Genomic DNA, 70,552 nt, shown 5'->3' on the forward strand with positions numbered 1-70,552 from the left:
CAAGCTTAGGCTTTTACGGCATCCTTGAATCAACTTGGGGTGCCTTGGGCATCCCCAAGCTTGAGCTCTTTCCACTCTTTATCTCTTTGTCCATAAGAACTTCACCCAAAACTTGAAAACTTCACAACACGAAACTTAAACAGAAACTCGTGATAACATTAGTATAAGAAAGCAAACCTCCACTTCCGTAGGTACTGTAGAAAACTTAAATTCTACTTATGTTGATGTTGGATTACTGTTTTTTCAATCTTCCCTGGCTAATACCCCCCGATACTATCCATAGTTTCATCAAAATAAGCAACCAATTCAACAAAAACAGAATTTGTTAACAGCAGACGAGTCTGTAGCAATCTGTATGTTTCGTATACCTCTAGTACTTCAAATTTTTTTGACAAATTACGACATTCTGAAGAATTTGCGTAGAAATCAGAAGCAAAACGAATCAACTCAAAAGCTCTTACAGAAAAAAAAAATGAAAATTCTTTTCATGAGCAGAAAGTTTCTGTCTTTTCCAACATGACCAAACGATCATCCCCAAGACTAATCATAACGGTTTTACTTGGCACAAACGCAAAAAGAAACACAAAAAACACAATCATAACAGAATTATGAAAGTGTGGAAAACACAAAACAGAAAGAGAAAGGATAGATTCGTTGGGTTGCCTCCCAACAAGCGTTATTGTTTAACGCCCTTAGCTAGGCAAAAGGTGATGAAATCACGTATAGTCATCTTTGGTGCTCAAACCATAAGTAGCGTGATCATTTATCATCTTAAGGTCTTCTTCTTTATTGGATGACTCATCACTAGGTTTAGGAACAAAAACAGACTTGACGGTCTTTTTGAGAATGAGATTTGGAGTATTTTGCACAGCGGCAAAAGCGGAACCCAAGTTGGTTATGACATCTTCTAGTTTGCCAATTCTAGAGGAATCATTAACTATAGGTTCCTTCTCCCTTAAATTTTTCAAAACCATTCCCACTTTGGATCCGTACTGAGTAATTTGATTGTGGATCTTTCTAAACAAACTCTCAATAAGTTCAATTGTGGCAATTTTGTTTTCAATAGCGTCAAGCCTTTGCATAACGTGTTCCAAGGTCAAGGTAGTTCCATTAGCCATGAGCGGGGGTGAGCCTACCAAATTCATGATAGATCCATAGGAGTCAATAGCATGGCTCCCCAAAAAAATCCCGCCTACGATGGTATCAAGAATATACCTATTCCAAGGAGAGATTCCAACATAAAAACTGCGAAGAAGAACGGTAGTGGATTGCCTACGAGTGGATCTACTTTGAGCATTGCAAATCATGTACCAAGCATCCTTTAAATTTTCTTCCTCATTCTGCCTGAAGTTGAGAACTTCATTCTCAGGGGTATCGTTTGGAGTGGTGGGTCTAGCCATTTATGGACTATCCCACACACAAACGAGCAGGAAGAAAGTGAGTGAAACGGGCAAAAGAGAACGGCAAAAGGCAAAAGAAAACGGCAAAGGAGAAAGGCAAATGAAAACGGCAAAGGAGAAAAGGCAAACGAAAGCGGAAAATGTGAAGTGGGGGAGAGGAAAACGAGAGGCAACTGGCAAAAAAGGTAAATGCAAGAGATGAGTTTGTGACACCTACTTGGATAGATCTTGACTTGATCTCCCTTCCCCGCGCCAGAAATATGCGTGTTGATGGAAGATTATTCTTGTCTTGATATTCCTTGTCAAGCGATCCTCCTCCCCGGCAACGGCGCCAGAAATCCTTCTACTACTGCGACAACAGACCTTCCCTGACAACGGCGCCAGGAATCCTGCTGCTACGGGCTACGCCTATAGGGACTTCCTTGGCAAATATGCAAAGGATTTCCCCGCGGCCTTGGAGACTTGCGTTGGTGTTCCCTTGAAGAGGAAAGGGTGATGTAGCACAGCGGCGGTAAGTATTTCCCTCAGTTTTGAGAACCAAGGTATCCATCCAGTGGGAGGCTCGCGTTGAGTCACAAGTACCTGCACAAACACAAATAGCTTGCACCCAACGCTATGAAGGGGTTGCCAATCCCTTATAGATTGTTTGCAAAGTGAGAACTGAAAGCAAAAAAGTAAACAAAGCAAAGTAAAAGTGAAAGTGGAGACAATAGTTGTGAATAGACCCGGGGGGCATAGTGTTCACTAGTGGCTTCTCTCATGAAAGCAAGTAGACGGTGGGTGAACGAATTACTGTCGAGCAATTGATAGAACCGCGCAAAGTCGTGACGATATCTAAGGCAATGATTATATCTATAGGCATCACGTACAAAACAAGTAGACCGATACTTTCTGCATCTACTACTATTACTCCACACGTTGACTCCTATCCAGCATGCATCTAGTGTATTAAGTTCATAAGAACAGAGTAACGCCTTAAGCAAGATGACATGATGTAGATGGACAATCTCATATCTATGATAAAAGCCCATCTTGTTACCCTTGATGGCAACAACATGATGCGTGCCTTGCTGCCCCTTCTGTCACTGGGAAAGGTCACCACACGGTATGACCCCAAAACCAAGCACTTCTCCCATTGCAGGAAGCATAGATCTAGTTGGCCAAACAAAACCCAAAACTCGGAGAGACTTACAAGGATATCAAATCATGCATAAAAGAAATCAGCAAAGACTCAAATATAAATCATAGATAATCTGATCACAAATCCACAATTCATCGGATCTCGACAAACACACCGCCAAAGAGGATTACATCGGATAGATCCCCATGAAGATCATGGAGAACTTTGTATTGAAGATCCAAGAGAGAGAAGAAGCCATCTAGCTACTAACTACGGACCCGTAGGTCTGAAGTGGACTACTCACGAGTCATTGGAGAGGCGATGATGTTGATGTAGAAGCCCTCCAACTCCAAATTCCCCTCCGGCAGGGCACTGTGAAGGGTCTCCAGATGAGATCTCGCAGAAACGGAAGCTTGCGGCGGCGGAAAAGTGTTTTCGTGGATGCCCTGATTTTTTCTGGAATTTTAGGGAATATATAGGCAAAAGAGCTAGGGCAGGGGAGCTCCAGGGGGGCTACAAGCCTGGTAGCCCCCCCCCCCCGGTGGCGGCTACAGGGCTTGTGGGCCCCCTGTGGTGCTCCTGCCTTGGCCCTCAAGTCCCCCGATCTTCTTCTGTTCTGGAAAAAATTATTTCGGGGATTTTATTCCGTTTGGACTCCATTCCAAAATCAGATCTGAAAAGAGTCAAAACACACAGAAAAAACAGGAACTGGCACATGGCACTGAATTAATAAGTTAGTCCCAAAAAAGGTACATAAACATCCAAAGTTGACAAGATAACAGCATGAAACCATCAAAAATTATAGATACGTTTGAGACGTATCAAGGAGCAGTAAGTATTTCCCTCAGTTTGAGAACCAAGGTCTCGATCCAGTAGGAGGGTCTCGTCAAGTCCAGAGTACCTGCGCAAACACAAACGAGCTTGCACCCAACGCTTCAAAGGGGTTGTCAATCCCTTCAAGATTGTTTGCAAAGTGAGATCTGAAGGCGGAAAGTGCAACAAAGTAAAAAGTGTAAGGCTGAAAATATGGTGTGGAGTAGACCCGGGGGCCATAGTGTTCACTAGAGGCTTCTCTCAAAATAGAACCGCGCAAAGTCATGACGATATCTAAGGCAATGATCATACATATAGGCATCACGTCTGAGACAAGTAGACCGATACTTTCTGCATCTACTACTATTACTCCACACATCGACTGCTATCTAGCATGCATCTAGTGTATTGAGTTCATGATGAACAGAGTAACGCCTTAAGCAAGATGACATGATGTAGAGGGATAATCTCAAACCAATGATGAAAACCCCATCTTTTTACCCTTGATGGCAACAACACGATGCGTGCCTCGCTACCCCTTCTGTCATTGGGTGAGGTCACCGCATGGTATGAACCCAAAACCAAGCACTTCTCCCATTGCAAGAATCATAGATCTAGTTGGCGAAACAAAACCCACAACTCGAAGAGAATTACAATGATATGAAATCATGCATAAGAGAGATCAGAAGAAACTCAAATAAGATTCATAGATAATCTGATCATAAATCCACAATTCATCGGATCTCGACAAACAAACCGCAAAAGAAGATTACATTGGATAGATCTCCATAAAGATCATGGAGAACTTTGTATTGAAGATCCAAGAGAGAGAAGAAGCCATCTATTTACTAGCTATGGACCCGTAGGTCTAAGGTGAAATACTCACGCATCATCGGAGAGGTCATGGTGTTGATGAAGAAGCCCTCCGTATCCAAATCCCCCCTCCGGCAGGGCACCAGAATGTGCCCCAGATGGGATCTTGTGAAGACAGAAGCTTGCAGCGGCGGAAAAGTACTTTCGATGATCTCCTGATTTTTTGTGGAATTTTTGGGGATATATAGGCGCAAAACCTAGGGCAAAGGAGGTCCAGGGGGCCCACAAGCCTGTGGGCCATGGCCTCCCCCCTGGCTGCGGGGTGGGGGCTTGTGGGGCCCCCTGCCTTGGCTCTCAAGTCTCCTGATCTTCTTCCATTACGGAAAAAATCTTTTCGGGGATTTTATTCCGTTTGGAGTCCGTTTCAAATTCTCCTCTGAAAGGGGTAAAAAACATGGAAAAAACGGGAACTGGCACTTGGCTCTGAGTTAATAAGTTAGTCCCAAAAAATATATAAAAGTCATGCAAAACATCCAAAGTTTGACAAGATAATAGCATGAAACCATCAAAAATTATAGATACATTGGAGATATATCACTCTCTCTCTCTCTCTTTATCGTAGACTTGAACTGGATAAGTTGACACCCACGGAAATCTCTCTGCAAATGGCCGACAAATCAACTACTTTCCCTATCGGCATTTGCGAGGATGTGCCTGTTGTGGTTGCTAACATCACTATCTTAACAGACTTTGTTATCTTTGATATTCCCGAGGACGATGCCATGGCAGTCATCCTCGGAAGACCCTTTTTAAACACTGCAGGGGCTGTTATAGATTGCAACAAAGGCAATGTCACTTTCCATGTCAACGGTAATGAGCATACGGTGCACTTTCCGAAGAAACAATATCGAGTACATTGCATCAATGCTATCGAAAAAACTTCATCGATTCTTATTGGGAGCTTTGAATGCCCTATACCTCCTGTCAAGATGAAGTATGATTTGCTTGTTGGGGAGATACACATCCCCATTGAGGCGACCTAGTGACTATTCAAAAATTCTCTGTTCGCTTTTGCGATTCAAAAAGGTTTGTCAAGGAGACTTGATCAACCTCATTGACGGATTTCTTTCGATGACCATGAGATGGATGAATCGAGGAGTCACAAACCTCTGTTCCAAGCTTACACCTTCGGTTGCTTAGAAGAAAAATGATAGATTTAGTTTAGTTTTCCCTGTTTTCTGTTTTAGCATCCGGTAGAAAAGTACCCCAAAAATAAAAGTTCTCCGAACGTCCTGAAAATCAAGTATGATTTTTTCTGGATTTTTTGAAAAATACCAAGACGAAGAGCTAGTCTGGGGGCTGCACCAGTGGGCCACAAGCCCTGGAGGCGCGGGCCCCCCCCCCCCCGGCCGTGCCTACCTGGCTTGTGGGGCCCACATTCACCCCCTCCACTCATTCTAGCTCCCATCTGGTCCTCCTACCTCCAGAAAAAATCGTTTCGCATCTCAAACCCGTGTTCTTGCTCCTCTTGCTGGGATTTTCGATCTCCTTGCTCAAAGCACCATTCTCCCAACTGTTTTGGAGAAATTACTCCTTGGTAACTGACTCCCCCATTGGTCCAATTAGTTTTTGCTCTAGTGCCTTATACTTCGCGTATTTTTGCTGCCTTGGTGACCATGTTCTTGAGCTTTGCATGCTAATTTTAGCTGGTCCCAAGTGGTTTTGATGCGTAATATGGCCTCTAGGCACTTGTTGGAGTAGTTTCTACGAGTTTCGTTCGGCCTTGTTCACTTTTCCTTAGAATCGCTAAAAATTTCAGAAATTTTCAGAGATAGAAAAGGGAAAAGATGAGGAGGTTCTTAAGAGGATCTTCAAGCCATGACCCCAAGGATGATGGAAGTGAGAAGAAGCCCAAGTATCTGGTTCCTCGAGTCGCAGAAGTTCGAGCGTGCGAGTGGCCAAGCGACGTGTTCTTCCGCGCCGCTGGACTTTATGAGGACTTCTATTACTTGGTGGAAAACGCAGGCCTTACCGCCTTCGTTGAAGATAAGTGTCTGCAATACCTCCTCCTCACTAATATCTTCGTACAAAGCTTTAACTTCTATCCGAGGAAGAATCCTCCTATGGTTGAGTTCAAACTTTATGATATCCCCCAGCACATGTCACTCCAGGATTTTTGCAATGTTTGCAAATTACCCTACGTTGGGGATATTCATGAACCTCGTCCAAGGGACTTGGAAGCTTTCATCGATACAATTGCTATAGGAGAGGAGAGAGGAGTGTCTTGCGCTAGAGCTGCTACCATTCATTTTCCCGTGCTTCGGTACTTCTCATTATTCATTGGAAAATGTTTGATTGGTCGTGGGAAAGTTGGGTCACTTAGTTCCCCAGATCTTGCGGTCTTGTGCGAAGCCCTTTATAATGATAAAACTTATAGCTTGGGCGCTATAGTAGCTCAACGGTTGAACACAAACCATTCTAAAGGCATTGTCTATGGAGGTATCTATGCTACTCGTCTTGCTAGACACTTTGAGATACCTATTAGACTGGAAGAGGAAGAAGAGATTCTTCTTCCCGAGAGATATCTAGATTACGATAGCATGGTTCGCCATGACTTTCTTGATATAGATATAAGTAGAAGGATGATTTATAACCTAGTATTTAGTCAAGGTACTCGTGAGACTATTACTTTGCCTGCTCCTTCTTTGTTCAATCTTCATACAGGCAGGTACATTATTATGCCCTCGGACATCTACGCATATTGGGGCTTAGCCCAACTACAGGTGCCCGTGCCCGAGCCACCAGTCGAGTACCAGACGCCAGTTTATCAGTGGGAGCCGGAGGAGCTCACACAGCAGTGGCATCCTCAGTCCACTCCGGAGTACCCCGGAGCTGGTTATTTCCCTCCATGGGAGTAGACCAACTTAGGCCAAAAGCCTAAGCTTAGGGGAGTACGTGTTTCTCACCGACTTTACATTCTTGCTTATGCTTTCACTTTGTTCGTCGGTGTTCACACTTTGCCACTGTATCATCCATGCTAGTTTATTTATTTTTCTCATTTTCTTTTTGTGTGTGTGTCTAGTTTGAGAAAACCCAAAAAGATTTTATTTTTCTTCTTTTGCTTGTTGGGAGATTTCCCGTGTAAATAGTTTTCTTTTTCTTTGGGTCAAGGTAGAAGACAATGGTTACAATGTTTAGTGGCTCTCGCATGCATAACTGTCTAGCTGTTAAAGAGCCATATTACTTTGTCTTCTCCTTTGTGTTTGCCTGCAGATTCCAGCATAGTCCAATGCACTAGCACGCTTATTATTGTTCACATCATTCGGTCATGCAAGTGAAAGGCAATAATGACGATATATGATGAAGTGACTGAGCCTGGAAAAGCTGGTATGAACTCGATCTATTTTGTTTTTGTAAATATGACTAGCTCATTGTGCCTGATTCAGCTTTGTTGTGAGGGAAACATGTTTGCAATGACAACTTAGAGATCATAGTTGCCGATGCCATGCTTACTTAGCTAGGAGCTTATAATGGTTTGTCTTGGATGCCCACATGAATTTTGAGATGAATGTGTTGTAGTATGATAGGACGATATCCTCCTTTGAATGATTCAAGTGGCTTGACTTGGCGCATGTTCACGCATGTAGTTGAAAAAAAATCAACATAGCCTCTATGATATTCATGTTCATGGTGATTTATGTCCTACTCATGCTTGCACTCAATGTTAGTTAATCTCAATGCATTTTGATGACCGTTGTCGCTCTCTAGGTTGTTGCTTCCCAGTCTTTTGCTAGCCTTCACTTGTACTAAGCACGAATACTGCTTGTGCATCCACTTCCATAAATCCAAAGTCGTTCCATATGAGTCCACCATACCTACCTATATGCGGTATCTACCTGTCGTTCCAAGTAAATTTGCATGTGCCACTCTCTAAATCTTCAAGAAGTAATCTGTTTTGCATGCCCGAACCGCTCATGTGGTGACAGGGGGCTATCAGTATCTTCCATGCAGGCGTGTTATCCTCGATATGTGTTTATTAACTATCATTCACGAGAAAGGGGCGGTAATTGGAATGCCCGGTTCCATGCTCAAATCGAAAATATAATTGCAAACAAAACTCCCCCTGGATTGATATTGGTATGGACGGCACCCGAGTATTCGGCTAGTCGTGGAGTGTGACTGATCGGTGGTGGGGGAGTCAAAACTTTACTTTTCTGTTTGGGAACCGCCTATAGCATGTGTAGCATGGAAGATGGTGAGAACTCTTAGTCATTGTGTTGACAATGAAAGCATGCCACCCAAAATTATTATCTCTGTTTTAAAAGCTTGAGCTCTGGCACCTCTGCAAATCAATGCTTTCCTCTGCGAAGGGCCTGTCTATTTATGTTCCTGTTGAGTCATCCTCCTCTTATAAAAGAACCAATTAGAGAACACCTTTGTCATTTTTATGTTTTGCTTTTAACTGTGTTGAGTACGACTGTGACTGGATCTTCTTTGCCATGAATTACAATGTTTAGTCATCCTTTGGTCTTTGAAGTTGCTCTGCATTTATGTTTTGCGGTCTCAGAAAGAGCTAGCGAGATACCATCTTTTTGTACTGCTTCATGATTGTTTTGATTGAAGTGTTGACGTTTGAGACTTATTATTATTTGCTCGCTAGTTGATTATGCCATTTATATGATTTTACCATGAGACCTAGATGTCATTTGATTATGTGGTTAGCTTGTGATCTTGCTGAAATTCTGGTTATGAGTTAGACATAGTTGCAACAACAAGATCAAACAGAGTTCATCAAAGTTTTTCTTTTGTCTCTTTCAGTTTGTCAACTGAATTGCTTGAGGACAAGCAAGGCTTTAAGCTTGGGGGAGTTGATACGTCTCCGTCGTATCTAGTTTTCCGAATTCTTTTGTCCTTGTTTTGGACTCTAATTTGCATGATTTGAATGGAACTAACCCGGACTAACGCTGTTTTCAGCAGAATTGCCATGGTGTTGTTTTTGCACAGAAATAAAAGTTCTCGGAATGACCTGAAAATTTACGGCGAATTTTTCTGGAATTTATGAAAAATACCAGCGCAAGAATCAGCGGAGGGAGTGGAGCCATGAGCCCACAAGCCCACCAGGAGCGGGGGGCCCCTGGCCGCGCCTGGCACGCTTGTGGAGCCCAAGACGCTCCACCGCCTCTCGATCCAGCTCTATATAGTCTGTTTCGTCCGGAAAAAATCAGGGAGAAGAGTTCACCGCATTTTACGATATGGAGGCGCCGCCACCTCCTGTTCTTCATCTGGAGGGCAGATCTGGAGTCCGTTCTGGGCTCCGGAGAGGGGAAATCGTCGCCATCATCATCATCAACCTTCCTTCATCGCCAATTCCATGATGCTCTTCACTGTTCGTGAGTAATCTCATCGTAGGCTTGCTGGACGGTGATGATTTGGATGAGATCTATCATGTAATCGAGTTAGTTTTGACGGGATTGATCCCTAGTATCCACTATGTTCTGAGATTGATGTTGCTACTACTTTGCCATGCTTAATGCTTGTCACTAGGGCCCGAGTGCCATGATTTCAGATCTGAACCTATTATGTTGTCGCCAATATATGTGTGTTTTAGATCCTATCTTGCAAGTTGTAGTCACCTACTATGTGTTATGACCCGGCAACCCCGGAGTGACAATAGCCGGAACCACTCCCGGAGATGACCATAGTATGAGGAGTTCATGTATTCACCAAGTGTTAATGCGTTGGTCCGGTTCTTTATTAAAAGGAGAACCTTAATATCCTATAATTTCCATTAGGACCCCGCTGCCACGGGAGGGATGGACAATAGATGCCATGCAAGTTCTTTTCCGTAAGCACGTATGACTACATACGGAATACATGCCTACATTAGATTGACGAACGGGAGCTAGTTACGTATCTCTCCGTGTTATAACTGTTATATGATGAATCACATCCGGCATAATCATCCATCACCGATCCAATGCCTACGAGTCTTTTCCTACTGGTCCTTGCTACGTTACTTTGTTGCTACTGTTGTCATTGCTGCTACTGTTACTCTGTTGCTACTGTTGTTACTCTGCTTCTACTGGTTACCGTTGCTACTGCTGCTATCACCCTACTTTGCTACTAATACTTTGTTGCACACACTAAACCTTTTAGGTGTGGTTGAATTGACAACTCAACTGCTAATACTTGAGAATATTCTTTCTCTTCCCCTTGAGTCGAATCAATAAATTTGGGTTGAATACTCTACCCTCGAAAACTGTTGCGATCCCCTATACTTGTGGGTTATCACGTCTCCTTGAGATCCTCCAAGAGTGTTTCCTTCTTCTAAGATTCCACTGCGATGTCATCAACATAGGAGTGGACATTGCGCCCAATCTGGTGTGCAAACAATTCTGGATGCAGCGTTCATAAGTCGCCCCCGTACTCTTAAGTCCAAAGGGCATAGAGACATAGCAGAAAGCGCCAAAAGGGGTTATGGAAGCCGTCTTTTCCTGATCCTCCTTGGCCATCTAAATCTGGTGGTAACCTGAGTATGCATCCAGGAAACACGCGCGCTCACAACCCACCGTAGAGTCAATGATTTGATCGATATGGGGGGAGCAAAAGGATCCTTTAGACAAGCTTTGTTGAGATCGATGTAATCGATAAACATGAGAAAGGTGTCGTTCTTATTTAGAACCAGGACCGAGTTAGCCAGCCACTCAGCATGAAAAACTTTGATAATGAACCCGGTAGCTAAGAGTCGGGCGACTTCTTCCCCAATGGCCTTGCGTCTCTCCTCGTTAAAACGGTGGAGGTATTGTTGCACTGGTTTCATCTTTGGATCCACATTAAGGTGGTGCTCAGTGAATTCTCTCAGCACTCCAAGCATGTCAGAAGGTTTCCATGTGAAGATGTCCCGATTCTTACAGATGAATTCGATGAGTGTGCTTTCCTATTTGGGATCCAGGCTCGTCCCAATAGTGAACTGCTTAGAATAGTCCCCTGGGGTGAAATTGACTTGCTTGGTATCATCCTTGACTGGAACTTGAGTAGCGGCTCAGACTCGGTGGAGGGCTTTTTAAGGGGGGTCATATCTGTCGGGTCAACATTAGCTCCATAGAATTTCAACTCCTCAGCTGCGCACGCCGCCTCTGCATAAGCTGCATCTCCTTCCTCGCAATCCTGAGCTATCTTCTGGCTTCCACTCACGGTAATGATACCCTTGCGACCCGACATCTTGAGTTTAAGTACACATAGCAAGGCCGGGCCATAAAGCGAGCATAAGTTGGCCGTCCGAAGAGGACATGATAAGGGCTCGTGATTTTGACCACCTCAAACATCAAAGCTTCACTTCGGTTGTTGAATTTATCACCAAAGGCCACATTTAACTTGACCAGCCTGACTGGGTGCGCCGATATACCTGGAACGATGCCATAACAAAACATTCTTCCCAGGAATGAGTGGCCGGAACATCCGGGGTACTATGATGGGGACAAGGTGCTTTAAGCATCTCCTCATAATTGTGCGGCTTCCTCCCGTTGTAAGGTCGAGTGCCTTGACGCTGGTTCCTAAACCCGGTATTGGTGTTGGCTACGAGGTATGACTTGCCATCCTGATGTTTCTGCTTTCCTTGTCCTCCTGGGTTACCATTGCGTCCAAGATTCTGACGGTGACCCTTGGTATTTGCGCTTTTCTTGCCCTTACTCGACTCGTCCTCAACTGAACCGGCATCCTTCGTGTCATCTGACTCAGCATATCTAGTAAGAGTATCCATTAACTCACCCATATCCTGTACCTTTTGCTTCAATCGACCAAGCTTCAAGACCAGTGGTTGAAAGTGGCAATTCTTCTCCAGGATCAGGACGGCCTGGGTGGTAGTGATACCATCTGATGATTGAATAATCTCTGCAACCCGGCCTGTCGTGGTGAGCCGACTTGTTGCTGTGCTGAATGCAGTGCTGCAGATTCACAATCGTCATTGGGCATTTGCAGGTTCCTCAGAAATTTTTATAAACCGGTCCTTCAACTCTGCCCACGTGTTGATGGAATTGGGTGGCAAGTTTTTCAATGATGTTTGAGCCGGCCCTTCCAACATTATCGTAAGGTATTTGGCACACACACCGCATCATTGGCATCAAGCATGTCCATAGCGAGCTCGTAACTCTCAATCCATGCGGCCAGCTCAAGATTTGTTGTATAGTTAGGCACCTTGCGAGGGCCTTTGAAGTCTTTTGTCATGCCCTCATTGCGAAGAGCCAAAGATAAACAGGGGACCCCGAGGGTCCTACCACTTGACTCGCCATGTGCGGGCGTTGGCTGAGTGTAAGTAGGAACCACCTGAGCCACCAGCGTTGCCGCCGCGTCTTCTTCTGCCTGACGGGCGGCTCGGGCTGTGTTCACGAGCGCCTAGGCATTCGATACCGGAGGCCCGGACGGGTTAAATTGAGATTGTTGTCGTCGACCGCTGCTAGAAACTGCTAGAGACTCCTCATGGCGACTCTTGGTGCGACTGGCGTGCGGCGTGGAGTGTAACCGATCACGGTTGTGATAAAAGTGCGCTTGTTGAACCACCGTCCACCGCAATCTTGAGCATCTCAATGGAGTTCCTGGCCTCCACCTTAACCGGGTTGTTTTCATTGTTGGGGAGCAACTCCAGGTTACGTGTGGCAGCCAACATATTATCAACAGGGTTGGAGAAGTGACCATACAGCATCTGGAACCGCTGAGTCGGCGACCGCGTCGGTGGAGGCTGAGTCGGCTCGACTTGTCGGTCTGTCTATCGAGGGGGGTCCCGCTCCACCCCCAGTGTGCGTGGGCTGTTGAACAAGCAAGTCGGGTCAAGATCAACCGAAAACCGAGTATGATGTCTCCTTTGGTGTACCGCGTAGGAAGCATTTCGACGATGTTCCAACTGCCAAGCCTCGACTTTCAAACGCTCCGACTCATTATTGATTCGAGCCTGCGGCTCTGCCATCTGGGTGTTCTCGACGTCGATCTCCCGCTGCACTTTAGCCATCTCCTCATGAAGCTTTGTTAACTCCGCGTTGATCTCCTCCTGATTCTGAGCAGTAACTAGGGTTGCCACGAGTTTCGTCATCTCCCCCATCAAATCCATCATGGCTTGAGCCGGCGTCTTGCCAGACCCACTAGCTCCATTGGTGGCGGTTGCTCCTGGCAGATCCTGATCCGGCTTGGCCCCTGCGATGTAGATGGTGACCTGGCGGGGCGGCTGTTGCAATTCTTTGGAGATTTCCACCTCAGGGCGGCCCCCAAGCCTCCCATCATAGAGGGAGCAGATCGACTTTGTCTCTCCCATGGATGACTCACCATCAGAGTGAACAAGGGTATCTCCACCGTCCGCCAGCTCATCTGGGAGGCTGATCCCTTGCGTGAAGCCGACGAAGACGTGACGTCGCCCGACTTGACGCTGGGCGGGTTGAGTGAGCCGAGCCGGTTCGACGACGTGAGTGGAGATGTCCGACTCGGGGATATACGTGTCGATTTTACCGATGAAGATGTGCACCTTGCCAAAGGGGAACCGGTAACCAGACTCGATTGAATCTGCCTCGGGACCCCATCTCGAATTGTCGATGTAGCGCTTTCCACGACGGCTCTTGGTAATCAGACTAACCGCATAGCTCCCGAACCCTGGAAGGGCTCCCTTTGAGAACTCAACTCCACCATGCGATAGCCCCACGGTGGGAGCCAACTGTCATGGTTTTGTCACGACATATGTCCTCGTGAAAGGACTTAGTGATGAGGCCATTGCAACTATATGGCGACTCCAAGGGTTTGATCAGGAACAAGAGACAAGTTTACCCAGGTTCGGCCCTTCCTATGGAGGTAAAAGCCTACGTCCTGATTTGTGTGTATTGATGATGAAATCGATTACAAGGGTGTGGATTCTCTTGACCTAGCTTTTGATCGATTGTAACCTAAGTCTATCGGTCCTCGAGACTCGCCTTTATATACAGGTCGAGGTCCTGGGTTTACAAGACCAGGTCACGTTATGATTCGTGACCCGTTATGTCTCTAACTCGCCTTGCTCCTTCAGCAAGGAAACTATTGGTGACCTTCTACCTCGTGGACCATAAGTTGCCAACTTCATGTCTTGGGCCGCCAATAGGCTGTGACTCGCCTTGCGCCTCCAATCTTGCATGTCAGGACTCATCTTACCACGAACGTTGAGTTGCCATAATAATGAACCGACCCAATAGGGTGGGTTATGTAGCGGGGTTATATCCCCAACAATACCTAAAAGGCTTAGTGCACAGGATTAGTCCGCAATTGCATTGTCATCAATCACCAAAAACACAAGGGTAGACATATGCCATAGCAGAGACCACGAGAGAAGGGGAAGTTGCCACATGCTCATGGTGAGCATGAAGGCGAGGCGGGGTGTTTCAGAGCATCGCCATGGCCAACGACAATTGCTACTAGAACGGTCGGTCGCGGAATAGGGTGCTTGGAAACAAAGGACACAATGATGACAACGATCGTAGCTTTAGGATGATTCCTCAAAGATAAGTAAACAAACGAGGAAGATCATAGCTCGCATGAGAGATTGATCATGCAGCGATGGTGCAACATCGGAGATGAAGAAGACAAAAGGGGTATCGATGATTAGGGGATTATGCGCTATATTTGTGTTGTTGTAAGGCTAAAGAGAATGTGGATGGGCTATTAGACATGGAGGTTGGGCTCAGCGAGGCCTCTAGTTGTGGGTATGACGATGGAGGTTGCACTCACCGAGGCCTCTAGGCATCGTTCTCATTCTCTATGCATAAGGAACAAGAGGTGATGTGGCTTAAGGAGAGTGGAGGGCAAATGGCTGGAGGGGATGAGGGCGACTAGGTGCACAGTATGATCGATTCATGATCGTTGGCGATGTGATGTGCCAATGTAATAAGTTGAGAGAGAGTAAGGTAGGGAGAAAGATAGAGAGTTAGTGACTCACTCGGTGAGAGAGAGAGAGAGCAGTTGTGGCCCGACAAGTCTGTTACGCCGCTGCCCTGCCTCCTCGCACGCCAGCCATCAGCGGTCGTGTGGCCCCACGTTTCTCCATCTTGGGAGGTAGGAGATGAAGAGGAGAGATAGATTGAGTATTTAGCTCCCTTTAGTTTTTTATGGAAGGTCCCACATGAAGAGAGTGTCTATTTTTTACCAGGCGCAAAGTGTCCAAATCGGTGCTTTATCGCGGTCAAATGACTCTCGCAGTAGTGAACCGTGATGGAAAGGTATTCATACAACCTCGGATAGAAATCTAAGAAAAAACTGAACAGACTCGAAAAGTAAGAAAAAACCCCGTGGGTAGGAAACAATTGAGGGCAAAAATGCAATTGTTCCTTTTTTTGGAATCAACGCCTTCTGCTCCAAAAAAATCCATGGTCCGGTCCACCTAACAGTTGTGGCCCATCCACTATCTTGTTCGTGAATCATTTGGGGAAATGGTAGACGCCATGCTTGTGAGAACAGCCACAATGCTCGTCGATAATGCCGCTCTCACCACCATCTAAGTTGTTTGATGAAAACAGAAAACGGGTTATGGCATACAAGGATGAAATATTTATTAGCACAACGGGATGCTTGAAAGCATTGCGGAAGTAAAGCCAACTAAAAAGGAAATATTATGTGATGGATGAGAATTCATAGAAGATGATTTGAAGCCTCAAGTTTGTCGTGCACAATCATGTTCTATAGGGTGTTGAGCAATGCACGGGTGCTAGGATGACACGTCCTGGATGGAGCATGATTACATCCAAAGAAGTTCGGTCATCTCAAACACAAGGCGGTCATCCTGGATGGATTCGCGGATCTACTAGGAGATTGGTAGAAATACAATGTGGTGGTGATATCGGCAACAACGGCATAAGAGTGTGATGTTGATGGTGACCAACTTGTGAGTGTGGTGACACGTGTCACATGCCTAATGGTTTGTACACTCGACAAGGCTATGGTGCGAGATGTTGGAATTATTCCCTAGAGGCAATAATAAATATAGTTATTATTATAGTTCTTGTATCAAGATAATCATTTATTATCCATGCTATAATTGTATTGAATGAAGACTCATTTACATGTGTGGATACATAGACAAAACACTGTCCCTAGCAAGCCTCTAGTTGGCTAGCCAGTTGATCAAAGATAGTCAGTGTCTTCTGATTATGAACAAGGTGTTGTTGCTTGATAACTGGATCACGTCATTAGGAGAATCACGTGATGGACTAGACCCAAACTAATAGACATAGCATGTTCATCGTGTCATTTTGTTGCTACTGTTTTCAGCGTGTCAAGTATTTATTCCTATGACCATGAGATCATATAACTCACTGATACCGGAGGAATACTTTGTGTGTATCAAACGTCGCAACGTAACTGGGTGACTATAAGGATGCTCTATAGGTATCTCCGAAGGTGTTAGTTGAGTTAGTATGGATCAAGACTGGGATTTGTCACTCCGTGTGACGGAGAGGTATCTCGGGGCCCACTCGGTAATACAACATCACACACAAGCCTTGCAAGCAAAGTAACTTAGTGTAAGTTGCCGGATCTTGTATTACGGAACGAGTAAAGAGACTTGCCGGTAAACGAGATTGAAATAGGTATGCGGATACTGACGATCGAATCTCGGGCAAGTAACATACCGAAGGACAAAGGGAATGACATACGGGATTATATGAATCCTTGGCACTGAGGTTCAAATGATAAGATCTTCATAGAATATGTATGATCCAATATGGGCATCCAGGTCCCGCTATTGGATATTGACCGAGGAGTCTCCCAGGTCATGTCTACATAGTTCTCGAACCCGCAGGGTCTGCACACTTAAGGTTAGACGTTGTTTTATGCGTATTTGAGTTATATGGTTGGTTACCGAATGTTGTTCGGAGTCCCGGATGAGATCACGGAAGTCACGAGGGTTTCCGGAATGGTCCGGAAACGAAGATTGATATATAGGATGACCTCATTTGATTACCGGAAGGTTTTCGGAGTTACCGAAAATGTACGAGGAATGACGAATGGGTTCCGGGAGTTCACCGGGGGGACAACCCACCCCGGGGAAGCCCATAGGCCTTGAGGGTGGCACACCAGCCCTTAGTGGGCTGGTGGGACAGCCCAAGAGGGGCCTATGCGCAATAGAAATAAAATCAAAGAAAAAAAGAAAAAAAAAAGGAAGGAGGTGGGAAGGGAAGGAAGGACTCCCACCAAACCAAGTCCAACTCGGTTTGGGGGGGAGTCCTTCCCCCCCTTGGCTCGGCCGACCCCCTTGGGGCTCCTTGAGCCCCAAGGCAAGGCCCCCTCCCTCCCACCTATATATACGGAGGTTTTAGGGCTGATTTGAGACGACTTTTCCACGACAGCCCGACCACATATCTCCACGGTTTTTCCTCTAGATCGCGTTTCTGCGGAGCTCGGGCGGAGCCCTGCTGAGACAAGGTCATCACCAACCTCCGGAGCGCCGTCACGCTGTCGGAGAACTCTTCTACCTCTTCGTCTCTCTTGCTGGATCAAGAAGGCCGAGATCATCGTCGAGTTGTACGTGTGCTGAACGCGGAGGTGCCGTCCGTTCGGTACTAGATCGTGGGACTGATCGCGGGATTGTTCGCGGGGCGGATCGAGGGATGTGAGGACGTTCCACTACATCAACCGCGTTCACTAACGCTTCTGCTGTACGATCTACAAGGGTACGTAGATCACTCATCCCCTCTCGTAGATGAACATCACCATGATAGGTCTTCGTGCGCGTAGGAAAATTTTTGTTTCCCATGCGACGTTCCCCAACACAAGATTTATTTAAGACTATGCACATGAGAGTTTGAAGTCAATGGGTGTGACGATGGACTGATCATCTATCATGGAGTCATGTTGAAGTTGGTGCTCTAGTCTAATAGAAGACTTCACTAGGATGATTTGAGGGACTACGATATTGAGTCGACCAGAGTGAAAGCCTATTTCAACTGAAAAGGAGGCGAGAAGCATGTGGTCTGTACTGAAGTTTAATGGTCCGACAGAATCATGAAAACTAGGAATCGGTCAGCGATGACCGGAGGTTATCTGTGGTATGAGTTTTGGAGGTGTGGGTCCACGATCCAGGTACTCGATCCATACATCAAAGACTCGACGTGCTGACAGCGGTGAGTCATGCAGTGCAGTTGACATGGGACAAACGAGGGCTCTGATGATCAGACAATGGTGAGTTCACTGTGAATTTGATTAAGGAGGACTAATTAGCATTGAAATTCCTTCGAGTTTCAGACATGCAGTCAAGAAAGAATAGGGATGTTGATTTCATGTAACTCTTATATGTAGAGTCTAATATGTGAAATGTTCATATTTCACACGGGTCAAGGAAGAGGTTGTTAAGGTGACGATACAATAGTGTTGTTGAATATGGTGACTCAATAATCAATGTGTGATGGCATTAAACAGATACTCCAAAGTAGAGAGTGCAAACTAGAGAAAAGGAACTTAAGTTTTCCAGAGCGTTGACTGTGATGAAGAAAGAAGGGACTACAATTATAGATGGAGTCACATAAAGTTTGGGAGTAGCAGTGCTACTCATGGTAAAATCTCAAGTTCAATGTACCACGAAAGTTTGACACATGAACAAACTCAAAGCGGTGAAGAATATTTACCAAGGTGGAGTTTGTTGAAATTATGTTAAATATTTTTTATAAGATAGGTGATGGATAGACTTGGATTCACAAGCTCTATAAACAGGGTATGAAGTCGTGTTCCAATGGTACAGTGTATCATATGTCTCCTATATAATATGTGGTAGAGACACCATGTGATATGTGTTGGCAGTCGGGTGGTCGGCGTGTTGTATTATAACTATATCAACGGAAAGGAGCGCCCATTATCATGCCCTAAAGAATCTTGGAGTTCTATCCCGTGTGATTGCTTGATCCTAGATTAACATACACTAATCTTTTATATCTACATAGTTAACCCAACTAACATATTCCTCTTAACATAATGCATGCCACCTCACCATCATGCAACATGCATGTGAAAAGGCCCAACTCAAAAAAATCCACCTCAACATGCAATGAAACATGCATGAGTACTGCCATTTTATCATATTATATTTTAATAAATAATTATATTTGCAACTATATAATGATCAAAAACAATAAATCATACTTCATATGTTCCATATTAGTTTTTTTAGACAATTGTTCCATATTAGTTATCGGTGAAATAGATGTATCTAGACATATTTCATTTGTTTAAGAAAAAATTAATATGAAATGGGGTGAGTATGTGTATTTTAAGTTTTAGTTATCATATTATTAATTCCAATATGTATATTCCTTAGAAGACAATGTCAAACGGAGACCTAGCTCGATGGAGGCCTTTATTTGAAAACTTCAAGATTCAAACTTTTCAGTTTCAAAAACTCCTGAAAATAAATATACATATACCTAGATACATAGTGTACATGTGTGTAAATTTTACGTCTAAATACATTAAAATGCGAGCTCCACAAAAAAGACAAATCTAGGGTTTTTTAGCATATGTATTGTTCCTCTTCAAAGTCCATTACTTTTTTGCAGCTCGCAATTCAATGTATTTTGTCCCGAAATTTTTCACACATACACTTTACATCCTTGCATACATATGTATTTTTTCAGATTTTTTGAAACTGAAACTTACGAATTTAAAAAAAATCAAAATAAAGATCTTCATGGAGTTCGGTCTCTAAAATGCCCTATTCTTACTTAGATCCTTATATAACTGAAATATATTTTGGAACACTTCCACGGCATAGGGTTATCATCTAAGGACAACTCCCACGCGGATCACTGTATCACCCCTATCCGGACGGATTGAACTATGTTATTAAAATCTTCTTGTTTGGATTGTAATACTTATATTTAAAGTATGGTTGCACTAAAATATTTTGAATGTTATTTATGAATGAATTGTATTATTTATCTATAGTTATTGGATGCTTCAGACAAAGAAAAAGGAATATCTGATCCGCAAGGTTGAATGACGGGCTACTTTATCAGTGTCCGCAAACACGACTATAAAGATTTGATCTGCCGTTTTGATGATCCGCATTTGAGTTGTCCGAGCAGATCCTGCATAGCCGTCTCGTAAAAAAACATCTTCTGCAAATATTTTTTTACGGATCCGTTTTACGGGATCTGACTCTTCCCTCATTTACGCCAACCCGTAAAATTATTTTTTCACAAACTATAAACACGTTTTATGAATACGGAGTCTGCTAAAAATACTCTAACCAAAGAGAACCCTCTGGCATCCGCAACTGCACGGAGGGCACGCCAGTCAAAGAATAGATCCATCCGTACGGGGAGCCCGTGACAGACATGGGATTGGATCGTGATCGATTATGATTCCACTAATCTGCCACCAGTTGATTGTACACATATGCATGGATGATCACATTTTGTCCAGCACATGTATGTACACAAGCTAGGAAACATCCTCCCGTGACTCAACGCGAGCATGTCAGCTCATCCTCCCTTCTCTTCTTCCGTCGCCTTCTTGGCGTGCCACACCAGTCAGCCCTTTTCCTCTTCAAACTGTGGGCTCATGCTACGCACGTACGTACCGCACTCGTACGTACGTTCGTTCGTCGCCCAAGGCGGTGCGTGCCCCACCTTGAACAAGTGTGAATGCATGTGGCCAGTAGTGTTTCAAATGGAACACGGACACAAAGGCACCTTAGGCTCCTCTTAAGTGAAGAGTATTATACTATATTACCATGCATATGAAACTACTAGCATATGATATTATTTTCATAATGCAGAGCACTGGCGGATCCAGCGTATAGGCACGGTGGGCCGTGGCCCATCCAGAATCTGGAATATTTTTTTATTATCTATTAAAAAATAGACTTTGACCAAGCCGTCGCTCGCCCTCTCGTGGTCTCGTCTCGCCCGACGCTCGCCCCTCCCCCTCCCCTCCTCCCGCGGCCGCCGCGCTCGGCCCTTCCCTCCTGTCGCCGGCCGCCGCGCTCGCCCCTCCCCTCCTCTCGCCGGCCGCCGCGCTCGCCCCTCCCCTCCTCTCGCCGGCCGCCGCGCTCTTCCCTCCCCAGCTCCCCTCCCGTCGGCCGCCTGCTCGCCCCTCCCCTCACTGTTGCCTGCCCTCCTCCCGTGGCTGCCGCGCCCGCAGCTCCCCTCCTCCCGCCGGTCGCCGCGCTCGCCCCTCCCTTCCTCTCAGTCTCAGGCCTCAGCCGGTCGGTACAGATCCCCTCCTCTGTCTGGTAAGCACACTGGGAACAGATTTTTAGGTCTTCCATTTTTTCTCTGGCTGTAGCCTGTAGGATTTCTCATTGCAGCCTCTGTGAAGATATAATCACGCACTCACATTGGATATAATTGCAGACTTGCAGTTGCAACTTGCAAAGCAGAACATGAAGAGGAAAAGTGCCATTCTGGATCTTTTTAAAAAACATGAAGAGAAAGTGAGGAAGATTGCTAGTGAACATCACACTGAAGATATTGAAAATGCGGGGTGTCCTAATTCCCCATCTCCTATCCATTCGGATACTGAAATCGAAGAGGCAACGCCAAGTCTTCCATCACCTCAACAACCAAGTGCACATGTCTTTTCAGGTGATCCAGCGAAAAGAACTCCTATTTCAGAGTATGATTTTAATGATCAAGATAGTGTTCGGAGAAGATATATTGCAAAGACAACATGTCGTCCATATGGACATGCTTTTGAAGTCAGGAAAATCTATGGTAAAAACCGACACTTTAGTTTTGTTTGGTTTGAAAAGTATAGTTGGCTAGAATATAGTGTCTCAAAGGAAGCGGCGTATTGCTTTGTGTCTGTTATGCTTGTTTGTACAAACAAACATGTTCTCTATGATTTGGTCTACATGCTTATCAAATTGGTATTGATCTTACCGGTCGCCATAGCGAGTGTTGAAAGAGTATTCTCGGCAATGAATCTAGTGAAAAATAAGTTGAGAAATAGTATGAGTGATGATCTCCTGAATGATTGCTTAGTGGCATTCATTGAACGAGATGTGTTCTTGAAAGTAAGCGAGGACGACATAGTTGAAGCTTTCATGGCAAAGGAACGTCGTAGAGTTACTTAGTGTAGTAGTTTGCTACATATTTGTATCCATGTAAGACTTTGTATTTGCAACGTTGCAAATGTGCTACATGTGGGAACTATAATGTTGTCTGACTTTTGAGCTATATGTATTATATTGTTGCCAACTTTTGTGTGACACTTGGATTAGGTAGGAAAAAATTTTAGGTATGCACACCCTCCATTTCATTCCTGACTCCGCCACTGATGCAGAGTATCATAGATTAACACTTTACACTCCTCTTAAAGAAAGAGTATTATACAGTGTTATCATGCATATGAAACTACTAGCATATGATATTAATTTCATAATACAGAATATCATAGATTTAACATTTTACACTCCTCTTAAGTGAAAAGAATCATACAGTATTACGTTTATTACCATGCATATGAAACTACTATCATATACTAGTATTATTTTTATAGTGCAGAATATCATAGATTAACATTTTACACCATTTTACTATATCATTCGCTCATCGCTTGCATTGTCTATTCCTCCTCCATCGCCACCATCCCTGCATGAATCAAAGCATTGCGCGCTGACGTCCGCACGAACTGAGGTATGAAAAGGGCAGTTGGTTCTGTTGCATGATTAATTTACATCATTGGTGAGGAAGGGTATGAAGGGGATGTTGGCGGTCAGGTCGTGTGGCACATTTTTCGCGGGAGAAAGATCTTCATTGAACGAGATTTTTTATTACTATTATTATTATTTTGAGAAACTGCCACACGAGATGAACGGCCGACTACTTACTGACACGGTCGCGCGCCACAACTTGTTACATGTAGCACGGGAATGCGCAGGGCCCAACTGTACATGGGCCCGAAAGATTAAAATAAATATTCTAGTCCGAACTGGACCGGATACCGCCGAAAGAAGCCAGGCCAGCCCAACTTCCCTTCCTCTCCGGCACCGCTCGTCCACTCCCTCACTCACTCACTCACCGGAACCGCCACGGCAATGCCGCCGCCGATGGGAATGCGGGCGCTGCTGCTGCTGCTGCTCCTGCCGCTCGCCTTCGCCGCCGCCGGCAATGCCAGCGCCGGCCCTAGAGAAGCAAGCCCGATCAAGAACGTGGTGGTGCTGGCGCTGGAGAACCGGTCGTTCGACCACATGCTGGGCTGGATGCGCCGCCTGCTCGGCCTCCCCATCGACGGCCTCACCGGCGCCGAGTGCAACGTCGGCCCCACCAACTCCACCCTCCCGCCCGTCTGCGTCTCCGCCGACGCCACCCTCGTCGTCCCCGACGACCCCGGCCACTCCTTCGAGGACGTGCTGGACCAGGTCTTCGGGTTCCGCCCCAACTCCACCGCCGCCGACCAGCCGGCTCCCCCGACCATGTCGGGCTTCGTGCGCTCCGCGCTCTCCGTCAACTCCCTGCTCTCCTCCGCCGTCATGCGGGGCTTCACCCCGTCCCTCCTCCCGGCCTTCTCCGCGCTCGCCGCCGACTTCGCCGTCTTCGACCGCTGGTTCTCCTCCCTGCCGGGCCCCACGCAGCCCAACCGCCTCTTCCTCTACTCCGCCACCTCCCACGGCGCCGTCGCCCACGACAAGTGGAACCTCCTCCGCGGCTACCCGCAGCGCACCATCTTCGACTCCCTCGCCGCCGACGGCCGCCGCTTCAACGTCTACTTCAAGACCATCCCCACCACCCTCTTCTACCGCAACCTCCGCACCGTGCGCGCCGCCGCACAGAGCTTCCACTTCTACGACTCCGCATTCAGGGACCACGCCCGGAGGGGGCGGCTGCCGGCGCTGTCCGTCATCGAGCCCAGGTACTTCGACCTCACCGGCACCCCCGCCGACGACGACCACCCGGCCCACGACGTCGCCAACGGCCAGAGGCTCGTCAAGGACGTCTACGAGACGCTGCGGGCCAGCCCGCAGTGGAACGACACCCTGCTCATCGTCACCTACGACGAGCACGGCGGCTTCTACGACCACGTCGCCACGCCCGTCGCCGGCGTGCCCAGCCCCGACGGCCTCAGGGGGCCAGTGCCATTCTTCTTCAAGTTCGACCGGCTCGGGGTCAGGGTGCCGACAATGATGGTGTCGCCGTGGATCAAGAAGGGGATGGTGGTGGGGCGGCCGCCGAACGGACCGACGGCCACATCCGAGTACGAGCACTCCTCCATCCCGGCGACCATCAAGAAGATCTTCAACCTCAGATCTGATTTCCTCACCAAAAGAGACGAATGGGCGGGCACATTTGAGCACATCTTCACCCAACTCGACCAACCAAGGACAGATTGCCCAGGTACTACAACACTAGTACTGAGAATCTATCACATGAACACAATGGGGAATTTTGCAGGATTATGGTCAGAGTTCACTTAATTTAGCAGAATTATAGTCACATTTCACTTAATTTAGCATAATTATAGTCGCATTGCACTTAATTTGGATCCTGTCTACTTAATTTAAAGGTTACACAGTATGAAATGAACAAACTCTGTTCTTGTTATCCTTACAGAGACTTTGCCAGAAGTGCCATTTGAGAGAACAACACCAGCGAAAGAACATGGAATTCTCTCAGATTTCCAGCGTGAGCTCGTTGAATTAGCAAGCTTCTTGAACGGCGACTACATGTTGACGAGTTTTGCTCAGGAGACGCAGAAAAAGATGACCGTGAAGCAGGCCGACACGTATGTGAGACGAGCCATCAAAGGTTTTCTGCACGCAAGCAGGCAGGCCAGACGGTTAGGTGCAAATGAGTCTGCAATTGTAACCATGAGATCATCTCTGACAAGTAAGAGTACCACCTCAAGACCTTAACTAGATAATACTCCCTCCGTCCCAAAAATTTTGTCTTAGGTTTGTCTAGAAATGGATGTATCTAAATACTAAGATGTGACTAGATACATTCATATATAAATAATTCTTAGACAAGAATTTTGGGACGGAGGGAGTACTTAGCAAGGCTAGCATCTACGATATTGTGAAATATTAGTGTATATGAAATGCCATGTAACATGATCATAACTGAATAGGGGGCTCCAAGAGCATCCGTAATATAGCCCTGTTTGCCAATGTAACACTCATTTTTACCTCGAAATATAGAGTGTGGATCTGTGGATCATTTCCTTGAATTTTGTTACAGAGGAACATATTATTATATATAACGAAGAGTTGTGGAGGATAACTTGTAGTTCTGGTTAGTAGCTCCGGCTATGAATCTCTGGTTCCGTCGTTGATGAAATCGGAGGGGGGAGCCCTCTTTTGATACTAAATAATTGTCTTTGACAAATAGTTACCTGGGGTGCTTTGTTTGTTTTAGTTTATTGTTCACTGAGAGTGGTTGTAGGGATGTATAAAATTTATCTTCTTATTTATTTATTCTAGAGTGGACATTATTTGGTTTATATGGGGCATAACCCATTGAGCTTCTGATATCTCAACCTCTCTATGGCAAAGCCTAGCTAGTCAACATCCCAATAATTATTTGTACTTTTGTGAGCATGATCATCGGAATCACTACCATAGCAGCCACAGAAGGGAAGAAATCAGGTAGTACTAGTAACTAGGCTGACCCGGTGCTGGATTCCCCAAGAGCTTTGTAACATAGTTATAACTGAGCAGGGAGCTCCAAGAAACTTCATAATATAGCACTGTTTGCCAATGCAACTTATTTTTACATTGAAATGTGGAGTGCACATCTGGGGATCATTTCCTTGAACTTCGTTACAGAGGAACATATTATAGGTAACAAAAAAATTCGGAGGACAACTTTCTTCGACAAATGATAACCTGGGGTGCTTTGTTTGTCATAGTTTACTGGTTACTGAGACTGATTGGTGGAATATATAAAGCTTAGCTTCTTATTTATTCATTTTAGATTGACCATGGTTTGGTTCATATGGATCATAACCCATTGGGCTTCTTATCTCTCAATGTTTCTTCTGCAAAGCCCAGCTAGTGCAGTGGCAGCTATTGAGGAGGGATCCATTCTGACAAGCATATCTGCTTGTGAATAGTCAGGATTTCTTCCTCGAACATTTCAGTCATTTGTTGTTTTTCTGTGGACATATCATCTGCAACACCTTTGCTGATGCTGGATTCACCTTTGCATCTGTCTTTATGACTCTGTTTTTTTTGTTTTATCAAGTGATTGCGCTTGTTACCAAACTTTCAGTCAGATTTGTATTCTTTTTCGTATTCTTGCAAGTCATACTAGATCACTATCATTGTTTAAAGCAGGGGACCTTAAGTAGGTAATGAAATTACTGATTAACCTGGAGTTGAAACAAGGTCCCTTTCGTGCATTGATTCGCAAAGCAAGCAACCAAAGGCTTCATCGTGCATGCATGGTCCATTTCAGCACACCACTAGTACATTCTTGTTTTGCTTTGGCAGCCGACGCAGACATTCCACTTACTCCCTAACCGATATATATTCTCAGTCTCACCCACGGACACACACAGTCATCTAATCTTGTCAATTTGACAGACCTATGAACAGCATGCTTTAACCTGTCAAGTCACGATGAAGACTTGGTATGAGATTTGCGGTGATCCGGACTCTACTAGTAGTACTTTACCATCGTCCTTCATGTTCTCGAACGCACATCTAAAATGCGTGTCGTTTTAATTATGATCATCTTTCATGCTCTTGCTTTTTTGAAAGTGATGATTCTTGTGAGGAAGACAACCCTCAAGTCGCCAGTAACTATTGCCTATCGGTGTAACTTGGTAACAATGAACTTGCTTTTGCTTGCTGTTTATCTGGAACTTGGTAAGGCTTGGTGTGCGGCTATTTAGGTGTCCTCTGCCTATCCAGTTCATCAGTCTGACTTTGAAGTGCAAGCTGTTTGGCCTCCACCAAGCAATGGTTAACCTAGCTGACCTTCCTTTCTGAAGCCATGTACTCCTACATATACAACGTTCTTTTAGACAAATTCCCCTTACCAACAATAAGTACCTCTTAGCTCCTATGCAAGCAGTAACCTGCTGACTTTCTTTTCTCATCAGTCTTACGAAAACATCTGAATTATATTATGTTCTACCCCGTTTATTGTGAGACAGAAACATGAATGGCATGACATACTAGTTAGTGGTTACTTCTGTTGACTACTCCAACACCAATCATTGATCCCTTTAATTTACTGGACACCAGATTGCTTAGGAACAGAAAATTCCAGCCTTTACAACTGCCTCTTAACTGCTCAAGTGAAAAGTAGTCCATTTTTAGTGCTTATGAAAGACTTGACTGTCCTTGCCCTTCCCTGGTGTGGTTAAAGTAAAGAGGCCACGTTTCTTCCTGGAATGAATGGAATGTGTAAGCATGAAAGCTCTTCTGCAACCTCCTTTCCTCCATCTACCGGCATTGTATGGCCACCATATAGCACTGCTGCACAAAGAGACATAGCATCCTCTATTCTATCCTAGGAGGAGGAGGCGGAGGCGGAAGGTAGAGAGGGGAGAAGAAGATGCAGGACTGGTCCTGTTGACAGTATCTTTAACTAAAGTGACATTTTGATTATCAAGGGAAATTATCGGTAACTTGGTAACCTAAATGACATTTTAATTATCAGTGGCTGTTCACAATTAACAAGGAATTTACAAAGCTTTAACCTGTCAAGTCATGATGAAGACTTAGTATGAGGTTTGTCTGGACTCTACTAGTGCATATGCTTTAACCATCTTCTTTCATTCTCTCGAACGCGCATCTAATTGCGTGTCATGTTTTTAGTTACCGTCATCTTCCATGCCTTTGCTTTTCGCCGAGACAGATTTCAAATCATCAGTAGCTATTGTCTGATTGTGTGAGTTGGTAACAAGGAACTTGTTTTTGCCAACTGTTTTATCGGGAATCCTTTTTTGTGTGGTCAGGAAAATCTTTGTTGTGAGGATCTCTATTGAGGTGTCCTCTTCCTATCCAGTTCATTGGTCTGACTTTGAAATGCCAGCTTAATTAATTAGGTGCCCTCACCAACCAATGGTTAACCCGGCTGACCTCCCTTTCTGAAGCCATGTATATACCCCTACACAGGCAGCTTATTCACCTTGCCAACAATTAATTAAACATCTGAATTACTGTAGTATAATGCATGGTATATTGTGAGAAAGAAACATGAATGGCATGGCCATACTAGCTAAGCTACTACATCTGTTAACAACTACTACAACACCAACTATTGGTCCTTGATTCATTCTACACCAGGTTGCTTAGGAACAGAAGAGGCATGAATAGCATGTTTTGTGAGACAGAGAAGCATGAATAGCATGAACGGTATATTGTGAGACAGAAACATGAAGTCATGAACAGCATGCCATACCTGTTGCTACATCTGACCAATTACTGATCCGTTTAATTTATTCTGCACCGTATTGTTTAGGAACTGAAATTTCCGGCCTTTCTAACTGCCTCCAACTGCCCAAGTGAAAAATGGTCCATTTTTTTATCAGACAAAAAAGTAGTCCATTTTTGGTACTCCCTTTTCCCGGTGTGGTTAAAGTAGAGAGGGCCGTGTTTCTTCTTCCTGGAATGGATGGCATGTGCATGAACGAAAGCTCTGCTCCAACCTCCTCCTCCTCCTCCATCTACTGGTATCCATTGTATGCATGGCCAGTATATAACACTGCACAAAGAGATAGGCTGCCTGCCTTAGCTTAGCTGCTATATACACAGAGAAGCAGCGAGAGAGAGCATACTTCTGTTCTACCTTAGGAGGAGGAGGAGATAGAAGGTAGAGAGAGTGGGGAGAGAAGATGCAGGACTGGGCTGGGGTGTTCATCCCGCTGGTGCTCTTCATCCTGCTGTCGCCGGGGCTGCTGTTCCAGATCCCCGGCAAGTGCCGGATCATCGAGTTCGGCAACTTCCACACCAGCGCCGTGTCCATCATCGTCCACTCCATCATCTTCTTCAGCTTCGCCGCCATCTTCCTCGTCGCCATCGGGGTGCACATCGACCTCGGCCCCTAGGCCGAACCCGGTGTTCCGTGTTTTCAGCACCCATCAGCTGAACATGTAGCTCATCGGGTTGGGTTCTCTGAAAGTTTAGGGCCTTGTTCCTGTCTGTTCATGCATAATAGTGTCTCTCGCTCGCTCACCGTGTCCATCGGCAGTGTCGCCGTGGTGATTTTATGGATGGAACGGAACTGGTTCTCTGCTCCTAGCTAGATTCACTTGCCTCGAGATAAATAAAGCTCTTCCGTTTCTGTGACACTTTTTGTCATTCAGATTGCTTGCATTTCCCTTGTGCCTGAAGCTGCTTCAAGAGAGGACGAAGCAGGTTAGCAGTAGTAGTTACAGTGTCTGTCAGACACAGTGTTGGGTCGGGTAGAAGGATTGTTTGGTGCGGAGTCGCGGTAGGATGTGAGTGGTGCAGTGCAGGAAAGGAACAAGAGGGAGAGCGTCCATCAAAGTACCCAGCTGAGGGACAGTGAGCGGTTCCTCGTCCTAAATAAAAGAAACACATAGAACATTCAGTGGAGAACTGAGCCTGATTTTGAGAGTGATTGAGATAGAAAATTGTTCCTAGCTTCTAGCTAAGATTCGGGCACCTCTGAAAATAGTTTTTCACATTCTGTAACCTACATCCCTGTTCAGATTGTTAGCATTTCTCTTCTCCCTGAAACTGTTTCGGCGCCGTTGCACCGAGGAAACAGGTTGGTAGTTACCGCGTGTCTGTAAAATGAGCGTAGGTAAGACCATCTCCAACAGACGCGTGCAGGCGCGACGCACAAAAAAGAATTACAACACGTGCAACGGTCATTTTTGCGTTTGAGAAGGCAGTTGCTTCACCAGGCGCTGCAATTTTTTAGCGCGCCAGCGTGCCGAATAGAGCGCGCACCCAACCGGCATAAAAACAACACATATAAGATGATCTCAAACATCCAAAACATGCAAGGTAGGGACAAACAAGATGACCACAAGCAAGTTCATGACAAACAAGTTCACACAAACGAGTTAAACATGAACAATCATTCCTTATCTTTTTCCTCCTTCGATTTGTCCTTTTCTTCTTCCGGTTCTTCATCTTCTTGATTGTACTCTCCTTCGTTGGAAAGTCGGACCAATTGGTAGAGCCAACACCCATAGTCGACATATATGCGTCATCATTAAAACTACAAAGTAATATGATAAAGAAAAACTAAATGAGACTACATATGTGCGAATTTGTCAACAACAACAAAACAAAAACAAAAATTATACCTTGTGAGCATTTCATGGAGTATTATGTATGCATTGGCCGTCAGCGCAACAAATTGCAAGCTTTCCGGCGCTTCGGGCGGCGGAGACGCGGCCGGCCTCACTCATGCCTTCTTATTCACCGCTTTCCTCTTCTTTTGGGTCGCGGCCGCGGCCGCGGTGGCCGTCGTTGTTCGTTTGGAGTTGGAGCTCCGTGGCGCGTTCGCTCGCGGCGCGACGCCACCCTGCACGCTCGTCCAGGACGGCATGAAGAGCCCATGCACGGGGCCGTTGTTCGGAGCCATAGCGGTGCTGGCGCCGGCGACGGAGGTCAAGACCGCGCTAGGGTTTGCAGCCGCGGCGGCGGAGGAGGAGAGGTCACGCGTGGGTTGGGGGAATGTCGGAGTGTCCGTCGATGGCTGGAGGTCGCCGGGACCGGCGACGGAGAGGTCACGCGTGTATGGGGTTAGGGGGATGTCGGAGCGCCCGTCCATGGCTGGAGGTCGCCGGCGCCGGGGCGGAGGTCAAGCCCGTGCTAGGGTTTGCAGCGGCGGCGGCGACGGCAGAGAGGTCGCACGTGTATGGGGGTTAGGGAATGTCGGAGCGCCCGTCCATGGCTGGAGGTCGTCGGCGCCGGCAACGGAGGTCAAGCCCGCGCTAGGGTTTGCAGCGACGGCGGCGGCGGAAAGGTTGCGCGTATATGGGGGTAGGGGAATGTCGGAGCGCCCGTCCATTGTTGGAGGTCGGCGACGGAGGTCAAGCCCGCACTAGGGTTTGCAGCGGCGGCGGAGAGGTCGCGCGTGTATGGGGGTTAGGGGAATGTCGGAGCGCTCGTCCATGGCTGGAGGTCGCCGGTGGCGGCGCGGGGTGGGACGAAAGCGGACGTGGACAGAGAGTTCAGCGGCGGTTGCTCGCTTCGCGCGCGATTTCTTTATGCCACGCGAGCGGTAGAGGACGTGAGAAAAAAAAAAACGCACGATGTCGTTTGCGCGCGAAGTGGTTTTTTGCGCTCTAGTGGTGCTATCGATTCGATTATGTGTGCGTTAAAATTCTAATTTTTTTTTCAGACGCCCGGTGTTGCCGTGTTGGTTTTTATGTAAAAGGGGGGCGAAAGCCTGCTTTCTGGGTACTGAGTGGTGCATGGAAAGGAACAAAATCCAGCTTGGGTGAGCGCGACCTCGTGCCGAAAAGGAAGAGGAATAAAAACGTCGCTGCTCCAGCTTTGGAACTTGCGCGTGTAAATTGATATACGAAAGTGGTTCAGAGCCGCTGCTGCAGCTTCAGTGTATCCTTGCATTCAGTGAAGAGCAGAGCCTAGTTTTGGTGGACGGCGTCTGTCTTGGCTAGTGTAGCTGGCTGCTGCGCCTGTTGTGCAGCCGGTATTGACAAGTGAGCATGCAGCCTGCGCCATAAAACCTCTGACAACGACACATTATCTGCACACACACACACACACACACCAGTCAAGTGTACAGTAGTTAGTTAGTAGTATCAGGAAATATACATATCACATGTTCAGATGGCGTAGTACACGAGGCAAGGCAGGATGATGAGAGGAAACCCAAGTGATCTTCTTCCAGAGTCCAGACTGCAAATAAGTTGTCTGGGTCTCACAGGATGCAGTGGCCTTGGGGTCTCAGAGGCCCTGATGTGATTGACGCGTTTTGTTTCGTTGCCTAGGTCCACTCGACACTTGGGCTCGCCTGCTAGTGACAATTTCTCGCCGGCCGGCCGGCCGCCCGCCCGCCACTCCCTGGACGGCACGGCAGCTCACACACCACACTATGATCACCGTCGTCGTCATCCTCCCTCCAACATTCTATTTATAGATGCAAGCTCTAACCAGGAGAGCAGCACTAGCCATAGATACACATAGCTGCTGAGAGAGGGGAGCGGAGCTCGCGCTCGTCGTCGACCGGACGAACATGTCGGGCGACTGGGGCCCGGTGCTGATCGCGACGGCCTTCTTCGTGGTGATGCTGCCGGGGCTCATCTGCGAGATCCCCGGCGGCGGGGGGCGGGGGCGGCCCGAGTTCCACAGCATGAAGACCAACGGCATCGCCATGTTCGTCCACACCGTCATCTTCTTCGCCTTCTGCGCCATCTTCATGGTCGCCGTCGGCGTCCACGTCTACGCCGGCTAAACCTCCGGCGCCATGCCTATACATACTGCTGTACTAGTGCTAGTGCATGTAAGCAAGAGATCCAGCGTGCCCTGTGCGTTCAATGTTCGATTTTTATTTTTCCTCTATTATGATCTATATGTGCTCAGGATTGTCTGTCGGTTCATCAACCTATGACTTATTGAATGGTTGATTTGAGCCATATCCCAAAATATATATAAGTGCAATTCAGTAGTAGTAGTAGTCAAAGAGGGCTATTCATCGACCCAAGAAATAAATATCTAACAAGAAAAAGATGACATGCCAGATTGGCATGCTCCAGTTTCACAGCTTTGATTTAGAAAGAACAAAAACTTTGATTTACATGCAACAGACACATCACAACAAACTCTTCTCCGTTCTTCCTTCAGTTGGACCAACAAAGCTTCGCCCCCTCTCTACATAATTTAATCATCAACCATTGTGTTCAACTGCGCTGAATTCGCACAAAATTCAGCGCCGCCGCCAACATCCATCGGGCACGGAACCAGTCGCCGCCGGTCGGTCACCAGAGTCTTCACAACTGGGTCTGCTTCCTGCTGCTGCTACTGGAAGGAGAAGAGGCCATCTTTTCGTCGACGTACTGAGAGAATTTCACCCTTGGCCCCTGTGTTCAGACACAAGCGACGTTAGCTAACTGGCTCCGGCGAAACTCTCATGGCAAACCGTGGCACGAGGTAGAGCAACCACTCACGGGGATTTTGCAGTGAGAGTTGAGCTCGGCCAGCATCTGCTGCCGACGCTCCTTGGCCACCTCCTCTACCCGCAACGCCCTCTGGCAAGCTTCCATCCGCTCCTGCTGCAATTTAACAGAAATGTTTCTTCAGTGCTAAGATTTTTTGAACACGAGGAGCGCGTATGATGCAAGTGAACACTAATGCTTCAGGCGGCTAAAGCCTTCAAACAACGCTAGTTAATTTATGACAAGCAAAAGAAACTAGCAGCACAGGCTAAAGGAAGAGTGCAGCTAAGTTTCAAAATGTATGTGGGTGAGAGCCTGGATTCACTAAAGTCATGTTGCATCAGTCTACAGCACAGTAGAATACAAGTTTCGACTGAGGAAGCCAGACCAAAAAAATAATTCATTAGGTGCATAGTTAATCTATGACAAGTACCAAAGCAACAATATAGTGTTTCATTGTCTATATTGAAAGTGTATTCAAGAAATGCAAGTATAGAACTTCATTAGAAGGACAAAGTGAGGTGTCGGTGAATACACTTACTTGGCCAGAAGATTTCTCAGTCAGGCTCCTAAGACTTGCCACCTCCTCCAGCAAGTTTACTACAATATCGTCTGCCTCTTTCATCTGCTTCCTGGAGAACTCAAAAGCTCTATCAGCACGAAGACGAAATACGCTGCAGTCCAAGCACATGCAGATGCCCTTGCACCCCATTGTATGCCTCTTAAGTATTCCCTTCTTTGGAGAAAGTTTCTTTGGAGAAAAGCCCCGTTTCTTCAAAAAGGAGACGCTGCTGAAAGCACCATTGGTAGGGGAGGCTCTCTTCGGAGAAGGGCCCTGTTGTTCCAAACAAGGAGAACCCCATGGATGCAGTGTGCCCACTTTACTCAACCCTGACTCAGCATGCGTAACACAACCAGTCATTCCCTCTGCTGATAAGAGTGTGTCAATAGAAGGTTCAGAAGGCTTGCAGATCATTCCCACATCAAGCAGTAGGTCACCAGGAGAAGCCACAAAATCCTGCGTCTCTGGCGCACCATGTGGATCAGCTCCACCATTCACAGTTACTGCCTTGGTAGGGCTACCAAGACCAGCATTCAAACATCCTGACCCTGAGCTCTGGAATTGATCTACTTCAGCAAGATCAGCATTGGCCTGTAACAACTTCTTTGAGTCACATAGCTGAGGCTGGTCTTTCATCAGAAATTCACCCTTGCCAGGTGTCAATCCACTTGATTCATCTCCATCTGAAGTCAATGCTGGTTTCTCTGTTACCTCTTTCATTTCATCTGTGTCACCATGCTGAGGAGATGCTTCAGAAACAGCAGACTGAATGTCCCTGCCAGTAAGAACAGAATTGTCATCTGATTTTATTGCCTTTTCTTCAACAATCACCACAGCTTCAGCTAAATTGCTTCCCTTTGCAGAGCAAACTGAGACAGCAAGCTGACACTGTCCACCAGCCAGGACAACATTCCTCTCTGATGTTAGCTCACCCTTCTCTGGGCATAATTGGTCTCCATCTGAAGCTAACACTTCTTGTGTGACTTTCTGCACTTCTGCTGTACTGCCATCCAGAAAGGCTTCTGCAACTGCAACAGCAGACTGAAGCGGTGCACCCTTCAGAAGATAGCTATCATCTGATGTTGATGTTATTTCTTCTACAATTCTGTCAAGTTCAGCTTGGTAGCATGCTTCAGGAGAGCCTTCTGAGACAGAAAGGTGATTTCCACTAGACAAGACATCATTCTCATGTGATGTTAATTGCTTCTCTTCAGAGACTGTTTGAAACTTTGCGATGTCTTCTTTCTGAGAAGAGGTTTCTGATACAGAAAGACAACAGCACACACTATAAGAACAAATACAACTCTAAAATAAGTGTCACGGATCATAACAGCAAAACACAGCAATGGACTCACCATTCTCCATGAGAAATGGCAGCATCCTCTTGTAGCTAAATGAGCTTCGATGGGGAACAAACTTTGACCTTATGCAGCGGGGAAGGGACTGAAACAGGCAGAAGAACAAATGATGTCAATTGGCATAACTATGCAGCAAATGCAATTAAACGTTGCTTAGTTTACACGTGCAAACAAGAGATGTAGTCTCAAGAGCTCACCGGCTTGCTGCTTGCAAGATCACCAGGTACAATCTTGGTTTCCTCTTTGACACTATCGCAGCAATCCTTCACCTCCTGGGCTCCTTCAGACTTTGCAACAAGCAGCTCTACAGACTCCATAGGAACAGGCTTCTCATCCGATTTTGATGCCTTCTCTTCCACTGTGCTTTCAGCTTCACCTACATTTCCTTCATCAGGGGTGTCTTCTGAAACAGGAGGTTGGCGCTGTCCACCTGCTGGGACAGCAACCACTGCTGCTGCGAATTCACCCTTCTCTGAAGACAATGGGTCTCCAACTGAAGCTAACTCTTCCTCTTGTGTAGCTTCCTGCACTTCAGCTGCACCGCCGTTCAGAGAAACTTCTACATTGGCAGGCTGGATCTCTCCACCGGCCTGGACACCATTCTCATCTGATGGCATTTGTTTCTCTTCAGACAATCTTCTGAACTTGGACCTGTCTCCTTCCTGAGAGGAGATATCTGGTACAGAAAGACAATAGCACACTATCAGAAAGACGAACCCTAAGAGAAAAACAGAGGACCACAATCAGCTGCAGACAGCAGTCGACTCACCATTCTCCGTGAGAAATGGCAGCATCCTCTTGTAGCTGAAGGAGCTCGGATGATGAACAAACTTTGACCTCGTGCAGCGGGCAAGAGCCTGAAACGAGCAGAACCACAGATTATCTCACTGCTACAAAGGAAATGCGACTAATCCTGCTTAATTTAAAGACACGGATTCGTAGTAGTATCGAGAACACTCACGGGCTTGGTGCTTGCGAGATCAACAGGGGCAACCTTGATTTCTTCTTTGACACTGTCACGGATCTCGCTGTCTGCTCCGGCCTTCACAACAGGCGGCGGCTCCACGGAATCCACGGGAGCAGGTCCGCCTTGACTCCCGTTCACGGGAGGCCTCTCACCAGCCAGCCCGGAGTCAGATCTGCCGAGCTCCTTGTTTGGGATGGCAACCTTGTTTTCTGAGGGCATGTCCTTGACGCTTGGGATGTCTGAACCTGGAAGGCACATTGGGGAAATGAGGAATGAACTGCGAGTACAAGAATCGTGAACACAGGGGGGAGGGGAACCAGGGAAGAGGGTGGGTGGTGTTACCTTTGTTGGCCATCTGGTTGAGGAACGGGAGCAGCCGCCGGTAGCCGAAGGAGGCCGGATCACGCACGAGCTTGGACCGCGGCAGCACCTGATACATACACCGACGAAGCGGGGTGAGACGGGGAACCGCGGAGAGGACGGGGGGTGCGCGAGGTACGAAACGGATCAAGAAACGGCGGGGGGGGGGGGGGGGGGGGGGGACTCACCGGCTTCCTCTCGCGGTCTTGGGCCGCCGCCGCAGGCTCCGGCGGGGTGCTCTGGATCTGGACGGATCCGGGCTTGGCGACGGCGGCGCATTCGGGGGAGACGTCGAGGGTCGCGGACGCGGGAGGGACGACGCGGCGGAGGCGGAGGTCCTTGACGGACGCGCCGCCGCCGGCGGCGGCAACCCCGCCCCCTTCGACGAGGTGGAGCAGGAGCTTGGCGTGGCGGCGGGAGGTGATGCCGCCGACCGGCACGGCCGGGATCTGCTGGCTCGGCATGGTGGTGGTGGGGGTGGGGGTGGGGGCGGCGGCTGCTGCGTTCGCGCGCGCCTCGGGCTCGGGAGCTGTCTGGGCGGGATTGGACGATGGGAGAGGGAGGGTTTGGGGGGGGAGAAGAGGACGGGATTAGGCGGCAAAGCTGGGCTCTTTTGGCGCCAAAACGGGGTGGAGGCGGGGGAAGAGGGAAGCTGGTGGAATTGAATTCTTTCTTTTTACGGAGAGAAAACCGCGTAGGCTTTTCGAAGCTTGAACGGTAAAAAAAATGCGGGGTGCCCCGCGAGAGTTCATCTCTTTCTAATAGTAGAAAAAATAAACGAGATTGCGTTTCTTTCTTGTTTTAGAGAAAATTTGTATGATAAAATTTCAGCTCTTGTTCCTGCGTGAAAACTGCCCAAAACGGTGAAATTTAGCGAACATACGATTGGTACCCCTATATGGGTGTAAGGGCATTTCTATCAAACCCGTTAAAAGGAGATGTTTTACGGTTTAGGTCAAAAAACGACGCCTAGTAGATCCCTTGAAACTTGTTTGGCTCTTAATTTTTTTTAAAAGCACCTAAAATTCATCCGCAAGAAGCTCATATGTACATTTTTGAAGACAATATATATTTCAATTCATAAACCGATAAAACCTCGTCGGAGGAGACACGTCGTTGCGGAACTAGCGGAAACCTATCCGGAACTCATCGGAATTCGTCACCACACGTCGGAAGAAGGCGTCCCACGCCGCAATTTGCCGGTGTCGATCCGAATTGCGGTCAGCTCGACCGTCACTACCGAGGCGAGGCCGTCCACGGGCAAGGCGAAACAGTCCACTAGCGGCTCAAATCGGAGCGGGGGGGAGGGGCGACGTGGAGCTCGCGCGGCCACACCAGAGAGCCTGCGTTCGGCGGCGTGCGATGTCGCGCTCAATCGGGGGCGGGCGGGGATGCGAGGGAGCGCGCGGTCGGGGAGGGTGGCATAGGGTTCCTCCACTGCACGCGTGGCCGGGAACAGGCTACGCCGGGGCGAGGAGGGGCGCTAGGGCGAGGCACGTCGTGGCAGAAGACGTGCTTTGCCGGGACCGAAGGAAAAAAGGAAAAGGGACTATATTGGGATATAATTTTATTTCTTATGTATGCTTTTTCTTGAGAATTTTACATCATAAAAATTGTTTGTGCGCCACTTTATACGCGTTTTTAAAGGTTAATTTATACGAAGTCTACTCGAGATGCTCTAATAGGAAAATGTTACCTTGAGTTGCGAGACCCAAATTGTGTGAGATAACAAAGGGTATATTTGGTTACTTAGATTAAGAGCATGTTTCAGACTACTCTGCTTCTTGAAATTTAGGGTCTGTTTGGTTAATGACTAACTTTGCCACAACTAACCTTAGACAAAGTGTGGCTATCATAAAAAGTGTGGCTAACAAAATGAACACCACAAGTGTGGCAAGATTTGGCAAAAAATTGAATGTATGACATGTGGACCATATAGCTAGAAAAGTGTGGCAAACCACAGGTGTGGCAATGAACCAAACACATGCATAAGGTATTGTGGCATGACTACTGTTAGGCGTGGCAACCTTAGGCTCGGAACCAAACAGCCCCTTAGCTCCGTTCTAGAAAAGACAAGTCAAACATGATAGCTCCGTGATATGTCGCTTCGTAAAAAAAAACTGAGGTACAACTTAAAAGTTTTTATGAAGCTCTTCACTGGGTGTTAAAAAAAAACTCTAAAAGCCGGAGTTGAGCGAAAATTACCCACCAATGCCGCAAGTAGGTGGATTCCCCTTCATTTATCTCCCCTCAACCAATCAAGTAGATTCTTTCCACCAAAGTTTCTATTCATGAAGCTGGAGTTAGATGGAAGCCAAACATTCTCTTAATAATGTTATAACTTCTGTATTAAACTGTTCCAAAATGTATTTAATAAAATGAAGCTGATTTTGCTAAAGTGAAGCAGTCCCAAATAGACCCTAACTCTACCAAGTCTGCGATATCCCCGATGACCCGTGGTTTTACAAATTTCCGCATTTTTCAAGCATGAGTGGGTTTTGCTAGAAGTTCGTATGTCTGTAAAAAAATTACAAACGGCTAGTAAATCTGGCCATCCGTCGGTGAGTGTCCTTTTGAGCTCGAGCACAAATGCACCTGCATGAACAATAAAATTGAAAAAAAAATCAAAAAACATTTCTAAAAAATTGATTTGTTTTTGTGATGAACTTTGCCAAATATTATAAATACTTGCAAATTTTCATCATGAGATCACATTCGTGTAAGGTGTGGAAAAAATCAGTATTTCAAAATGATTTCAAAGGTAGCATTTTCAAAGCATTGTTTTTGTTTTTTGTCACGCCTTACTAGAATATGATCTCATGATGAAATTTTGCAAACACTTATAACTTCTGTGAAAGTTCATCACAAAAAAAAAACAGAATTTTTTGACATGTTTTTTATTTATTTTTTATTTTACTGATCATGCGGGCACATTTGAGCTCGAGCTCAAATACTCCGCGTCCCCGTCCGCCCCTATATGTACCGGGTTGGGGGCTTTTAAGGGTTCGCGTACCGGATAAGCTACTACACAAACTGCCCCCTCCGCCTTCTCCTTTCTTTTCTTTGACGAGCAATTAGTCACGCATTTCTTCTTCTTTGCCACGGATCCATGTGTTGGAAAACATCGCATGGGAAACAAAAATTTATCTATGCTCATCAAGATCAATCTATAAAGACTAACATCTACGAGAGGGGGAGTGCATCTACATACCCTCGTAGATCGTTAAGTGAAAGCGTATAAATAACACAGTTGAAGTAGTTGACCATTTTTGTGATCCAAATCACAGTCTGTTCCGTGATCTCATCACGATTCGTCCCGCGATCCCATCACGATCCATCCCGATCTAGTGTCGAACGGACATCACCTTCGCGTTCAACACACGTACAACTCGATAACGATCTTCGGCCTATTGATCAAGCAAGAGGGGCGAAGAGGTAGCTAAATTCTCAGACAGCACAACGACGTGGCGACGATGGTGGTGAAACTATCCCGACAGGGCTTCGCCGAGCAGTTTCGGGACCGATCTAGTGGAGAAAATAACTAGAGGAAGGGAGAGAGGGATGCGCCTTGCATTAGGGTGTGGTTGCCCTCTCTCCCTTCCACTATATATAGGAGGAAGGAGGGGTGGTTGGGGCACCCAAGGGTTTCCCCTAGGGCCTTGGCCGTCGTCCCAAAGGAGGCATCCTTCTCCACCAACACATGTGGAGTCCTACTCCTAGTAGGACTCCATCCCCACTCGGAACTCCTACCTATCGCTCGCTTCGGCAAAGAGTCCCTCCCACAGGGTGACCCCCGACTAGTCCGGCCCAGTAGGCACGCGACAACTGTAGCTTAATCTTTTTCTACTTATTTCTTTTTCTTTTTCTTTTTTGGACGTTTTTTTCCGTTTTCCTTTTTTTCTTTTTTTATCAAAACGAACAAACGTTGAATTTCTTAAATCATTTTTTGAAAGTTTTTTTTAAAAGGAACAAATTTGAAAACACGAACAATTTTTTAAAGCAAAGACCTTTTTTGAATTTTGACAAAAGATTTCTAAACCAAGAACAATTTTGAAAAATCCAGAGCAAATTTAGGACCGCGAACAAATTTTTCAAGCATGAACATATTTTTTAATTTTAAAAATAAAATTTGGAAAACCCCAAACAAATTTTGAAGCAGGAATAATTTTTTAAAAGCACGAACAGTTTTTAAAAATCTTGAAAACAAATTTTGAAAATGAGAACAATTATGGAAAATCCTAAACAAATTCATAAACGTGAACAATTTTTGAAAATGCGAACATTTTTTTAATTTTGAGAACAAATTTAGAAAAACAAGAACATTTTGTGAAAAACATTTTTAAAAATCCAGAACAATTTTGAAATTATAGAAAACCTTTTAAAGCCAGAATATATTTATAAAAATTGAAAACAATTTTAGAATTTGACGATAAATTTTACAAAATTCCAAACATTTTTTGAAAATTCAGATTTTTTTTAGAAAATCCAAAAAATTTGTTAAATCACAATCCGAATTCGTACATTTGTTTTGGAAACGCAGTATTTTTTTGAAAAACCTGAACATTTTTTAAAATGTAAAAAAATAAGAAATATAATTTGAAGAACATTTTTGAAAACCCAGTACATTTTTTGAAAATCGAGAACATTTTTATAATAAACAATATTTTTTTACGAATTTGAAGAACAATTTTTAGAAATGCCGAACATTTTTGTGAAAATCCAGAACAGTTTTTGAAATTATAGAACATTTTTTATACCCAGAAAAATTGTCTAAAAAGCAAAAACATTTTTAGAATTTGAAAAACATTTTTTAAAAATCCATAACTTTTTTGAAATTTCAGATTTTTTTTGAAAATCCAGAACAATTTTTTGAAAAAGAGCAGAAACATTTTCCGGATTTGAAGAACATTTTCTGAAAATCCCAAACATTTTTTAAGAAATCCCGAGCATTTTATTGGAAAAAGAACAGAAACAGAATTTGAAGAACATTTATTGAAAACCCAGTAATTTTTTAGAAAATTGAGAACATTTTTCTGAAAATTATAAAAAAACGAATTTGAATAACAATTTTTGAAGATCCCGAACATTTTTGAAAAATCCATATCATTTTTTGAAAAGACACAACATTTTTAAAACAGAAACAGGAAAGAATAAAGAATAAAGAAAACGAGAAAAAAGAAAAAACAGGTTCAAGGTACCTTCTAGAAAGTTTCCAATACCGGGAAAAAACGTGAGAAAGTCTAGAAGGTACCCAAAATCGGGATTCCCATAACCGGTAATGGACCGACCCAGATCGCATCGCTTCCGCTTTATCCTTGTGCGAAGCCTCGACATCATGACACAAAGAGTGGCAAATAACATTTTCCCTCCCCACTAGGCCTCCTCCCACCTCTTGGCGCAATGGCCTTTAGGGGTTGGCTGCCCTGCTCACTAAGGACTAGTGCGCAACCTCTTAGACCGATGTGGCCCTTCCGGTGGGTGGACCTTTACCGATGGACCCCGAAACCCGTTCGTCATTCCCAATACACTACCGAAAATGCCCGAAACCATTCCGGAGCTCAAATATCCTCTTTTTATATATCAATATTCGTCTCCGGACCATTTCGAAACTCCTCGTGACGTCGAGGATCTCATCCGGGCTTCCGAACAACCTTCGGTCACCAACATACGTACCTCAACCAGGCCCGACCCTGAGGGGGGCGGGAGGGGCGGTCGCCCCAGGCCCCTGAACACAAGGGGGCCCCAGCCTAGGTGTTTCTCTATACTGTACTGGGCCTGAAAAGAAGTAGCAGCCACAACGCTACAAGCCTACAACACGTACGCTGAGATTGCCCCTGCCTTTCCGAAGGAAAAACTATCACTCCTTCCATCTATTACGCTTAATCTTTGGGATTCTTGTGTCGCGGTTTCCTATGGAGCTGCGACGTGGTCATTGGTCTAAGTAGCGGTGGTGGCACGCATTAGGGATCAAGGGGCTGGGCAAACTGGATTCTGCGACAACCACGACGCTATGCTCATTTGATTGATCGGCTGATTGGGCCTTCTGTTGGTTCACCATCAGGTAACACAACACATGGAGTTCTGATGAACGTTCGTTTCCCCTGATTGGTTGTAGGATTCAGATCTGTACCTTGTTAATTTCATCCAGCAGATTTTAATTTTGTGTTGATGTCATCTTGAAACTCGAGGGTTAATCCTGCCTGTTTCCAATTCAGCTTCCCACATTAACCTGGTCTGATCTGATAGTGTTGTGCCTGTAGAAAAACTACAAAACTATAGAATTGAGGGTCCGGAAACGATTTCGGCACAAGATAAGACTATTGTTTGCCTATCTGTCTAACCTGATTTTTTTTTTGAAAAGGCCATAAGATAGCATACAGATGTTCTTATTAACATAAATTTCAATCACTAGCTATACCATCCTACTTAATATTTGCTTCATCTGACACCCATGTGTGAGGGGCCAAATGCTTAATTCGGTCTTATTGATGTCATCTTTAATCATCGTGGGGTCAGTAATCCCGCATGTATTATTTTCAAAATTGCTTTATTAACAAACTCTTGAAGGCTTTGTCTATCACCGTATTTTTCATCTCTTGGATTGCACCCTGTCTTTTTAGATGGATAACATCATGTTATCATATGCGATAGAAAAACTTCAGAATAATATAAATCTTGATGCTATGTATATTAAGTGCCTCATTTTCTAGTTCGCCCCGGGTCCTCAAAATCTCAGGACCGGCCCTGACCTCAACTATACCAAAACGTCATCAAACCTTAAAGGCTTGTTTGGATCAGCGTTTGCGCGTGAAATACCTCCGTAAAAAATACATGCCTCGATCGGTCGTTTCATTTCTAGCCCGAAATTACTCATTGACCGGTAAATTACACGTGTAAAAAAATACCTCTGTATTATTTTACACCAAATCCAAGCGCAGCCTAAGTGTGCAGACCCTGCGGATTCGAGAATTATGCAGACATGACCGAGACACTCTCCGGTCAATAACCAATAACGGGACCTTGATGCCCATATTGGCTCCTACATATTCTACAAAAAATATTTATCAGTCGAATCTCTATGTCAAGGATTTAGTTAATCTCATATACTATTTCCTTTGTCCATCGGTATGTTATTTGTCCGAGATTCGATTGTTTGCAAGCTTCTTGTGATGTTGTATTACCGAATGGTCCGACAGATACCACTTCATCACACGAAGCGACAAATTCAATCTCGATTCCAGAACGGAGGGGCCACATTAAAATGACATAAATTTAACTGTGCCTCCCGCCTCGCCCCGCCCCGCCCCGGGAGTACCGTGCCATGCCGGCGGCGGGGATGGACAAGGTGATAGCGACGGTGAGCGGCTACCACGGCGACGAGCGGCACAGGCTGGTGAAGCTCATCTCGGAGGCCGGCGCCATGAGCAGATCCATAACCCACCTGGTAATCTCTTCGCGCTCGTCGACCCCGGTTTCCGCTGCACACGCGCTCGCATGCCCCGCTGATTTGCGTTGCCTTGTTTGAATCGCGGTTAGGTTTGCTGGAGGCTCGAGGGGAAGAAGTACGACATCGCGAGGCGGCTCCGGGTCTGCATCGTCAGCCACCGCTGGTTCCTCCACTGCCTCCAGCAGGGGACACGGCTCCCCGAGGGCCCCTACGCCATGGAAAGGTAGCTGTTTTATCGCCGTGCAGTTATACATGTAGCAGTACATGGTGAATTGCTTCTGCTGTGTAATAAACTAGCCAAAGTAGCATGATGCCTTGTAATAAACTAGCCAAAGTAGCATGCTGCCTTTTTCTTACTGCCAAACTGTTCTACTATGTAATCCTCAGAAAATCTTGATGTGCTTGATGTCCAGTGGTGAAGAAGCCGGGACAGTCCCACAGCTGTCTGATTTGCCAGGCAGGCGGTCCAAGAGAAATGCATCCAGAGAGGATCCATGCCTGAAAGAGTTACCTTCTGATTTATGCAATACTTCATATTCCAGCGATGTGGTCAAGATTGATGATTCAGATTCAGATTTTGAGCATCAGGGATGGTTGGAGTCATCCCTATTAAAAGAGGTAAGAGCCATCATTTCCAATCGATTTAGTTTGCGAGTCCAATCATTTGATTCTCCATTTAGTCTTCAGGCTTTACATTTCACCTGTTATTTTTTCTCTATTTGTTTCATATAAGAAAAACAACACTGTTTAGATCCATTTTTCTTAAGTAAAAGCAACTCTTTTGTAAGAGGTTTGCTGTGTGATGACAGATCACGCGGCAGCCATGCTCTGTATAGTAAGACAGTGTCCTTGCTTTTCATAACTGTATAAATGGCTAAGTAAATAAATTACTAATTAAGTGATTGGTTCTGACTTTTTAGTAAAATACACCATGTATCCTGTAAGTAAGTTAAGGCCTGGATGTGATGTGGATTTTTTGTATTAGAATCTGATATTTTATCTGCATGTGTTGCACTCAAATTTCTGTACCTTTTTCTTTTCTGTATTGTTTTCATTTAAGCTGTTAATTTGAGTTGCTAAAGTTGATGTTTCTCAGTTGGCCTTTTTTTTTGTTTAACTCACTCTATTATATACTATTTTGTAAGTACTGTGCTGTTATTCATCGCATTTGTGGTTTCCGTCCGTTGGCCCAAATGGTTGACCGTCTTAGAAAAATACGCTATTTTTTTCTGAAGTGTCATTATTCCTGACATGTTACACTGTAAATTATCTGATGTAGCTTCCCTACCACCTTCAGAATTTAGCCGTTGCCGGGAATTCGAAGAATATTTGTTCAGGCGATGTTAAAGGAGGAAAAAAACATTTGAAGCGTGAGCGGAAGTCAACTGATAAAGATATCCTACATCTGCGAGACAATGCTTCAAGTTTCAGGGAGGATCCATGCTTGAAAGAGTTACCTTCTAATTTATGTAGTACTTCAAATGCCAGGGATGTGCTCAAGATTGATGATTCAGATTCTGATTTTGAGCATCAGGGCTGGTTGGATTCATACCTATTAAAAGAAGTAAGAGCAATTATTTCCAATTCATTTAGTTTGTGAATCCAATCCTTTGATTCTCCATTTGGTCTTCAGGTTTTACATTTCACCCGTTCAAATTTTTCCATTCATTCCAGATAGCAAATAAAACACTGTTTAGACCCATTTCCTTAATTAAAAGCTACTCTTTTCTGTAAGAGATTTGCTGTGTGATGACAGATCATGCGACAGGCATGCTCTATATAGTAAGGCAGTGTCCTTGGCTCCTTGCTTTCCGTAACTGTAGGATTGACAAAATAAATTATTAATTCGGTGATAGTTCTGAGTTAATAGTAAAATACACCATGTATGTCCTGCAAGTAAGTTGAGGCTTGAACCTGATGTGGATTTTTCGTCCTAGAATATGATATTTTAACTGCATGTTTTTTTGAACCGGGCTTCCCCCCTTTCCATTATATGCATAACGGAAATACATCGTTTTGCTCCGAAACCAGAATAAGAAAGGGAAAGAGGGAGAAGCGAGTTCAGGGCAATGCTAGGAAACCCACCGCCCTGCGCCTGTCATCAGGAACACAAGGCTATGGGGCGAAAACCTAGCATCACCCAAAACCCACCGGAAACTAAGGAAGATAAAGTACCACCCAGTACCACGATCAGTTCTACCACAAAAGGAACCAGAGGCCACCAGAACTTCGACAGACCACGCAGGGCCGATAAAAAGTAAACATCGCAGAACCCACAAGGGGGGGGGAACCAAACTTCTCTGCATCCTTCACCACCAGAACTTCACAGCCGAGCACATCACCATTAGTCCCAGTTGTCGTTCCCCTCATCCTGAGCGCTGGGTTCTGGCATTGGAGGTCCACACAGCAGCAACATTTGTGATGCATTTGCTTTCAGCATCTCAGCACCTTTTTTCATCACCTCAGCCAGTTCCGGTTTCTGCAACCCTGTCCAGTATAATAGGAAATCACAAGCTGTGAAAACAATCTCAAACGGGTCATTGATCCATTTCCTCTCAAAGGTAACACGGTTGCGTGCGAGCCATATTGCCCAGCATATAACAGCCAACCCAATAGTATACATATCAGAATAAGAAGGCAAGAAAGAGTTGATCCAAGCATAATATTGCCACATAGAATTAGAAACATATTCAGTACCCAACATCGAACCAACTGTCCTCCAGACAACTCTAGCAACAGGACAAAGAAACATTATATGTTGAGCAGATTCCATCTGATCACAGAAGGAACATGTGGGATCACCTTGCCAGTTTCTCTTTTTTAAATTGTCTCTCGTTAGGATAGCATCTTGGCACATCTGCCACATAAAAATTTGGATTTTCAAAGGTATCTTAGATCCCCAAATCCATTTATGATTTGACCCAGCCAAATTTCTTTCTAGCCAACGGCACATAGACTTGGTAGTATATTCATGGGAACTATCCAATTTCCAATATACTTCGTCATCTTTCTCCCAGTCCAACTTACTCATTACATAACTTTTAAGCTCATCCCATCTCATCAGCATATCACTGGTAAACCTCCTACGAAAGGAGGTGCAAGGATTCATCGATTCTATTTTATTTACTGTATTATTTTGCTCAATGCAAATCTCAAAAAGATCAGGGGATTTATCTTTCATACTAAAATTATCACCCAGATCATCAGACCAAAGACTGGCAATATCACCCTTATTAACCCTAATTCCCCTCCCAGCCATATAATATTCCCTAACTTTCAAAAGTGCTTTCCAACAGGGGGAATCACTTGCTTTCTGTTTAACCAGCACAACAGATGATTTTTTGAGATATTTAGCTCTCACTATGTCTTGCCACAACCCCTTCTTTTTCTCTAATTTCCACCACCACTTTGTCAGCAAACTAATATTTTGTTTTCTGAGATCTTTAACACCAAGTCCTCCTTTATTTTTAGATCTACATATTCTCCCCCATTTTACTATATGATATCCTCTTTTATTACCATTACGATGCCAGAAAAACTTCCTTCTGGGTTTATCCCATCTCTCCAGGGTTGATTTATTAATCAAGAACATAGACATATAATACGAGGGAATATGTGAAAGTACAACATTAACTTTGATAAGTCTGCCCCCACTGGACAGTGTTTCACTGATCCAGGATTCACCATGGCTAACAAACTTGTCATCCACAAACATCCAGTCACAGCCCTTGAGACCAGCATAGCTGATAGGGACTCCCAGGTATTTAATAGGAAAGCTGCCAATCTCACAATTGAACATCTTAGCATATTTTCTCACAGTATCATCATCAGCCCCTACTGAATTTTTTTCACTTTTTAAGAAATTATTCTTCAAACCTGACATGATCTCAAAGAGATATAACAAGAGTTTGATATTCAATACTTCCCTAGGATTATCTTCGAAGCAAAGAATAGTATCATCTGCATATTGTAATATAGCAACCCCATGTTCAACCAAATCAGACGCCAACCCTTTAAAAAGACCATTTTCCTGTGCATTAAGGACCATCTTGGTCAAGCAATCAGCAGCTAGGTTAAACAAAAAGGGGAAAGGGGATCCCCCTGTCTCACACCTTTAGCACTTTGAAAATATTCCCCCACTTCATCATTAAGTTTCACACTAACTGCCCCCCCTACCAGAATGTTCTTAATCCAGCCCACCCACTTGGGATTAAAGTTTCTTTTAACATGGCATTCAAGCAAGAAGTTCCAGTTAACTTTATCATAGGCCTTCTCAAAATCAAGTTTAAGCACAATCCCAGGTTTCTTACGACTATAAGAATAGTGCAAAATTTCATGGAGAGACATAACCCATCCATAATATCTCTACCTTTAATAAAGGCATTCTGGTGTCTACTGAACAAAGTATCAACAAAAGGTTCAAGCCTGATGGTAAGTACTTTAGTGATCAATTTATAAATGCATCTAAGCAAACAAATGGGTCTGAACTGTTGAATCTTATTAGCCCCAACCACTTTGGGTAACAAAGTAATAATCCCATAGTTGAGTCTCTCCACGTCTAATTTATCGTTATAAAACCAATCAAAGAGCGTTCTCACATCATTTTTAACCACACCCCAGCAACTTTGAAAGAATTCAATCGGAATATTATCAGGACCTGGAGCTTTATTATGTTTCATAGAGAATAAAACATTCCTGATCTCTAGCTCTGAAAAAGGTCTAAGTAATATGAAATTGTCAATATCTCTTAATTTCTCCTGTTCTTTCCACATATTACTGTCAATCCCACATAAGTTCCCAGGAGCAGGGCCAAAAAGTTCTCTGTAGAAGTTTGTGGCATGTCTCAATAGATTCTTATTCCCTTCAATAACTACCCCATCACAACAAAGAGATACAATAGTGTTTCTCCTCCTCCCATTCACCATTCTATGAAAATAACCAGTATTATTGTCCCCTTTCAATAACCAGTTTTCATGAGATTTCTGTATCCAGGATATTTCCTCTTCCATCAAGAGATTATTCAATTCTACCTCAAGATCTACTTTCTACTATATAATTCTGGTGATAAAGTATCAGTTTCTTGCAACATTTCCAAGTGACCAAGTTCCTCTCTCAGCCATTTTCTTCTCAGCCTTGCTTTACCAAAGTTATTCGAGCTCCATCCTTTAATTTTTTTCTTAAACCTCTTCAGTTTGATATTAATGATGTCAATAGGATTCTTAGAATGGACAAGTTGCATCCAAATTTGTGCCACCAAGGGTAAGAATTCAGGATTCTGTAGCCAGTTCAAGTCAAATTTAAAACCCCTAGTCTTAATAGGAATAGGAATGTTATCTTCAGTGTTTAAAATCAGGGGGCAATGGTTTGAAATTTCCCTCACAATTTTCCTGACAAAAGTAAAAGGGAAAAGATGTTCCCAGGAACTAGACATAAGCACTCTATCCAGTTTCTCAAGTGTTGGAATATTCTGATTATTGGACCAGGTGTATTGGCCACCACTCATATCAACCTCTCTCAGAGAGAAAGTACTTATGATAGTATTAAAGAGATCAGAAGGATGACCCAATCTTACTTTCTTATTTTTTTCACTAGTAAATCTCACTATATTAAACCCCCCCAATAATGTAAGGGCATGTCACCTCCCTACACATATGAGCTAATTCAGTAAGAAACTCCATCTTATGCTCCTCATGAGCAGAACCATATATTGTCATAATGCAGCAATCATCCCTTCTACATTTGTCCCAAACTTCAAGTTTCAGAATATATTTGCCAGCTGAACAGGTTTGAATATCAAAGTAGTTATTCCTAACTCCACAAATAATGCCACCAGATTTCCCTACAGCAGGAATCCAATTCCAACACAAGTTATCTCCAGGATCAAATTTCCTCAAGAACTTAGAGGAAAAGTCCATTTTCATTGTTTCTTGAATACCCACGAAATCAAGATTGAAATCTCTAATCAGATCACTTAAATAGGATGCCATACCTCTCTTTCCCATCCCCCTACAATTCCATAATAGGCACATCATTTCTTTTTATGTTTAGGGGATTGAGTTTTATTGCTAGGTTTACCAGGATCCATGGTCTTACCTGCAATTCCACTCAATCTTTGGTTTTGACTTCTAGTTATAGGTTTAGAGATCATCACATTAACTTTCTTTTTTTCTCTTTTTCTAGATTTGACACTTTTAAATCCTTCCTCATCTATATCTTCCTCATCCCCCCAGGCTGTGTTAAGAGTAGAGGATTCCCCCGCAGCATTAGTAATCAACAACACCTCTTCTTGTTGTTTATCATCAGTATTAATTTTCTTAGCTATATTAGCTCTAGATTTCTCTAGTTCTCTAATAACATCAACAACAGTAAAGTTGTCATCAGGGATATTCACTCCCATGTGTGAAGCCATATTTATAATTTCCATATTGGATAACACATCAAAAGAATTTTCAGATATAGGTTCATTACCTTGTAGATTCCTCTTTCTTGCCATCTTCTCAGCCCTAGCACCAACATGTTCCAGATTGATGCCAACAGTCCTTTTACTGAATCTGGCCTGCACTTCTTTCAAAACAGGAGGAGTAGGCACAACATCCACATCTTCACAGGATTCCCTAGGGGATTGCACAAAGTAAGTTTGATCTTCCTTCTGACAGTTCTTATCATCATTTTTCATCTCAGTAACAGTTGGTTCTCCCACACAGGCATCCAAATAAGAGGAAATTTTTCTGTTTAGGATTGGGAACAATCTGCATAGAATTCACCACAATTTTCTCATAGGAGATACCATCAATAGTCTCTTTTTCAATTTATTTCATGTGGCTTTCTTCTGCTTCAGCAGCCATAGAATCTATGAGCAACATATCATCCACATCCTCACTTTCTTCATCAGATTGTGTTTCCTCACTTTTTTCCTGATTCTGTATCATCTCAGCTTTTTCCTGAATCGTGTCCAACTTTAAACTCATCATATTTTTTCCTCCATACATGCCAGAGGGAGCCGAAGACTCCCCCATAGTAGATGAAGAAGCATTCTGCCCATCAGGTCGAATATTTTCATTGAGCTTAGTTCTTTTTGGAGAGTTTCCCCCATCAGCCTCCATTTGCACATTAATTTTTTCTTTAGGAGGATTTTTCACAAGGATCTTATCCACAGAGAAGAAGAAGTCATAAAAATGACCCCCCCAAAACTCCTTCAGCAGATGCAGGGATATTTTCAGCATCTCTACAACCCAACTTAATTCTGACCGATTCAGGTTTGTTTATAGTAGCCTTATATATTTCCAGAGTAACACCAACCAAGGAACCCACATATGCAATGTTCTTTTCATGTCTTTTATCTAAAGGAATATTGCTAACATTGACCCAAGCAATGTTAAGTATACCCTTGGCCTCCACGGACTCTGACCATTTCCTCAGATTAATAACAGCCCCACAACTCTTCACATTCATACTTTCAGCAAAACAAGCTTTATCAACATCCCTAGGTGATGGAAACCTCATCACAAAAGTTTTTGGACCGATAGATCTAGCAGAACATCTCCAGTTGGTGTTTATATAAGCGTTGAAAAATTCCTCCAGCTGCCTACCAGATGCTTGTCCCTCGACCACAGATATAACAATGAATCTATTCCTATGAGTATTCTGGTTCGGGGTACTATGATCATGTATATAGAAAAAACCTTTCCCTCTAGCTTGGAATCCACACATCGGAGCCACACATTCCCAAGGCAACACCGTATTGCACACCGAAACCAAATGACCATGATTCCCACATCTACCACAAACAACACGCGGACAGAACGCAGGTAAATGACCTGGATCCTTGCAAGTAACGCAAACCTCAACACCACCCACTAGTGGGGCGGCGTTCCTCTTGCCAGGAGTGGGATGACGACGGTCTTGAGCCTGGGGTTGCCTTCCACCAGCTGCTCCAGCAGTCACGGTGTTGTTGCTGTTGTCGCCCCACTTTTCGGATCCGCGTGCACCTCCTTGCTCCATCGCATCTGCATCCCATCTCGCCTTGTCAGACGACCCATGGCGTGGATCAACGTTGGAGGAGCCGCCATCGTCGTTGTCGCGCATCCACACCATGTTGCGGCCCCCGCCACCACCACCACGCTCGCGACCACCGCCACGACCAAAGCGACCACCACCACGCCCGAATCTCCCTTCCCCGCCCCCATCTCCTCGATTGAAGCGGTTGCCTCCATCGCGCCCCGCCATGGACTGCGTCCGCGGAGGCGAAGCAACCACTTGCGCGAACGACCTCTGATCCCCTCCCACTTTTCCTTCCCACCAGCCGAAAGTAGAGGAAACCCTAGGAGAGCTCCAGAAATGGCTGAAAAGGGAGTCGAGATCTAGATCGGAGGTGGATGTGGCGAGGGGCGGTGCGGGGATGGTAGTGGGGGGTGGGGTGAGCGGATAAGTAGTCTCTCCCTCTCTCTCTCTCATGTAGCATCGGGGCCCCCAAGTGTCTCGACCGCATCGGCAGGGCGCGTCGTGGGTTTGGGCCCGAGAATCCCCGGGTCGAGCGACCGGGGCGGTACATGGCCTCCACGCAAGGAGACGTGCACGCGCCCGATAGTCACTGCCCGCTCGGACGGTGGCGCCGGCGACGAGGATCGCCGCTCGGACCGTGTCGTCGCACCCAGGGAGGGAGACGATGAGATCGCCATCGAGCCTGATCGAGTCCTGAAAGTGGAAACTCTCCGTTAATTATTACATATGCTTTTTCAGGTGTGGTGGGACTCTATTTTAACTGCATGTGTAGTGCTCAAATTACCCTTTTCTTTTCTGTATTGTTTTCATTGAAGCTGTTAATTTGAATTGCTAAAGTATACGTTCCTCACAATGGCCTAATTTTTGTATGTGTATTTCTTTTTCGAGAAAACGCAAAAGACTTTTGCGTTTCATTGTATTGAAAAGATAGGGTTTATGTTACAATCCTCCTAGGAGGTGGTTACAGGGCCAGGAAAAGAAAATCAGTGGACATCCCATGTCTGTGGGATCGCGGCTTTGAGGCCTAGCGCGCCTGCCCTTGCCCAAAGCGTTGCTTCCTCCTTGATCTTCGCGATCAAGCTCGTGGTCGAGGGTTGTTCATAGTCAAACACGCAGCCATTTCTGTGTTTCCATGTCATCCAAGGTACGAGCAGCGTCATTGATGCGAGTCCTTTGCGCATAAGCGTCGGCGCGACTCGTCTCGCGGTGGACCACAAGCATTGAGCGATTCCTCGCCATCAGGTGGGCGACAGGGGATCCTTAGCCAGGCCAGGGTTTCATGCCATACTTGTCGGGAGAATGGGCAGGCAAGGAGGAGGTGGTGCATAGTTTCCGGTTCTTGGTCGCAGAGGAGGCATCGTGGGTGGTGTTGCAGCCCTCTCCTGGCTAGCCTGTCTGCCGTCCAGCAACGATCGAGCCGGGCGAGCCAGTGGAAGAAGCGGACCCGCGACGGCGCCCAACACTTCCATGTGAGCTTCCAGGCATCACATGGGATGGAGCCGTGGAAAGTAGCCTTGTAGGCCGATTGCGCGGTGTAAGTGCCGCTAGTGGTCCACTTCCAGATCAAGCGATCAGGCTCAGCAGAGAGTGCCGTGGGTTCGATCTTGTGCCATATCTGAAGGTATTGCCCAACCTCTTGGATCCCAAGCACACCATGGATATCACGTGCCCACTTATGAGCCTGCAGCCCATCGGCCACGGTTCGCATCTTGCGGCGGTGCTTGGGGATGCATGCATATAGCTGGGGTGCGATTTCTCGGATGGCATGCCCCTCCAGCCATGTGTTCTCCCAAAAAAGGGCCTGCTGGTCGTTGCCGAGCTGCATGGTGGTGGAGGCGAAGAAGAAGTTGCGCTCTTCCGTCGAGAACTGCAGGTCGAGGCCGCTCCATGCTCTGGTGCCGTCAGTGCGACTAAACCAGAGCCAGCGCAGGCACATCGCCAGGCCGGAGCGCTCCAGGTCCCGGACACCGAGGCCACCCAAGGAAATTGGCCGCACGACGCGTTGCCAATTGACATGGCAGTTACCGCCCTGGGCATTGGCGCGCCCCGCCCACAGGAACCCTCGCTGGATTTTCACCAGCGCTTGGATTTTCTTCTTCGGTGGAGCTAGCACGAGGAGCTGGTGGATGGGAATCGCGCTCAGGATGGCTTTGATGAATGCGAGACGACCGGCCTTGTTCATGAGGTGTGCCTTCCAGCACGGGAGCATACCGGCGGTTCTGTCGACGACGGGCTGTAGCTGGGAAGCAGTTGGGCGCCGTAGTGTCAGTGGGATGCCCAAGTAGGTGATGGGAAGGTCCACGATGGGGCATCCCAGTAGGTCGACAACAGGCGTGGCTGTGGCGGGGTCGCAGCGGATCAGCGTGGCCGTGCTCTTCAGGAAGTTGACCTGGAGTCCCGAGGCGCGCCCGAAGAGTTGCAGGATGCTCTTTATCGCCTCGATGTCGCTGTGCAAGGGGTGGCAGAAGAGGATCACACCGTCGGCGTAGAGCGAGACGACGGGAAGCGAGCGGCGGGGGTGAAGTTGCCGTAGGATGCCGACCTCGGTGGCGCGGTGCAGCAGACGTCCCAGGGTGTCGACCGCAAGGACGAAGAGCTGGGACGACAGGGGGTCGCCTTGCCTCAGGCCGCGACGGTGCCAGATTGCGGGGCCAGGCGCGCCATTCAGTAGCACCTTGGTGCTGGCTGTGGAGAGGAGGATCGCTAACCAGTCCAGGAAGCGGTTGCCAAAGCCGTATTGGCGCAAGACCTCTTCTGCGCAGAATGGCGCATCAAGGTCGGCCACGTCAGCCGGCGTGATGAGGTCTGACAGGTCGAGGGCGCATCAAGGTATGTGTATTTCTCTCTGTTATATATTTTGTAAGTACTATGCTGTTATTCATCCCATTGTGGTTTCTCTTTGCTGCCCTAAATAGTTGATGGTCTTAGAAGAATGCGATATTTTTTCAGAAGTGTCATTATTCCTGACATGTTATGCTGTAAATTACCTGATGGAGCTTGGTTGCACTGTCGCTTTCAGAATTTAGTCGTTGCCGTGAGTTCGAAGAAGATTCATTCAGGAGATGTTAAAGAAGGAAAAAAACGTTTAAAACGTGAACAAAAGTCAACTGATAAAGATATCCTACATCTGCGAGACAATGCTTCAAGTTTGTGTTGAAATTAGAGATGGGCCTTAGGCCCATAAGACAAATTTCAGAAAAATCACCAAGGGCCCATGTAGGTGGTGACATGACAAGGTGGTGGGAAGTTTAGTCCCACCCCGCTAGTGGAGGAGAAGTTGGACCCCTTTATAAGGGTCTCTCTTCCACATGCTATTGGAGAGTGAGAAGAGAAGGTGCCCTCGCACACTCCTCCTCCGCAGCCCGCCTCGCCACGCCTCGTCACGACGCGGCGCGGCGGCGGTAATGAGCCGAGCCGAGCTCATACCTACGCGCTTATTTTTGCCGGTCAGGAAGACGTCGGATCGTGGGCTGTTACCGACTCGGACGTGGGTTCGGCCCAAGTCTCTCCACCCAGCCGCCTTTATAAGCAGGCTCTCCGCCCAGCCGCCTTTATAAGCAGGCTATTGCCTACCCTAGCCGTCACGAGAATCAGATCACATCTGCCTCACGCGTTCGTTCCTTGACTGCTGCTGCCGCCGGGAGAGCATGCCTCCGAAACCTCGCCTCTCCGGTTCCTGTACGGGAGAGGGGCGATTAGGTTTTTGGGGAGCGATCACGCGATTGCTCGCCTCCGTCCGTCTGCTTCGTCTACGTCCGCGTCGCCCTCGTCATCGCCATGTCTTCACCAAGCGAAGCTGACCGTCTCGTCCGCGAGAAGGCCGAAGCCGAGAAGAAGGCGGCAGAGGATACTGCCGCCACCACCACTGCTGCTATGGCCAACTGACCGATCGGAGGGTATGATGTGTTTGTCTCTCTCATGTTTCTATCTGCACTAGTAGTATTGCCTATATGCGTAGATGTTTCTGCTATATGCGTAGTACTTGCTAGTATACTCCGTGATCAGTATGTCATGAACCTAGTCAATGCCATGTTAGTAATTATTTTATGGATTAATCTACTCGGAAAATTTCCTATTTACTCAACAATCCAAAAACCTAATTTCTGTAGGAATTTTTTGAGTAATGGTTTTGCTGCTGCACTGAAACCGGATAAGTTTACCGGTACCTTTTTCAAGCGTTGGCAAACGAGAACCACCTTATGGCTCACAGCTATGAACGTGTTCTGGGTAGCCGGTGTCACTCCTACGGAAACTATCACTCCTGAACAGGAGAAGATGTTTAAGGAGGCCACCGTCCTATTCCTTGGAGCAGTCATTAGCGTGATCGGAGATAAGCTGGTTGATGCATATTTACATATGCATGTTGCCAATGACTTGTGGGAGGCGCTCGAATCTAAATTCGGAGCCACCGATGCTGGGAGTGAGATGTATGTTATGGAGCAGTTCCACGATTACAAGATGGTTGACAACCGTTCTGTATTGGAACAAGCTCATGAGATAATATGCATAGCTAAGAAACTTGAGGTTCTTAAGTGCAATTTGCCGGGCAAGTTTGTCGCGGGCTGTATAATTGCTAAGCTCCCTAATTCCTGGAGGAACTTTGCTACTACTCTGAAACATCAGAGGCGTGAGTTCTCAGTAGAGGACATCATCGACCATCTGAGTGTTGAGCAGAACTCGAGAGCAAAGGACTCCAATGGAAAAGTGGTGGAAAGCTCTTCTGCTGCCAATATGGTACATCAAAGGAACTTCAATTCCCACAAGCCCAAGGGAAAGAATTATGTCCAACAGAATACCGACTTCAAGAAGAAGGGAAAGAAGCCCTTCAAGAAGAATAAGAAGGGAGATGGCTGCTATACTTGTGGTTCAGAGGAACATTGGGCGAACAAATGCCCAAACAAGTACAAGAAGCCGGCGCAGGACTCCAAGTCTGCCAATATGATTGTGGGCAACAATGAAAGTGGTGCATCTGGGTACGGTAATTTACTTACTGTATTTACAGTTTGTCAGTCCACCGATTGGTGGGTGGACACAGGTGCAAATATTCATGTGTGTGCTGACTTATCATTGTTCTCTTCTTATCAGGCCACCGGTCGCGGGTCCGTATTGATGGGGAATGGCGCGAGTGCTTCTGTTCTTGGTGTTGGCACGGTCGATCTGAAGTTTACTTCGGGAAGGATCGTGCAGCTGAAGAACGTGCAGCATGTCCCCGCCATCAAGAAGAATCTTGTTAGTGGCTCCCTTCCGTGTAGAGAAGGGTTTAAGTTGGTATTCGAGTCTAATAAAGTAGTAGTTACGAAATATGGACTTTTCGTTGGAAAAGGTTATGAATGCGGAGGTCTGTTCCGCCTTTCTCTTGCAGATTTTTGTAATAAAGTCGTGAACAATATTCATTCGAGTGTTAATGAATCTGAAGTTTGGCATTCACGTCTTTGTCACATAAGTTTTGGTGTTATGTCGCGGCTAGCAAAACTGAATTTAATCCCAACTTTCACTTTAGCCAAAGGTTCTAAGTGCCATTCGTGTGTGCAAGCAAAGCAACCTCGCAAGACTCACAAGGTTGCAGAGGAGAGACACTTGGCACCATTAGAACTCATACATTCTGATCTTTGTGAGATGAATGGTGTGTTGACTAAAGGTGGAAAGAAATACTTCATGACATTGATAGATGATTCCACTAGATTTTGCTTTGTGTATCTGTTAAATACTAAAGATGAGGCTTACACTACTTTAAAATCTATAAGGCAGAAGTTGAGAATCAACTTGAAAAGAAAATTAAACGAGTCTGGTCTGATCGTGGTGGAGAGTACTTCTCAAACGAATTTGATTCATTTTGTGCGGAACACGACATTATTCATGAGAGGACGCCTCCCTATTCACCCCAGTCAAACGGGGTTGCCGAGCGGAAAAACCGTACTCTAACTGATTTGGTTAACGCCATGTTAGATACATCGGGTTTATCTAAGGCATGGTGGGGGGAGGCTATATTGAACGCGTGTCATGTCCTGAATAAAGTTCCTACAAAAGATAATGAGGTCACTCCCTACGAGGAGTGGTCGAAGAGAAGGACGATGCTCTCGTACTTACGTACTTGGGGCTGCTTGGCGAAAGTCAATGTACCGATCCCCAAGAAGCGTAAGCTTGGACCAAAGACTGTGGACTGCGTTAATTTGGGATACGCTAAGAATAGCGTAGGCTATAGATTTCTAGTAGTGAAATCTGAGGTACTGACGTGAAGGTCGGTACAATAATGGAGTCGAGGGATGCTATATTCTTTGAGGATATATTTCCCATGAGAGATATGCAAAGCACTTCTAGACAGGAATCTGAGATAACTCCTGAGCCTGCCATTCCTATGGAATACTATGAACAAACACATGATGAAAATCCTGAGGAGGATGACGAGGAAGCCCGTGGTAGGGGCAAGAGACAAAGGACTGCAAAGACCTTTGGTGATGATTTCTTCGTATACCTCGTGGATGATAATCCCACTTCTATTTCAGAAGCGTATGCTTCTCCAGATGCTGACTACTGGAAAGCTGCGGTCCGTAGCGAGATGGATTCCATCATGGCTAACGAGACATGGGAAATCACTGATCGTCCCTATGGTTGCAAACCATTGGGATGCAAGTGGGTGTTCAAAAAGAAGCTTAGGCCCGATGGTACGATTGAAAAGTACAAGGTTAGGCTTGTGGCCAAGGGCTATGCCCAGAAAGAAGAAGAAGATTTCTTCGATACTTATTCACCTGTGGCTAGACTGACCACCATTCGAGTACTACTCTCATTGGCGGCCTCTCATGTTGGAAATATGCCCTCGAGGGAATAATAAATTAGTTATTATTATATTTCTTTGTTCATGATAATCGTTTATTATCCATGCTATAATTGTATTGATTGGAAACACAATACTTGTGTGAATACATAGACAAAACACTGTCCCTAGTAAGCCTCTAGTTGACTAGCTCGTTGATCAAAGATGGTCAAGGTTTCCTGGCCATAGGTAAGTGTTGTTACTTGATAACGGGATCACATCATTAGGAGAATCATGTGATGGACTAGACCCAAACTAATAGACGTAGCATGTTGATCGTGTCATTTTGTTGCTACTGTTTTCTGCGTGTCAAGTATTTGTTCCTATGACCATGAGATCATATAACTCACTGACACCGGAGGAATGCTTTGTGTGTATCAAACGTCGCAACGTAACTGGGTGACTATAAAGATGCTCTACAGGTATCTCCGAAGGTGTTCGTTGAGTTAGTATGGATCGAGACTGGGATTTGTCACTCCGTGTGACGGAGAGGTATCTCGGGGCCCACTCGGTAATACAACATCACACACAAGCCTTGCAAGCAATGTGACTTAGTGTAAGTTGTGGGATCTTGTATTACGGAACGAGTAAAGAGACTTGCCGGTAAACGAGATTGAAATAGGCATGCGGATACCGACGATCGAATCTCGGGCAAGTAACATACCGAAGGACAAAGGGAATGACATACGGGATTATATGAATCCTTGGCACTAAGGTTCAAACGATAATATCTTCGTAGAATATGTAGGATCCAATATGGGCATCCAGGTCCCGCTATTGGATATTGACCGAGGAGTCACTCGGGTCATGTCTACATAGTTCTCGAACCCGCAGGGTCTACACACTTAAGGTTCGACGTTGTTTTATGCGTATTTGAGTTATATGGTTGGTTACCGAATGTTGTTCGGAGTCCCGAATGAGATCACATACGTCACAAGGGTTTTCGGAATGGTCCGGAAACGAAGATTGATATATAGGATGACTTCATTTGGTTACCGGAAGGTTTTCGGGCATTACCGGTAATGTACCGGGAATGACGAATGGGTTCCGGATCTTCACCGGGAAGGGGGACCACCCACTCGGGAGGGCCCAAGGACCTTGGGGTGGCGCACCAAGTAGGTGGGGTCATCCCAAGGCTGTCTTGCGCAAGAGAAAGGAAAAACCAAAAGAAGAGAAAAAAAAGGAAAGGTGGGAAAAGAGAGAAGGACTCCACCTTCCAATCCTAGTTGGACTAGGATTGGAGGAGGACTCCTCCTCCCCTTGGTGGCGCAGCCCTTGGGGCTCCTTGAGCCTCAAGGAAAGCCTCCCCTCCCTCCTCCTATATATATGGAGCAATTAGGGCTGATTTGAGACAACTTTTCAAAGGCAGCCCGACCACATACCTCCATGGTTTTACCTCTAGATCGCGTTTCTGCGGAGCTCGGGCGGAGCCCTGCTGAGATTAGATCACCACCAACCTCCGGAGCGCCGTCACGCTGCCGGAGAACTCATCTACCTCTCCGTCTCTCTTGCTGGATCAAGAAGGCCGAGATCATCGTCGAGCTGTACGTGTGCTGAAGGCGGAGGTGCCGTCCGTTCGGCACTAGATCGTGGGAGGGATCGCGGGACGGTTCGTGGGACGGTTCGCGGGGCGGATCGAGGGACGTGAGGACGTTCCACTATATCAACCGCGTTCACTAACGCTTCTGCTGTGCGATCTACAAGGGTACGTAGATCGGAAATCCCCTCTCGTAGATGGACATCACCATGATAGGTCTTCGTGCGCGTAGGAAATTTTTTGTTTCCGATGCGACGTTCCCCAACAGTGGCATCATGATCTAGGTTCATGCGTAGATGTCTTCTCGAGTAGAACACAAAAGTTTTTTGTGGGCGGTGATGTGCGTTTTGCGGCCCTCCTTAGTTTTTTCTTGATTCCGCGGCATTGTTGGATCGAAGCGGCTCGGACCGACATTACTCGTACGCTTACGAGAGACTGGTTTCATCGCTACGAGTAACTCCGTTGCTCAAAGATGACCGTCGAGTGTCGGTTTCTCCAACTTTAGTTGAATCGGATTTGACCGAGGAGGTCCTTGGATGAGGTTAAATAGCAATTCATATATCTCCGTTGTGGTGTTTGCGTAAGTAAGATGCGATCCTACTAGATACCCATGGTCACCACGTAAAACATGCAACAACAATTAGAGGACATCTAACTTGTTTTTGCAGGGTATGCTTGTGATGTGATATGGCCAACGATGTGATGTGATATATTGGATGTATGAGATGATCATGTTGTAATAGTTAATATCGACTTGCACGTCGATGGTACGGCAACCGACAGGAGCCATAGGGTTGTCTTTAAACTAACGTCTGTGCTTGGAGATGCGTTTACTATATTGCTAGGACGTAGCTTTAGTAGTAATAGCATGAGTAGCACGACAACCCCGATGGCGACACGTTGATGGAGATCATGATGATGGAGATCATGGTGTGACGCCGGTGACAAGAAGATCGTGCCGGTGCTTTGGTGATGGAGATCAAGAAGCACATGATGATGGCCATATCATGTCACTTATGAATTGCATGTGATGTTAATCCTTTATGCACCTTATCTTGCTTAGAACGACGGTAGCATTATGAGGTGATCTCTCACTAAAATTTCAAGACGAAATTGTGTTCTCCCCGACTGTGCACCGTTGCGACAGTTCTTCGTTTCGAGACACCACGTGATGATCGGGTGTGATAGACTCAACGTTCACATACAACGGGTGCAAAACAGTTGCACACGCGGAACACTCGGGTTAAGCTTGACGAGCCTAGCATGTGCAGACATGGCCTCGGAACACATGAGACCGAAAGGTCGAGCATGAATCGTATAGTTGATATGATTAGCATAGAGATGCTTACCACTGGAACTATTCTCGACTCACGTGATGATCGGACTTGAGATAGTGGATTTGGATCATGTACCACTCAAATGACTAGAGAGATGTACTTTTGAGTGGGAGTTCTTAAGTAATATGATTAATTGAACTAATTGTCATGAACATAGTCTAATGGTCTTTGTGAATTACGATGTAGCTTGCGCTATAGCTCTACTGATTTTATATGTTCCTAGAGAAAATTTAGTTGAAAGTTGATAGTAGCAAACTTTGCAGACCGAGTCTGTAAAACCGAGGATTGTCCTCGTTGCTGCGCAGAAGGCTTATGTCCTTAATGCACCACTCGGTGTGCTGCACCTCGAGCGTCGTCTGTAGATGTTGTGAACATCCGTCATACACATTTCTGATGACTACACGATAGTTCAGTGCAAAATACTTAATGGCTTAGAAGCAAGGCGCCGAAGACGTTTTGAAACGTCACAGAACATAAGAGATGTTCTAAAGAGATGAAATTGTGATTTCATGCTTGTGCCCTTGTTAAGAGATATGAGACCTCCGACAAGATTCTTTGTCCACGAAGTAAAGGAGAAAAGCTCAATCGTTAAGCGTGTGCTCAGATTATCTGAGTACGACAGTCGCTTGAATCAAGTGGGAGTTGATCTTCCAGATAAGATAGTGATGGTTCTCCAAAGTCACTACCACCAAGCTGTGAGAGCTTCATGATGAACTATAACATATCAAGGATAGATACAATGATCCTTGAGCGATTCGCGATGTTTGACACTGCGAAAGTAGAAATCAAGAAGGAGCATCAATAGTTGATGGTTAGTAAAACCACTAAGTTTCGAGAAAGGCAAGGGCTAGAAAGGATACTTCGTGAAACGGCAAAGCAGTTGCTGCACTAATGAAGAGACCCCAGATTAAACCCAAGCCCGGGACTAAGTGCTTCTGTTGTTAGGGGAACAGTCACTGAGGCGGAGCAACTATAGATACTTGGTAGATAAAGAAGGCTGGCAAAAGTCGAAAGAAGTATATTTGATATACATGATGTTGATGTGTACTTTACTAGTACTCCTAGTAGCATGAGGGTATTGGATACCGGTTCGGTTGCTAAGTGATTAGTAACACGAAATGAAAGCTACGGCATAAACGGAGACTAGCTAAAGGCGAGGTGACGATACGTGTTGGAAGTGTTTCCAAGGTTGATATGATCAAACGTCGCATGCTCCCTCTACCATCGGGATTGGTGTTAAACCTAAATAATTGTTATTTGGTGCTTGCGTTAAGCATGAACATGATTGGATCGTGTTTATTGCAATACGATTATTCATTTAAAGAAAATAATGGTTACTCTATTTGCTTGAATAATCACCTTCAATGGTTTATTGAATCTCGATCGTAGTGTTACACATGTTCATGATATTGGTGCCAAAAGATAGGAGGTAATGATGATAGTACCACTTACTTGTGGCACTGCCGCCTGAGTCATGTTGGTATAAATTGCATGAAGAGGCTCCATGCTGATGGATCTTTATACTCACTTGATTTTGAATCACTAGTGACATGCAAATCATACCACATGAGCAAGGCCTTGTTTTCATTGAGATGAAACAAGATAGTAACTTGTTGGAAGTGATACATTTTGATGTATGCAGTCCAATGGGTGCTGAGTCACGCAGTGGATATCATTATGTTCTTACTTCAATGACGATTTGAGCAGATACAAGAGTATTTACTTAATGAATCACAAGTCTGAAATATTGAAAGGTTCAATTCTGTTTCGGAGTGAAGTTCGTCGTAACAAGAGGATAAACGGTCTACGATATGATCATAGAAATGAATATCTGAGTTACGAGTTTTGGTACGCAGTTAAGACAATGTGGAAATTGTTTCGCAGTTCATGCCACCTGGAACATCATGGTGTGATGATATGTGTGAACGTCATAGCCACGCACTATTTGGTATGGTGCATGCTATGATGTCTCTTATCGAATTACCACTATCGTTTATGGGTTATGCATTAGAGACAACCGTATTCACTTTAAATAGGGCACCGCGTATTTCCGTTGAGATGACACAGTATAGACTGAGGTTTAGAGAAATCTATATTGTCGTTTCTTGAAAGTTTGGGGCTTCGACACTTGTGTGAAAAAAGTTTCAGTCGAATAAACTCAAACCCAAAGCGGATAAATGCATCTTCATAGGATATCCAAAACAGTTGTGTACATCTCCTATCTCAGATCCGAAAGCAAAGTGTTTGTTTCTAGAAACGGATCCTTTCTCGAGGAAAGGTTTCTCTCAAAAGAATTGAGTGGGAGGGTGGTAGAACTTGATGAGGTTATTGAACCATCACTTCAACCAGTGTGTGGCAGGGCGCAGGAAGTTGTTCCTATGGCGCCTACACCAATTGAAGTGAAAGCTGATGATGGTGATCATCGAGCATCGGATCAAGTTACTACAAACCTCGTAGGTTGACAAGGTCGCGTACTACTGCAGAGTGGTACGGTAACCCTGTCTTGGAGGTCATGTTGTTGAGCAACAGTGAACCTACGAGTTATGGAGAAAGCAATGGTGGGCCCGGATTCCGACAAATGGTGGAAGCCATGAAATCCGAGAGAGGATCCATGTACGAAAACAAAGTGTAGACTTTGGAAGAACTACTTGATGGTCATAGGACTATTGAGTAAAGATGGATCTTTAAAAGGAAGACAGACGATGATGGTGATAAGTCACTATTAAGAAAAGCTCGACTTGTCGCAAAGATGTTTCCGACAAGATCAAACAGTTGACTATGATGAGACTTTCTCACTCGTAGCGATGCTAAAAGTCTGTTAGAATTATGTTAGTAGTTGATGCATTATTTATGAAATATTGCACATAGGATGTCAAAACATTGTTTCCTCGACGGTTTCCTTGAGCAAACATTGTATGTGATACAACCAGGAGGTTTTGTCGATCCTAAAGATACTAGCAAGTATGCAAGCTCCAGCGATCCTTCAATGGACTGGTGCAAGCATCTCGGAGTTGGAATATACACTTTGCTGAGATGATCAAAGATTTTGGGTTTGTACAAGGTTTATGAGAAACTTGAATTTCCAAAGAAGTGAGTGGGAGCACTATAGAATTTCTGATAAGTATATGTGGTTGACATATTGTGGATCAGAAGTAATGTAGAATTTCTGTAAAGCATACAAGGTTGTTTGAAAGGAGTTTTCAAAGGAATACCTGGATTGCGCTACTTGAACGTTGAGCATCAAAGATCTATGGAGATAGATCGAAAGCGCTTAATAGTAGTTTCAACAAGATGCATGCCTTGACAAGTTTTTGAAGGAGTTCAAAATAGATCAGCAAAGAAGGAGTTCTTGGTTGCGTTGTGAGGTGTGAATTTGAGTAAGACTCAAAAACCCGACCATGGCAGAATAAAGAGAATAGACGAAGGTCGTCTTCTATGCCTTAGCCGTAGACTCTAAAGTATGACATGCTGGGTACCGCACCTGATGTGTGCCTTGACTCAAAGTCTGTTGAGAGGTATAGAGAGTGATCCATGATTGAATCACTAGCAGCGGTCAAAATTTATCCTTAGTAACTGATGGACTAAGGAATTTTTCTCGATTGTGGAGGTGGTTCAAGAGTTCGTCGTAAAGGGTTACGTCGATGCAAGCTTTGACACTAATCCGAATAACTATGAGTAGTGAAACGGTTTCGTATAATAGAGTAGATATTTGGAGTATTTCCGAATAGCACATAGTAGCAGCATCTATAAGATGACATAAAGATTTGTAAAGAACACACGGGTCTGAAAGTTTCAGAACCGTTGACTAAAACCGCTCTCACGAGCAAGACGTGATCAGACCCCATGACTATATGTGTGTTGGATTCGTTGGAATCACATGGTGATGTGAACTAGATTATTGACTCTAGTGCAAGTGGGAGACTGTTGGAAATATGCCCTAGAGGCAATAATAAATTAGTTATTATTATATTTCTTTGTTCATGATAATCGTTTATTATCCATGCTATAATTGTATTGATTGGAAACACAATACTTGTGTGAATACATAGACAAAACACTGTCCCTAGTAAGCCTCTAGTTGACTAGCTCGTTGATCAAAGATGGTCAAGGTTTCCTGGCCATAGGTAAGTGTTGTTACTTGATAACGGGATCACATCATTAGGAGAATCATGTGATGGACTAGACCCAAACTAATAGACGTAGCATGTTGATCGTGTCATTTTGTTGCTACTGTTTTCTGCGTGTCAAGTATTTGTTCCTATGACCATGAGATCATATAACTCACTGACACCGGAGGAATGCTTTGTGTGTATCAAACGTCGCAACGTAACTGGGTGACTATAAAGATGCTCTACAGGTATCTCTGAAGGTGTTCGTTGAGTTAGTATGGATCGAGACTGGAATTTGTCACTCCGTGTGACGGAGAGGTATCTCGGGGCCCACTCGGTAATACAACATCACACACAAGCCTTGCAAGCAATGTGACTTAGTGTAAGTTGCGGGATCTTGTATTACGGAACGAGTAAAGAGACTTGTCGGTAAACGAGATTGAAATAGGTATGCGGATACCGACGATCGAATCTCGGGCAAGTAACATACCGAAGGACAAAGGGAATGACATACGGGATTATATGAATCCTTGGCACTGAGGTTCAAACGATAAGATCTTCGTAGAATATGTAGGATCCAATATGGGCATCCAGGTCCCGCTATTGGATATTGACCGAGGAGTCACTCGGGTCATGTCTACATAGTTCTCGAACCCGCGGGGTCTACACACTTAAGGTTCGACGTTGTTTTATGCGTATTTGAGTTATATGGTTGGTTACCGAATGTTGTTCGGAGTCCCGAATGAGATCACAGATGTCACGAGGGTTTCCGGAATGGTCCGGAAACGAAGATTGATATATAGGATGACTTCATTTGGTTACCGGAAGGTTTTCGGGCATTACTGGTAATGTACCGGGAATGACGAATGGGTTCCGGATCTTCACCGGGAGGGGGGACCACCCACCCGGGAGGGCCCAAGGACCTTGGGGGTGGCGCACCAAGTAGGTGGGGTCAGCCCAAGGCTGTCTTGCGCAAGAGAAAGGAAAAACCAAAAGAAGAGAAAGAAAAAAAAGGAATGGTGGGAAAAGAGAGAAGGACTCCACCTTCCAATCCTAGTTGGACTAGGATTGGAGGAGGACTCCTCCTCCCCTTGGTGGCGCAGCCCTTGGGGCTCCTTGAGCCTCAAGGCAAGCCTCCCCTCCCTCCTCCTATATATATGGAGCAATTAGGGCTGATTTGAGACAACTTTTCAAAGGCAGCCCGACCACATACCTCCACAGTTTTACCTCTAGATCGCGTTTCTGCGGAGCTCGGGCGGAGCCCTGCTGAGATTAGATCACCACCAACCTCCGGAGTGCCGTCACGCTGTCGGAGAACTCATCTACCTCTCCGTCTCTCTTGCTGGATCAAGAAGGCCGAGATCATCGTCGAGCTGTACGTGTGCTGAACGCGGAGGTGCCGTCCGTTCGGCACTAGATCGTGGGACGGATCGCGGGACGGTTCGCGGGGCGGATCGAGGGACGCGAGGACGTTCCACTACATCAACCGCGTTCACTAACGCTTCTGCTATGCGATCTACAAGGGTACGTAGATCGGAAATCCCCTCTCGTAGATGGACATCACCATGATAGGTCTTCGTGCGCGTAGGAAATTTTTTGTTTCCCATGCGACGTTCCCCAACATCTCATGGTCTTCTCGTTCATCAAATGGACGTTAAGACGGCTTTCCTGAATGGAGAGCTAAATGAGGAAATCTATATGCAACAGCCAGATGGCTTTGTGATAGAAGGTCAGGAAGGAAAGGTGTGTAAGTTGCTGAAATCTTTATATGATCTGAGACAAGCACCTAAGCAATGGCATGAGAAGTTTAATACAACTCTGACATCTGTTGGCTTCGTTGTTAATGAAGCTGACAAATGTGTATACTATCGCCATGGTGGGGGCGAAGGAGTTATATTGTGCTTGTATGTTGATGACATACCGATATTTGGAACCAACCTCAAAGTAATTGAGGAGGTTAAGTCTTTTCTGTCTCAAAACTTTGAGATGAAGGACCTTGGGGTGGCTGATGTTATCTTGAACATCAAGCTGTTGAGAGATGATGAGGGTGGGATTGAACTTCTGCAATCCCACTATGTTGATAAGATTTTGAGTCGCTTTGGATATTCAGACTGCAAAATTTGTCAAACACCATATGATCCTAGTGTGCTTATTCAAAAGTTTAAAGGCACAACTATAGATTAATTGAGATTCTCTCAAATTATCGGTTCACTTATGTACCTAGCTAGCGCAACGAGGCCTGACATCGCGGTTGCTGTGAGCAAACTTAGCCGGTTTGTTGCAAACCTGGGCGATGTTCATTGGCGTGCTGTTGAAAGAATTATGCGCTACTTGAAAGGTACTGTCAACCACGGGCTTCACTATACGGGATTCCCATCGGTACTTGAAGGGTATAGTGATGCGAATTGGATCTCTGATGCTGATGCGATGAAGGCCACTACTGGGTATATGTTTACTCTTGGGGGTGGTGCTCTTTCCTGGAAGTCTTGCAAGCAAACGATCTTAACAAGATCGACAATGGAAGCAGAATTAACAGCATTAAACACATCTGGTGTCGAAGCAGAATTTCTTCGAGATCTTTTGATGGACTTACCTGTGGTTGAGAAGCCGGTTCCGGCTATCCTTATGAACTGCGATAATCAAACAGTTATTGTTAAAGTGAAGAGTTCAAAGGACAATATGAAGTCCAACAAACATATAAGAATGAGATTGAAGTCTGTCAGACGTTTGATAAACTCCGGAGTGATAGCGTTGGATTACAATCAAACGGCTAAGAATCTGGCAGATCCCTTTACTAAAGGGCTATCACGTGTTGTGATAGACAGTGCATCGAGGGAGATGGGTATGAGACCCACATGAGTTGCCATGGCAGTAACCCAACCTATATGATCGGAGATCCCGTGAAGTAGGACCTGGGAAAACAAGCCAGTGGTGAACTGAGGAGAGTAACTTTACTAACCCACTCCGTTGGAGATACAATACTCTCGGATACTGTATGGTAGGATGACTACTGTCTTAATGTGTTCTAAAGCTTATATGTAAGCAAGATGCTGTCCTACAGAGCGATCTTTGGAGGAACACACCTATATGAGCTTGACTGCTGGTCACAGTCTATGAGATTTGGGTGATTTCTAGTAAACTCATGAATAGGCCAGGAGTGTGACTAATATGCTCCACCCGAGGGGTCACCTTCGGCAGCCTAGTACTAGTAAGACTTGTGGTGAAGCTCCTTTACGCCAAACTGACAATTCAAGGCATAGTCCATTGTTCAGTTGTAAAGGGGTGTAGCTACTTGCTCTAGGTGAAGCTCAACCTTAACAGGTATTCACTGAAACGCTGGTATATTAAAACAGTGTATGGAATGAGGGAACATGATGTGCCCTTGAGATCTGGTGGGGGATTGTTGAAATTAGAGATGGGCCTTAGGCCCATAAGACAAATTTCAGAAAAATCACCAAGGGCCCATGTAGGTGGTGGCATGACAAGGAGGTGGGAAGTTTAGTCCCACCCCGCTAGTGGAGGAGAAGTTGGACCCCTTTATAAGGGTATCTCTTCCACATGCTATTGGAGAGTGAGAAGAGAAGGTGCCCTCGCGCACTCCTCCTCCGCCGCCCGCCTCGCCACGCCTCGCCTCGCCTCGTCACGACGCGGGTTGCGGGAATGAGCCGAGCCGAGCTCATACCTACGCGCAACAGGCTATTGCCTACCCTAGCCGTCACGAGAATCAGATCACATCTGCCTCACGCGTTCGTTCCTTGACTGCTGCTGCCGCCGGCGACTCCGTCCCGTTTACTGCGTACACGGTCGACGGGAGAGCAGGCCTCCGAAACCTCGCATCTCCGGTTCCTGTTCGGGAGAGGGGCGATTAGGTTTTTGGGGAGCGTGGGAGCGATCACGCGACTGCTCGCCTCCGTCCGCGTCGCCCTCGTCATCGCCATGTCTTCACCAAGCGAAGCTGACCGTCTCGTCCGCGAGAAGGCCGAAGCCGAGAAGAAGGCGACAGAGGATACTGCCACCGCTGCTGCTATGTGTTTGTCTCTCTCCTGTTTCTATCTGCACTAGTAGTATTGCCTATATCAATGCCATGTTAGTAATTATTTTATAGATTAATCTACTCGGAAAATTGCCTATTTACTCAACAGTTTGATGGTAATTTGCAAATCGTACTCCATTGAAACCATTTTGAAATAAATAAATTCGTTTGTCTAGCTTTAGCCTGACAAACTTTTGATTTAGTTATGTGCTGTCATAAGGTCTTCACTCTGTTTATGAAACCTACCAATATTTTATTACACAATGAAGTCCTTAATCCTAATTCCTAAGTCCTGAGTACGAAAGGATCTGTTAATGCTCTGAACTGGAAAGGGCACCTATCTGAAGTGTTATTGGCTTATTGCTATGCATGTCCTTGAATATTGTATAAGTTACATTTACATTCCCAAGATGAGAAAGTTCTGATGTGGTCTTTGATGAATAGATAAGATGAGCAGTTGACTTTGTGTTTCAGCTTGTTTCGTTGTCCCTTCCGTTAACTGTTTATATTCTCAGTTGTAAACTTACACATATGTCTAATGAAAATACAGATAAGAGAAGGCCTTCACAAGTCAAGTTCTACTTCATCCCGGAGCACATCAAAGCAGAAGGGAAACTTGTCAGGTCTCCTGCGTAATGAGGTTGTTGGTCAGATGGGCGAAAGAAATGATCCTATGAGAAAGGGATCACGAAGCAAGCATGCACGCTCTCTTTTGGAATTATCTCATGATGGTTTGTCAGATAGTTTTGAGGAACTACAAATGTTTGACACTCTGACTACAGAAGCTCGGAGAGAAAAAAGGAGCACAAATGCACCATCATTTCGGCAATCTACATTGGAA

The 70,552-nt window shown here is 45.5% G+C and overlaps 6 protein-coding genes across 8 annotated transcripts in view; 5 read left to right on the forward strand and 1 right to left on the reverse strand.

Moving 5' to 3' along the window:
- The first annotated feature begins 22,925 nt into the window (after positions 1 to 22,925).
- LOC123439396 (non-specific phospholipase C6-like) lies at positions 22,926 to 25,358 on the forward strand. Of its 2 annotated transcripts, XM_045116113.1 has the most exons (3): positions 22,926 to 24,473; positions 24,690 to 24,965; positions 25,207 to 25,358. In XM_045116113.1, exons 1-3 carry the CDS (start codon positions 23,177 to 23,179, stop codon positions 25,302 to 25,304), a joined length of 1,671 nt encoding a protein of 556 aa, XP_044972048.1. In that variant the 5' UTR covers positions 22,926 to 23,176; the 3' UTR covers positions 25,305 to 25,358. The 2 variants fall into 2 exon arrangements, with proteins under 2 accessions (XP_044972048.1, XP_044972047.1); XM_045116112.1 differs by having other exon boundaries at positions 22,930 to 24,473; positions 24,690 to 25,358.
- A 3,330-nt stretch (positions 25,359 to 28,688) lies between these two features.
- On the forward strand, positions 28,689 to 29,377 carry LOC123439397. The gene has a single exon (XM_045116114.1). The coding sequence runs from the start codon at positions 28,924 to 28,926 to the stop codon at positions 29,134 to 29,136; it is 213 nt and encodes a 70-aa protein (XP_044972049.1). The 5' UTR covers positions 28,689 to 28,923; the 3' UTR covers positions 29,137 to 29,377.
- A 2,610-nt stretch (positions 29,378 to 31,987) lies between these two features.
- Positions 31,988 to 32,670, forward strand: LOC123442747. The gene has a single exon (XM_045118877.1). It carries the CDS (start codon positions 32,271 to 32,273, stop codon positions 32,487 to 32,489), a length of 219 nt encoding a protein of 72 aa, XP_044974812.1. The 5' UTR covers positions 31,988 to 32,270; the 3' UTR covers positions 32,490 to 32,670.
- Positions 32,671 to 32,703: 33 nt separating this feature from the next.
- Positions 32,704 to 36,979, reverse strand: LOC123442745. Of its 2 annotated transcripts, none has more exons than XM_045118876.1 (9): positions 36,625 to 36,979; positions 36,419 to 36,506; positions 36,071 to 36,321; positions 35,879 to 35,966; positions 35,307 to 35,785; positions 35,107 to 35,194; positions 33,731 to 35,010; positions 33,202 to 33,303; positions 32,704 to 33,114 (listed from the first exon to the last, which is right to left on the reverse strand). In XM_045118876.1, the coding sequence occupies exons 1-9, from the start codon at positions 36,898 to 36,900 to the stop codon at positions 33,025 to 33,027; spliced, it is 2,742 nt and encodes a 913-aa protein (XP_044974811.1). In that variant the 5' UTR covers positions 36,901 to 36,979; the 3' UTR covers positions 32,704 to 33,024. The 2 variants fall into 2 exon arrangements, with proteins under 2 accessions (XP_044974811.1, XP_044974810.1); XM_045118875.1 differs by having other exon boundaries at positions 33,202 to 33,306.
- A 6,778-nt stretch (positions 36,980 to 43,757) lies between these two features.
- LOC123441423 lies at positions 43,758 to 55,041 on the forward strand. The gene is made up of 5 exons (XM_045117864.1): positions 43,758 to 43,880; positions 43,973 to 44,106; positions 44,297 to 44,501; positions 45,181 to 45,447; positions 54,904 to 55,041. Exons 1-5 carry the CDS (start codon positions 43,758 to 43,760, stop codon positions 55,039 to 55,041), a joined length of 867 nt encoding a protein of 288 aa, XP_044973799.1.
- A 15,224-nt stretch (positions 55,042 to 70,265) lies between these two features.
- The window catches only part of LOC123442748, a 1,188-nt gene continuing 901 nt past the window's right edge, over positions 70,266 to 70,552 (forward strand). The window contains exon 1 of the mRNA XM_045118878.1: positions 70,266 to 70,552. This exon is cut by the window's right edge and continues 354 nt beyond it. Within this exon, the coding sequence (XP_044974813.1) occupies positions 70,364 to 70,552 (189 nt within the window). The 5' untranslated portion in view covers positions 70,266 to 70,363.

The sequence above is a fragment of the Hordeum vulgare genome, chromosome 3H (assembly GCF_904849725.1).
Source record: "Hordeum vulgare subsp. vulgare chromosome 3H, MorexV3_pseudomolecules_assembly, whole genome shotgun sequence".
NCBI lineage: Eukaryota > Viridiplantae > Streptophyta > Magnoliopsida > Poales > Poaceae > Hordeum > Hordeum vulgare.

Coding starts and splice junctions, on each gene's coding strand:
- LOC123439397 (XM_045116114.1), top strand. CDS start 28,924: ATGCAGGACTGGGCTGGGGTGTTCATCCCGCTGGTGCTCTTCATCCTG.
- LOC123441423 (XM_045117864.1), top strand. CDS start 43,758: ATGCCGGCGGCGGGGATGGACAAGGTGATAGCGACGGTGAGCGGCTAC. Junction 44,107..44,296: donor GGCCCCTACGCCATGGAAAG/GTAGCTGTTTTA, acceptor CTTGATGTCCAG/TGGTGAAGAAGCCGGGACAG. Junction 45,448..54,903: donor ATTCATACCTATTAAAAGAA/GTAAGAGCAATT, acceptor TGTCGCTTTCAG/AATTTAGTCGTTGCCGTGAG.
- LOC123442745 (XM_045118875.1), bottom strand. CDS start 36,900: ATGCCGAGCCAGCAGATCCCGGCCGTGCCGGTCGGCGGCATCACCTCC. Junction 35,967..36,070: donor ATCTCGCAAGCACCAAGCCC/GTGAGTGTTCTC, acceptor TGCTCGTTTCAG/GCTCTTGCCCGCTGCACGAG. Junction 35,195..35,306: donor ATCTTGCAAGCAGCAAGCCG/GTGAGCTCTTGA, acceptor TGCCTGTTTCAG/TCCCTTCCCCGCTGCATAAG.
- LOC123442747 (XM_045118877.1), top strand. CDS start 32,271: ATGTCGGGCGACTGGGGCCCGGTGCTGATCGCGACGGCCTTCTTCGTG.
- LOC123439396 (XM_045116113.1), top strand. CDS start 23,177: ATGCCGCCGCCGATGGGAATGCGGGCGCTGCTGCTGCTGCTGCTCCTG. Junction 24,474..24,689: donor ACCAAGGACAGATTGCCCAG/GTACTACAACAC, acceptor TTATCCTTACAG/AGACTTTGCCAGAAGTGCCA. Junction 24,966..25,206: donor CATGAGATCATCTCTGACAA/GTAAGAGTACCA, acceptor ATAACTGAATAG/GGGGCTCCAAGAGCATCCGT.